Source organism: Nuphar pumila, unplaced genomic scaffold (genome assembly GCF_984573655.1).
Source record: "Nuphar pumila unplaced genomic scaffold, dmNupPumi1.hap1.1 HAP1_SCAFFOLD_578, whole genome shotgun sequence".
Taxonomy (NCBI): domain Eukaryota; kingdom Viridiplantae; phylum Streptophyta; class Magnoliopsida; order Nymphaeales; family Nymphaeaceae; genus Nuphar; species Nuphar pumila.
The window spans coordinates 1-51,739 of record NW_028323405.1 but is presented as its reverse complement, the minus strand read 5'-3'; the positions used below and the strand labels follow the sequence as shown (position 1 = coordinate 51,739).

Genomic DNA, 51,739 nt, shown 5'->3' with positions numbered 1-51,739 from the left:
CTGACATGCAGTTCAATGAGTCCCTATAAATAGTACCAGCGACCCCAAGCGTGGCAGCATGATATGTTGTACCACCCATCTTAAATCACGCAGTAACGTCATGAGTAGCTGATGTTGCGAGCACTTCAGCAGCTGCTTGGCAGTAGCAAAACCCTCACGGACATAGCCAAGTTCAACAATGTGTCCACTTTTAGCGCCCTGATAGGTGCGTCAGACGGGGTCCTCCCGCGTGTGCATCGGTAGTAAACAGCCGGTTGATCAGGTATGGCGGTATGATGATGATTACTTATAAAGCCTTAGTTCTTGCTCTTTGTCTATGTGATGTACAATTGGGACGCGCGACGATGCGACGCGTTATCAACGGGCCTGCTGAGTACTCACAAGGAGTGCAGGCGCCTATGTTGAAGAACACGAATACCATACTGCGCATGGATTCAGGAATCTTGCGAATCCGCAGAGTTGCATGATAACCTTCTTGCATGAGGGACACATTTGTGTCAAGCGCTACATGCATGCGCTTCGCCTGCGCATGCTGAGGCATAAAATGCGAGCCAAACCAAGATTGGAACACGCGACCCCACGATTCATGGGCGGACAGTTTAATCACTTGACCGTTGGTGGAGTCTATGTGATGTAATGATGATGTACACTGTTTCAAGTTTCGAACGTGTCTACTTGGCTTCTTTCGGCTCAAGCCGTTGTTCTTGCTCTTTGTCTATGTGATGTAATGATGAAATCTTATGTGTATGTGGTGGTTCCGGCCGTATTTCTTGCCTTCACAAGAACAAAACAAGTAAGTACGCAAGCCCAAAAGGCGGCATTGACAAAGGGCGAGACAGCCAGAGCCGATCTCACGTTTCAAAGGTTCGTACATTTATCTATGCGGTGTATGATGATGCAATACTACCAAATCCACTTGGCTGTCTCGCCCGTACTCCACTGCCTGCTTGCATACATAACCCGATTATAGATTGTCGACTCCGTCTTCTTTGGGCTGGCGTATTTCTTTCTTTCTTTCTGACCACATCCACTTGTACGTATCAACAAGGTTAGACGCGTCGTGCGCACAGATGACGGCCTGCACGTTGAGTTTGTGGACAATCAACAGAGTGTCTTCATTGTCCCGGAGGGCAAATCGTCCATTAACGTCCTCATCAACGGCTCCCCCAGCCACACACACCGCACCGGGGCCAACCTGGTGTCGTTTACCTGGAAGGATCTCTCCACCGGCGCGGTGCTCGCCCAAGGTTCGGTTCCTATCTAGGGTTTTCCCCATCGGGGACTACACCGTCAGCCTGACAATTCGGGACAATTTTGGGGACTCCAAGTCTTTGAGTTTCAGCTTCACCGTCGCTCTCTTGAGCAAGGTGCCAGGTGTGCCTACCAGCCGTGCTCAGCATGGAAGACTCTTTGTTTACCTGTTTAGAGCTACCAAGCCCTTTAGATGAGATGACGTCATTACATGCGCCAATGACCTAGAGAAGTTGATCATTCTGTCACTGCGCAACAGCTTTCAGGATCGTGTTTGAGAAAAACCGAGGATCTTTACAACTGGCTCTTAGAAACTTGTGCCGCAAGAGGTCGAAGGCCTCAGGGCTCAGGGCTCGTTTGGACGGCATTTGCGCCGCCTTTCGGGCCTTGGAGTCTTCCCCGATTGATTATGTCTCTGGTGCGTTTTGGTCAACTCGCAGAATCAGGCAATGTAGCCTTGGTACGAGACAATGCGGTCACTTGTAAGTCGAGGTCGGTTCTTCTCTGATCTTCATTCTTTGGGCTGATGTAACGTAACCACAAGCCATTTTGAAGTTCTAGCCTGTACATGAACTGCATGCTGAATCACAGCACAGTGGTTGGTCCTGATGCTTGATGTTGAAAGCCTCGCTGAGCGGGCTCATCGGGAATGCACTTGCATCTTCTTCTGCGCTCGGAGGTGCTTTAACAGCGTTTGATGATGTCTGCTTTGCGCGAGGGGAAGGTATGCGAGCAGGTACCCTGATACGGCTTTATCCAGGCAGCAATCCGGCTGCCCTCTCAGGGTCAGCAATGTTTGGGTACTTGACAAAACGAGACAAGGGGTTCGCGTCTCCTGGCCCGGATCTGCCAGGCCAATATAACAACTTCGTGCTGCGAATGCAAGGAAACGCGATCTTTCCCGCCAACGCAGTGATCACGATTGAGGGCATGTTGGCGAACTCAAAGCCCTGGCTCAACATCGATGGAAGACCTTACACACAAGGCGTCTCTCCAACGCCAGCCCCTGGCCGACACTATGTAGAGTTCAGGCACGTCCGCACTCGTTACAACGCCGTTACATAGAAAGTCTTTCCACTGGTGAGAAGTGACCGGTCGGCCGCTAAGATTGAAGGCTCAAGATTGAGCCCACAAAGGAGCATCCCTCCCTGTGATTGGAAACGTCAGCAGTCCAAAAACGGGGTGATAGTTGGGTTCTTGTGTGGTGAGTGCCTTTTGGAGTGCATGACAGCGACGACTTGGATCATGAGAATGCTTACCTCAGGTGGTGCACCACGTGGTAATGTTAGTTGATTCCCATGTACATATCACCTAGAGTTGCCGATGTCATTGTGGATGGGAAGAGTTTTAAGATGAGATACATATTCTCATCTCAAGGACTCCCAGGAACAGGTTCAACAGCACCATTGTTGCCTTCAGTGCGTAATTGTGGCGGCGACTTGCCGTGATAGGCGCGTGTCATGGGCAATGGCAGTGGGCTGGCATCCGCGCAGGTGCGGCATGCCGATATCTTGGGCTAATGGGAGTTCATTGTTGCAACAAAGAGTGTCGCGAAGGTTAGGTGATGATGACGTACCTGAGGCGCAAGTGGTCAACGTTGAAAGGGGCCCCCTTGAATCGAGGGGTTAGGGGTTTCTAATCTCGGCGCACGCGGGATAGAACCCAAACACCAGGCATGCAGCAATCCCTTGCCACGCTCTAAACGTGGACCTGGATGCCTGGGTGGTGACAAGGGGATTTCCGGATGGTTTCTCCCTTGCAACTATTTCCGCCGAACTATTCGACGTACTTGGTACCTCTGTTCTGCCCTTCGTACGCTCAGTCGTCAGGGTGCGCGAGGCGAAGTTCGATTGAGTATGGCCTGATACCGGATGGGTTTCTTTTTGTCTCATCATTTGATACATCTTTTACAATACTACTGCATCCATACGGACATTGGCAACTCCAAGAACTACTTGGGAATCAGTGCTATCGTCTACAGGCATATGAAACAAAGAAATAAGTCAATCAATAGATCAGTCGGGGATCACGCCCTGCCCCCAGGCTGCTGCCCTGGTGTGTCCTGCGCATCTGCCACAGTGCGAGTCGTGCGCAGGTGCTTCTTGGTGCGTCGGTCGACGGTGAATCTGCGGATTCGGAACAAGCCTCTGCCTCTGGCTTCCGTCGACCTCAGCAACATCCCCCCTATCATCCACAAAGTTGTTTCGGGTTCCGCGAGGGCAGGCCAGCCAGGCGAGGTGTCAGGTGCAGTCCAGCCATGTGTTTTTGCTTTCTGGCCATGATGTCACTTGCATGTTGTCAAAGCCCCTTGAGCATGTCACTATCGGCCCAGTGCACGCCTTCATTCGCATGGGGGCCTGCACGAATGATTCACTTATAGGAACAATTGACAACGGGATTCAACATAACGTCTGTTGGGCCAAGTCAGGCTTTTCACCTTGCGATCTCCAGCCCATTCATGACAGCGTCCTGGTGCTGTTGGGTGGAAATCACAATGGCTGGTAATCACAAGGCGACTTGCAAAGCCTTAGCCACACGATCAAGGGCAGCTCCTGACAGCTGCCAAACAACAGCCAAAGTTGTCCACACGAAGAATTGTCATATGTTTCCCTTCGCTGCTGGGTGCTCCCAAATGTGTCTTGGGCAGGTTGGGTATACCTGTATACCAGCCGTTCATGGTGCTTGCAACATCACAAGCGCAACAAGTGCAGTCTAGGGTCGTACTAGCCCTCAGCAGGCATCTGAAGTTTGGGTGTTGACGACTTCGAACGCCGTGAGGTATGAAGAGTTAGAATGAGAAAATGCCAATCGATGGACCATATTCCTGAGGCAAAGTAGGGCAACCCCGTACCCGGCATGGATTGCTGTGGCTTGTGCTCCAGTGGAGTTCAGTATCTGGTGACACCATGGTAAAGTTTGATCATTATGGTTATGACCTTGAGTAACAGGCCCGAATAAACAGACAACAACACCTGAAATGGCAACAAATGCAATGTTGTTTGAGTGCAATGCTGACGACTTGTTACCTGCAGGATTCATGCTTCAGGGGACAACTCTATTCTTATCAGGAACCAGCATTGCGGAAGGTAGCAATACCCTTGACAAATTTGGAGCCAAGACGTTCATATGGCCTGTCCGCCCAACAGGCCCCAACGCCATGTATGCGGTGAACGACAAGAATGGCAAAAAATCGAACATCATCAGCGTGAACTACCCCGAGACATCCACCAACCAGGACTTCGGCGGTCCCTTCTCACGCGACATCCAATTTGTACAGAACAAGGTGCCGGTGGCCCCAGGCGACCCTCGCCCTACTTGGGTGCGTTTTCCGCTCACGCAAACTTCTTTTTTCTGGGTCCAGAGTCTGGTGGAACAGGCAAAAAATGCAAAGTATTGGCTGACATTCGTGAGATTCATAATATTGTATGAATGGTTAATGCTGGTAATTTTGCCGTCAGTTCCCCAGGCCCGCCAGATTGTGCATGATCGTCGAAGGCCCTTGCATCCCTCTTGCCATATTTGAAGGTAGAGGGGACAACTGTCTTGAGCCCCAATTGATTGCAATCAGCTTACCTGTTGAGACATCCTGTGCTTTCATCTCAGGATTGCAGCACAGACGGACACAGCAAATTGTTCACGTTCATATCTATTTAGTTAATGTCTATATAGGCGCAAGATCAGCTCTGGCCGTCTCGTCCGTTGTCAACGCCGCCTTCTTTGGGTTGGCGTATCTCTCTGCTTGCTATTCACAGTTGTGCCCAGCACCGTACTATTATACCCTTATCAAGTGACAGAGTTGGAGGCCAAAGGGCGTGCAGGCGCGGCCCTACCTGCCACTGCATCTTATTCTAGCTTTTTCAATGATCCAGGATTGAGATTCGATGTGACATAAGGCTGCTCGAGGATTTGGGCGAACAAACTGATCCAACCAATTCATTGAACAAAAACAGGTGTTGCTGTACATTGGCTTTACGCTTTGCTGCATTCGCTCAAAGCCTGCCCAAGAGTTAGAGAGACAAAATTGCTAGTGGGAGCGCAGTCATCGTGAACAGCTTCGCTTGGGACGTTCACATCAGCCTTAGCCCCTTTGCAGTCTTCAGACAGGGTTCGGTCCGACAGGATACAACCACACATACAAGACTTGGGGCATCGACAATGTGTGATGATGCCGGCTTGGGCTCGTGTGAGCGGCTGCGCGTTAATGACAGGCTGGCCTGTCCCCACCGCTGATGTTCCATGAGCTGTATTGTTTCAAACGTGTTGACTCGGATTTGCTTTCGGCGCGAGCCGTAGTCCTTGCTCTTCTGTATAGATATGTGATGGAACGACGATGCATCTTTCGCAAGCACAACTTCATCCACTTTCAATGCCTCAAGTCCCCTCTGCCACCATTTAACAAGGTGTCGGGCGTAACGTACCGTACTGCCCGCTGAATATATAAGCGAAATCGCGACAAAATGGCCGTTTGCAAACTTCCAACCTAAATGGTTCCTGATTTATTTGTTTATTTAAATCTCCAGAAAAGTTTAGTAAAGTAGTTAGTGATTTTTGCTATCTCATTGTTGGGGCTATCATGATAATATTCCGTATTAAGTGCGCCTACAGTTCAATGGTTTGCGGGACTCGGACATGCTTTGAATATTAGCGTGTTTGAATAGTTAGTGGCGATACGATATCACCGTATCCTACATTGGCAACTTCCAGTACTATTTGAGAACCTTTTCTGCAGACCTTCAAAGAGCGCCAGATTGTATTTCGACCCCCACCCCCATCTCCCAGCCATTCATGTACTTTTGGGCCTGACAAAGCTCCGCCTGTAAATGCAACTTGAGGTTTAACCGCTCAAACTGTTGGCCTCCTTCCGCAGGTGACGCGCATGGTCTTCTGCCATGGGGCAATCTATACAAGTGTGAGGCGCAGCGACTTGCCTGGACAAATCTGGAAACTGGTGGTCGATGATACTTACAACGTGCTAAATCGGCAGCTGGTTGTTCAAGTTCCCGAACCAATGAACGTCATCCTCGGACTTGCTTGCGACCCCCCGCGACAGCGACTCAACCTTCAAGCTGTACTTCACCCACAGCAAGCTTCCTGCCTCAGGCACTCTTTTCCCCCAATCCCCCTGGTTACCAAGCAGCGTACGCTACGACGCACACCAGCTGGCTATCATACCAAACACTACTTGATTGATGGCATCCACCATGCCGAAATTTCTATGGTTTCTTGGGTGGTTTCTTGGGTCAGCAGGGCACCAGCGCTGTGAGACAAATTACCACGGGACCAAGGAACAAGCCTGCCTGATGGCGGGCGCACCATAAACGATTTCATTTGCCACAGGACCATGAAATCGCACCAATGATGATGATGGTTTGTCTTTTAAAACATCAATGAGCTGTATCAGTTCGAATGCGCTGTCTTTGTTGTTTGTTGACTATTTCCTGCCATAACTTATGTGTTGTGATGATGTATCTTTCAACAACATTGCCGCATCCACATGGACATTGGCAACTCCAAGGAATACTTGGGAGTCGCCAGTGCCTTCTTCAACACAGTCACGGCAAGGAGCAGACAGAAGCCATGCACAGCACAGCGCCCTTCCACTTTGATCCAGTCTGTGAACTCAGGCCTAGGCGGTGAGGGGGGCAACCCCATGCACCAAGCACGCACATGGCCAGCAAAGCAATGCAACAACTTATGCACAATTATACGATCGAATGCCTTGAAAGCAACAATCAGTACGTGTAGTACGTGCGGTTGATCAGCCGTTCATTCAGGCCACAGAGCCATTCAGATGCATGGAGCAAATTGCTAGTGCTTTTTTGAACCATGTAGCTGCATCTCAGACACCAGTCACACTGGCAAATTGCCTTCGGTTGTACATGCATGGCAATTCCATCCTGGGCACACACTAGAGAATGCAAGGCAGCACACTTTCCAGCAGGCAGCACACCTTTCGACCTCCATGGCTGCAGTTTGAACCAGCAACTTGACATTTAAAGGACTCTATGACAAGCTCTATGTTTAATCTAATTGACTGGTTTCTGCCACGAGGCTGAAGCCCCTTGGGCATGTCCCGCTCATCACGTCAGGTTAGGCTTTGGGCGCGAGATCTGCTCTGGCTGTTAATGCCGCCTGTTGGGTCGTACCTTGTTGTTTTCATTTATTGAAGCTTTAGGCGTGATAACAAATTGATTTGTCAGCACGGCGAAGCAAACTCAGGGACAGACAGAAATACAGAACTTATTTGTTGCATGTCCCTGAGGTTGTTACCCCCATGCGTTGTCCATGCATTTTGTAACAGGGGAATTTCAAACAGGGATAGCACGCTCAGGGGTTTGTTCGTCAGACTTGCAATGGGATGCAGACTGTGAGTGGGCATGGCAGAACATGCATATCGATTTGCAACTACCCGGGTTCTCCCAGCATGCTCAGTAGCTGCATATAAATGAAAGGACGACATGTCTTTACAGGTCTCTCATACGTCAAGCCAAACGACCCCGCTCCCCGGAACATCGTTGCAGTTATCCGAGGCATAGGAGTGTCCAATCACGACCATGCTGCCAATGGTCTGGCCTTTTTAAACGACGGCCGCCTCCTTGTGGCCACGGCAGGCAACACAAATGCTGGAATTCCTCACGTCAGGCTTGGCGGCCTTGATGTATGTTTGACCTTCCTTACTCCACGTTAGGCGCGAGATCAACTTTGGTTGTCTCGCCCGTTGTCAACGCCGCCTTCTTTGGGCTGGCGTATCTCTTTTCTTTTTGTTTATGTTTGACCTTCCTGGCTTGGAATCCTTGTCCCTAAGGCTTTGATGATAGTGCTGTACGAGCATGATGCATGCGTGGGCGAGATGTCTACAACAGCGACTTCACAGAAACGGCGTGGTGGTCAACTGATGTTTTTTGGGTAGTAACCCACTGATAGGGACGGGGATTGGTTGATCAACTGAAAGGAACGGGGTTGGCAGTGCCGCAAGAGAGGATTGCACGTTGGAAAACCGCTTGTACATCTCTCAAGCCAGTGCCCGCCAAGCCCTGTGATATTTTGGGCCCAAATACCCAAAAATACATAAATTCCTGGTACAAGATTGGAGGTGAAAACTTATAATATCGGTGTTATTGGAGTGTTGGTAACGACACGGTATATGGCTTTCGCAAAGGCTACACTGCCAGAGAATGCTCATCACGCAGTGATTGGAAACGGACCTAGCGTGTGAAGTTGATGGTGTTGAGGGAACACGTGCAGGATGGCCCCACTGTTGGCCTGATTCTTGTCGCAGACGTTCGGAACCCAGCCTACAACGGCAAGCTGACGTACTCATTTCTGCCAAACGCACCAATGGGCCTGCGGAGCAAGCCGTCCCTCGCCCAGAATCAGATGAACACCGGCTGGGTGAAATGCAACAACCAGTTGTCAAGCCATACATCTACGGTGCCCGTGTGCCGTTTGGGTTGATTGTGGGCCTGACTGGGAAGGTCATCCTGAATATCAACGGCCCCAACGATGGCTGGGGTGGTGAAATGATTGGACTTGACCCGGTCACACCGCGAGCCAATCACGCGTTGGAAAAGCAACACCAACAAAGGGCCACAAACTGTCGACGGACTCTGGTATGACGTGAAGGAGGTGCGGCTGCTACCGCTTGATGCAGTACTGTCCTCTGTCGTCAACGGCTATGTATTCGTCAGTCAAACATTACCCTTTTGTATTTTGAAGGCTACCAAATTTGACAGAGTTACCATTGCTTTACTCCTTGGCTTGCACAGGATAAGGGTTTCATTGATAATCCATCAGCAGCTGTGGTCATGCTGGCTGGCTCTATGCAAGTCTACGAAGCGCTTTTCTGACCCTGAGTCTGACTATCGGTTCAAACCCGAGGAGCGCCAAATGATTGCAGCAACTTTATATTGCAGCAACTGGCGAACTCAGCCTTCCAAGATGGCAAGTGCTGATGATGGGGCTGTATGGCAACACCGCCGCCTGACGTGGGTTCCGGCAAGTCCGAGTACGTTGTGGGAAGCATCGTCACTCACACATATCTAGATAGAGGAGGCATCTTATGCTACATCCAGAGAGTGAATAGGCAGCTAGAGGCCAAGCCCGAGGCTTTGGGACTCGAGCCTGTGAGGTGCCACCAGTCAAAACAGCACCCAATGATGTACAAATTCTCTGAAAGGATGAGTCTCACATCCTCCCTTGCAAACGTGAAGAAAACTTGTACACTTCCCTTCTTCGATTCTTTGATTCTTTGATGTGCTGAAAACAATGTCGAACACGTTGAAAATCAACACCTTACTTATTGCAGGGATGCTACTTGGGCCATCCCAACCTGGCGCTCTGCCGCGCGGGCCACAAGCCCTCCTGCAAAATTCATTCCCCTCACAGAACGCTCCCCTCCCCCCACCGCAGGCTTTTGTCGTCCCCAGCTGCTCATGCCACCGGCCGCAACAGGCTTGCTCGAGTACGAGTCCCACGCGTTCGGCGGAGCATACAAGCACCACATTTTCGTTGCGGACTATCTCAAAAGCAGCTGGAGGTACAACCCTGCCAATGATGTCGGGCAACCCGACAGCGCCTCCGCAGGGACGTACCCTGAGTCCAGAGGCATCGACATGTTCCATGCGCCCGGTGGTGTGCATTTGCTGGCGCAATACGACGACGGCGGCAACCTGCCGCAGATTTCGTCCTACGTCTTCAACAAGCCCTTTGATTCTGTGCTCGCTGCCAGCGGCAACCCCGGTCTCTACGACATCGTTCCCAACAAGGGCAGCAAGTCGCAGCCCCTCCCCAACACCTTTATCATCGGGGGCGAGAATTTCGACAAAATGAAAGGTGTGCACCACTCGGATGAACAAATAAGCAATCAATCGGGAATCACACGGGACGACATCAAACATGCTCCAAACGCATTATTGAACTCGTGTTGTGGTGCACGCGTGTGTCTGGGCGTGGACAACTTCAGCGCCCCCTGCAGACACGCATGGCAAAAGGCACAAGCATTTCCTACCTTCCTGTTAAGGCTTGTATGTAGTAGCATGTGTACCACCTGACCATGAGTCTGTCCTCGCAGTGCAGCGCCTACCTTTTCAGGTTGCTGAATTGGTAAAGCACTTGATATGGTATCGGTTGGTCCCAAGTTCGAGCCTCACCTGTGGTGGGTTTCGTTTTATGCTCGACTTGGGAACTCATGAGCGCTCCTGACCAGTGCGTTGACCGAGATCATCCCCATGCTGAGATTCGAGACCTCAGGCATAAACACGGCCGATGCCTTGTCCCCGTGTTGCCGTCTCGCCGAACGTGGTACCCTGGGAGCTCTCATACATCGGGTGGTTGCCTGCCACCCGCGGCGAGGGCCCCTGGGGATTTCCCAGGAGCTACGTTGACATCGAGGACGGTCTCAGTTTGTCTGGACGACATCAGATGTCTTGTACGCGCGGTCAATAAGATGGCGTTATGGACGGTCCTGCCATTTTCTCCAAAAGTCTGTAGACAGCTTGGATGTCATTCGCATACTACCTTGCAAGCAGCACTTGCGCTAAACACCGAAGACCCTAAGCTGGGTTTCAACCCACAACCTCCTGTTGCCCCAGATGGCGTTAATCCATGTGGAGTACTGATAAGACCAGCGGGATATCCAGGAAACCTGAATAACCGGCCGCTAGCGGTCTTCCCGTCGGACGTCTATCAGCGGGTATAGTGAGTGCTTGTTACGAGCACTCACTATACCCGCTGCTGCGGATGCCAATGGTGCCAACAACCCCAAAACATGCATCAAGCACCTCTAGAGAAAAAGAGGCCCTCTGACGACCTGCTGTCACAGGCCACACACCCGTCTTTCCCGGCTCAAGGTCTTTGTTGTGGCAAGTTTGTACTGTACGATGTTTGCCAGTCACTATGCTGACCTATGCGTGTTTTGTGCAGGGCCTGTGACGGTGCTGTTTGGATCGGTGCCAGCCAAAAATGTGCAAGTTGTTGGCAAAAAATGGATCAAAGGCTTCATTCCATCAAATCCAGCTGGAGGCTGCCCCATAGTACTGCTGGTGAAACACGGTTTGACAACCATCAAGATGCCCGGAGTCTTTGTTACTTGGACAACTTGCCCCCAGTGAAGGCGCCACCGATGGTGCGTTGATGAAGATGTAGTCGTTGTCCCCTCAAGCATTTCAGCGATTCGCCAGACCCTCTGATTTTTTGGGTCCAGATACCCGAGAAGCATGGCTTTTTGGGGGAAATTGAGCATCCACACCAGGTCTGGCGAAGCGCTGAAGTATCCTCGATTGATTGATTTATTTATTTTATCCAAGCACATTCGCATCCCTTCAATCCTAAGAGCACATTTCTCCATTCAGGTGCGAAAGGGAGAAATGTATTTCAACGCTCTTGCTGATTTATTTTTCTATTCATCTTCCAGTACTCCACTGCCTTCTTCTATTACTCATAATAGTTATTAACTGCTCTTGTAGCCTTCTTTGGGCTGGTGCGTTCGTTTTCACTTCCCTAAGAACATGTATTTCGCATGCCAAAGCAATCCTTTTTGTTCCCGATCAGACTGAAAGCCCCAAATTCATCAGTTGGCGTGGTTGCCGATCAATCAATATTGACTCATTCATATCTTATGAAACGTGGATCTGGGTTAGGTCACGATTGAATGTTTATTTTTCAAGAAGCACATGCATGTTCATGTCCGTCCGTCCGCCCGCCGTCTGCATTTTGAAATATCGAGTTCTTTGGAAGCACAATCTCTCAGGGTCCAAGCACGAGAGATAAGTGCTAGCGGCCCGTGAGGACTTGTTAGAACTCTTACATGGATCTGGCATAGTTGCCAGTTGACTTTATCTCATGGCAAGTTGCTGCTGAGTACGCCAATTTCAACGCTTTGTAGGGCGTCCTTGAATAAAGCGGATGTGTGTGGGTTACCCAAAACTCTCATACGAAGCAAGTCTCAATGCTCAGAGATGCAAGGCAGACATTCATGAGTCCCCTGGGTACGTCTCCCTCGCCGTGTTTCACGGCACAGGGGATGGTGGGATTCCCGATTGATTGATGTATTCATTTATGAGGGCTGCATCACAGGATTCAATTATTCTCTTGGCTGTAAGTCTGGAATTGCTTCCAGAACTACTGCACGGCTTTGGAATGGTTCAGGTACTGTAATGTTTGATACCACTGATTTACAAATAGGTGGGAAGCAGGGCTACTAAACAGGTACTAAGCAGCATTTGGCCAGATTGTGTCAATTGCACGTCCAATTGTCCCAAAGGCACGTCTTCCGAGACATGGCGAGGTTTTCGGTTAATTGATTTATTTGTCTGAGACGACGTAAACATAGCGTGATTTCCAACTGATTTGAGCTCTTTACTTTGGCACGCAAAGTTCATACAAGCAGTGATGATGCAGCGGTGTTGTTGCTTGATATCAGTTCCCATTCTTTGTCCGGTCGTGAGGAGGATTGCAAGGACGAAAATGGTTCAATCTCCATGTGAATGATGAATCCATTCCTTGTTCACCTGCACATTTGATCATGCAAGCGGACTTTGAGGTGTCCCTTGCATGGCATGCGTACGGAACTGCTGCCATACTGATTACCGGTGTTGTCTAACATATTCCAAGACTCTTGAAAGTGGGCGAGATGCATCCATATGGGTGTTTGTCAGATAGGTTGTCGACACATGACTCCACGATAGTCACCAGAATTTGAACACTTTCTCGCGTGGGGAACGAACCGTGTGGTTTACAGCTGAACATGCCGCTTTCTTCGTTCATTTTACTGGCTACTAACCTTTGAGAAAATAAGCAGGACAGCATATCCTGATATCCGGGCCATGTTGCCATGATACTGTATTTTCGCTCAGGGTGTGACCATACATGGCTGAAACGCGACTTTCTTAAAGCGACTGCTGCTGGTGTGAAAATAAATACTTCGAGTCTCCTCATTTGTGTGCATGCTAATCTGTTAGACCCAGGGCTCGTTATCGTGCATTGCGATGCACAGCCACCTGCATGGTGCAAGTCTGGCCAGTGTCTGCCACAAAGGTGCGGTGCGAGCCGCCTTGTGGCTGAAAATGAACGTTGATCATATTTGTAGGGAGTCCTTCAGACGCAAATGGTCGTTATTGGCTCGTACTTGCGGTAATGACCGGACACCACATTAACCTAGCTCCTCCAAGACCCATTGGGTAGTATGTGTTTGTTTCCTTGCATTTCATTCTTTCTATGATGAACCTTGGACATCGTGGTGAATGTGCTGTTGCGCCAAGCGAATGTGCTGGGAAGCTCATGTTGGTGGATGGTAGTTTTGCCTCTAATGCTCCATGTGGTTCACAATAAATCTTGGTTGAGTTTGAACATGTTTGCGCCTCTGAAGCCCTTGAGCGATCTCAAGTTGTAATACACGTCATGTATCAACTGGTAGACACAACATGCTGTGCTTCATGTGCAATCTTCATGTAGGTCCTTTCCACCATCCATGTGCAGCTGTTGACAATGCTTTACTATCCATTATGCATAATCCATATGGATGCATGTGTGGGCATCTCTGAAGCATTGCGCCGACGGAAGGATGTTCCTAGGGGGCTTTTGACACCACACCCTAGAGCGGAGTGTCAAGCGTGTTGACCCTTCAAGGGTGTTGAAGGATCATGCATGCACGTGTCTATTGCAAAGTCGACTGGTCTGACAACACGGCCTGAATCATCTGATATGTGAGCTCAAGCAGGCTGCAAACGATGCGTTCACGTTCAGTTGCCGAATCATTCCCAACGAACAGGCTGTCATGGTCACGCTTTTGGACTCGCCGCCAAAGTTTACATAGAGAGAATGTGACGATTTTTCTGGTGCTTGTACAGGAACAATCCCGGGAAAATGATGTCACGCTCCCAAAAATTTCGCCTGTTTGTTGGTATTGTTACGGTTTTCATGCATGCAATTCCATAGCATTGGGCTTTCGTGCTGAGTCACTGCCAGGTGAGCCCAGTTCTCCACTGCTGACGTCCATCTACTGTCAGCAGAACTAGCAACATTTGAGCGTCCGGATCATCGCCCTGCATGAAAATTGCCCGCAGTTGCTAACGTGTGTGTTCCATGGGAGGCGCTGATGCAAGGGCAATACCAGTGCGCCCAGCTTGCAGCAACGGCAAGGGCGTGATTCCCGCTTGATTGATTGATTGATTCAAGGGGGTTTACATACACCTGGGTCATCTTCAGCATGTCGTGCCCCCACCAACATGTTGCACAGCGTCAACCATCTCCATCTGGCACAGTTGGCAAGGTAGCCAATTCGTGCCATAACCTGCACCGGAACCTATCCCTTCACTGTCTCAACCCTTGCATCCGGATCTCGGGCCGAGCTGTCCACTCCTGAACGTCCACCAAGATCTGGGCGGACCAGGAAGCTCCTGGGAGACCTTTTGTTCAGGCGCGGAATCAGCCTTGGCTGTCGTTCTACGCCGGCGCTCTCGGGTGGCGTTTTTTGCGTGTTTTTTTCCTTCGAGGCCTGTTGCCTGGCCAAATGTGGACTGCCTTTTAGATTTCCAGCTGACACGTGATCAAAATAGTTTGGTACTAGTTATAACGAGGTAGGGGAGCACACCCTTCAATATGGACGTATACTCGGCGTGTGCGGCAAGCACACGCCGAAGCAGTCGTGTCCGCACGTGTACGGCAGTGCGTACGGGGCGGTCTAACGAGGTTTGGTTGGGGTAAGAGAAACCGTTCGAGCTATACGCAACCCAGGAACTTTCGCGTATGCCTGTTCTTGTGCCAGTTGTGACAGGTCACCTGTCAGGTGCACAGTCATGCGGATAGGCGGTGCGAGCTATCGGTAGGCACAACATTTCGCAGTCGGCAGCTATGCCAGAAAGCTCGCACCCAAGCCCTCTGGACACATAGCCTGCAAATCCCATGGACTCTTCGTTGAGAGCCATTGATGATAGGTTGTCCACGTTCTTCCTTCGATGGGTCGATTAGGTACACGTGTCGACAGCAGCAATGCCCGAGTTCAATATATGGGATGTTGCTGCGGCAGAGGATGCATTGAAACAGCCAATAGTATGTGGTTATCCTTCTGATATAGAACAGCATTATGAGCTGGGGGAGCGATTGGGCAAAGGTGGTTTTGCGACTGTGGTCAGTGCTGTGCATCGTGAGACTGGCGCCAAGTATGCCTGCAAGGTGTTGGAGAAGCGCTTGGAACTTCCAGGCATATCCGTGACCAAGCAGCTTCAGCACGTGGACAATATCAGAAGGGAAGTGGAAATCCTAGCCAAGCTCCGTGATTGCGCGAGTGTGGTACACTTACAAGGGGCTTTCGAAGACGAGAAAAATGTGTACATCGTCATGGAGGCTTGCACGGGCGGAGAGCTGTGGCATGAAATGGGTTCTAGGCACTATTCGGAACGAACGGTATGGTTCTCAGACCTGATGGGCACAGGGAAACAAGCGCACAGCCTTTCTTTCAGTGCCGACCATGATGCTTCATGCTCTTGCATTGGAAGAGAGCTTGTCAGCGCACACCAAAAGGTCTGTGAATGCACAATGTATAATTTTATAATCAAAATGATCGCACGCGTGGAATGCACATCGGCCGTTACCATTCGTTTCTTCCGTCGAGTGGGCACGATGTCGACGCTGACTCACACGCTTTCGTTCTGGGTTCCGTTCCATGTTTTTGCCATGATCGCAGCGACTTTTCAACCCCCTTGAATGGGTGAACAACGGATGTCATGACTTGACAACACGAGCCACGCCAGCCAGTGCAGATCCCACAGGCTGTCCATTGTCGACTGGCTAGCATGCTTGCTGCTTGCCCCTGTCTGCGTGCACTGGAGACGAGCAATGCATGCTTGCCGACCTGCAAATCACGTCCACACATGTTTCAGCATGTTAACGTGTCATGACACGCCCAGATCTTGACGTAAGTGCAAGATCACGCATTCACCAGTCGATGGCTGCCATCACTGTTCCCCTCAAGTGATTAATGAGGGGCAACATGCTTCAGGCGCCGGGACAAGCACGCACTCACCAACATATACCTGATCACCATTCATAGTGTTATCATCCAAGGCTGCATGCCCTTTTGCAACCCGCAGGCTGGGATGGTGCCACACAAGCTGCTGCTAGACCGATTCACGGCGAGTATGATTTTGACCAAGGACATTCAAGCTGATGTCGACATGATGTTGATTCTGACTCCTTGTGTTTGTCTTCAGGCCGCAAGTTACATGCGTGCGGTTCTGCGAACCCTAGTGCAGTGCCATAAGATGGGCATCCTGCACCGTGACATCAAACCAGGGAACTTCATGCTGCTCAACACATCCGTACGATCGCCGCTTAAAGCTATTGGTGCGCCCCCGCTACCCCCTCAACACAAACAGGTGGCTGTTCACTTTCTCCAACACAGCATCGCGGCACATGTTGTTTCAAGAAATGATGAGGGGGGAGGATTTCTCTGAGTCCAGGGATGCGTCAGAGAATTCATCCATCTAGAGATAGCAAGCCTTTGACTGAGAGGGAGAGGGATTAATCCCTCTCTTTTCCGTGATCTCTTTGATCTCTGATGATGATGCATCCTGTTGCACTCTCTGTCCCTTTCCATTGCCCAAGAGCACCGTTCGTAGTACATGAATGGCCAGGCCAACATGGCTTCCATTGTCGTCGAAGGTCTCTATGGTTCTGGGATGCCTGTACTGGTCTAGTTTTTGTTGGTATGAGGTGTAGTGTAGCGTTCGTGTGCGCGCTGACTGGTCAGCGATCTGGACCAATCGCTCTGACCCTAGGTATGCCCTTTTTTCGCGCTGATGCAGTTCTCTACTCCAGATGGAAATCGAGTCAGTGTTGTTGCACAGAGAAAGGAGCAGGCTCACAATACGTTGAGGATTTACATGTGATTTTCGTTAGGCTACCTTGACCAGTTCCGCCGTTGCCCAAGCGCGCTCTTCGGACCGGTCAACCGAGTTGTTTGATGTGCAGATTTTGGCTTGGCGACGTTTTATGATGTGAATGAGCTGCCACGGACAGACCTTGGCTTGGATGGCACCGCCTGGTTTATGGTATGACCAAACCCTTCATTGCGGTATTTCTTGGATATGAGATCTGAGATAGCGTTGGCCGTCCCTGTCAGCAGGGGAACAGGGGGGAATCAACCCTCGTGGTAAAACTTGTATGGTTAGTTTGTGTACAATCATCACTTACCATTCTTCATCTGATCTTCTAGAATGTAAGCATATTGCTGCACGCCCTCCACATGTCTTACGGTCTTGGAAGTGGCTTTTTGAGGGGTTAGGTTCAATGATGGTGAGCCCGAAAGTGGCTTTTCAGGGGGTGTTGCATGATCGGACACTCAGCACACACCAATTCTGATTGACTATCGAGTGATCTTCACCGCAAAGGACACTTTATCCCAAATCGTCATCAGATTAGAACATCACAACATCAGATCAGACAAGTACTCGGAGTTGCCAATTCCCATGTGGATTCGGTCGTGTTGTCGGACACACCATCATTGCATAATGGAGATAATGAGCAAGAATTACGGCTTAGGCGGACAGCAGTCAAGCAAACACGCTCGAAACAATACAGCTCATTGAACGCCAGCGGTCGGGAGCAGGCAAGCCTGTCATCAACGCACGGCCGCCAAAGCTGGAAGCGAGCACCGGTACATAAAGATACATCATTGCATCACATCGACAATGGCAGAAAGGTGTCACCAAGCAGTCAAGTAGTCAAGTTCGAAACATGAAAATCCATCACCATCATGATGCGGTAGTGTTATACACTGATCACTTGGTCTGATGATTATGTGTTGTTCTACACAAGTTCGTTCTATCATCATTACATCACATAGAGAGACAGATTCTTCATAGCTGAGCGATGATGGATCTAGCTATGAGCTGTTAGCTCATGGCGGAACTCCAACGATTCGGAACAGTTCCTGTGAGTCGCTGAATCACAGACGTCAAACCTGTTCTATCAACAACAGCACGCACTTTTTGTGTAGGCTCCAGAGGTGCTGTCAAGCGAAGTGTACCCGGTGTCGGACGTTTGGGCGGCAGGGGTGATGACATATCAGCTGCTGTCAGGGTTCTTGCCGTTCGATGACCATCGTAACCCTCGAAATGCAGCCCTCTCGCTCATCTGGTCAGTTCCCTCCAACGGTGCAAGCTCGAGGAGCAGGTTCTCCATGCCTGAGCTCACTGTCCGATTTACGTCTTGTCTGGCATCTGAGCACGCCTGTTCTGACTGATCTCACAGCGTCCTCTTGCTCTCTCCTTCCTGAGTGTCGATTTTCAACTGCTCTAGAGCCCCTGGTGTTTTACATGGTATAAGCAAGTACCAACCAGAACAGTTGAGAAGAATATAACATCGTCGCAGTTAGTGACTGAGGTATCTGTTTCATTAAGGTACGCTTGCCTGACATGTATCCGTCCTAGGATACATGAGTAGAGGCCCGACTCGTGTAGCCTGTGCGTGACACTAACCCTAGAGGGCCGGACTTGGGAAGGCTGATGTGTACCTAGCATAGCACATAGCTGCAAGTACACTATCCAGATGGGCATCAGAAACTCCAAATGCTTGACTGACGCATATCTTGACTTCAAATTTTCGGTGGACGTATGTATGTCAGAGGCAGTGCGGGTAATGGTCATGCTTGTGGATCTCGTGCGGACGTGCGCGCACGTGTCCAGATGGGGCGCGTACGTGCGGAATTTGACTCATTTGAGCGGCTTCGCCCCCGTTGCGCAGTCGCGCGTAGCTCGTACGTGATAGTGATGGAGTCCCGCTCAGTGGTCATCACACATGTATGTGGCCTTTGGCACGACCGGGTTTGAATGAGAACGTCTTTTCGCAATGCGGACAAGTTGCGGAATAGTTGCCACTAGCGTCGACGCCATGAACAGTAAATTCCTCCCAAATAGGGTCTTTGCTAGTCAGCACAAAGGTTGGAGCAGTAGACCCAGAGGTGGCAGGTTCTGTCCTAGCGCGCTTGCCAATGGTACTGGCACGCGGCGTGCTCAAGAAACCCTCCATGGTTGAGGTTTTACCTCCACAGCAGTGTAGTTGCAATATATTGTGTCTACGAATGCGTCTTTACACCTTGTTTAGTTTGGTTCAAATTTTGAATTTGTCGCTTCTGGCGCCAACAACATCAGTTACGGCGCGAACAGCACTCCGCACGACGTGCACGCACGTAAAGCACCCGCACACGTGCGCGCACGCAGTTTTGGGTGCGCACGACGTGCGCCCACAAGCATGGTAATGGTAGCATTGAATCCCAAGGAACTCTTGGCATTGCCAATGTCCATGAAGTTGCACTGTGAAAGAAACAGCATCATCACTCATCAAGCTGAGTTCAGGAAAGCAATTCTGACTCAAGAGCCGAGCTTCTCGAGGGCCTGTTGGGCCGATGTGTCAGCGGAGGCCAAGGACTTCATAAAGACGCTTTTGAACAAGGACCCAGCCAAACGCCCCTCCGCCGCGGAGGCCCTCCAACACCCTTGGCTGCGTGGAGGAACCTCGGCGGAGCGGGACCAAGGAGCCCCCCTTCACACCACCGTGGTCACACGTATCCAGCAGTTCGCTCAAAGGTGCGCTGCCAAAAAGTGTGCTGCACTTGCCCCGGCAGAAGCCCGCCAATTTGCTGCTTTGAAAATGCCGTATCGCCGCTTGCCATACAAGCATGCTTCATCCCTTGTGCAAGGCCTGCAAACCATTCAACTCAGGCTACGACAAATTACGAATATCCTGTATGTCTGCACCTGACATTAGATAGTGCAATAGCCGATTTTTCAGGGGATTTGCACCGGAAAAGATTTGAACAGGTGCTTTCTTGCAATCTCCTTGCCCGAAAAGCACATCAGATAGTGGAAATCAGCAATCCAGGTACCAGACATAACCTTTGTACAGGCTGAATGTGCATGGTGTCGTTTTGCAGGGACATGCTTCAGCGGACTATTTTGGAGCTCATTGCCAACGAGCTGCTGCAGCGCTTGGCGGCGGCCCCTGTCTCAAGCCTCCCGCCCCTGGACGAGGACCTTCCTCTTGTGCGCGAAGATTCCGCCCATGGCACGGAACCGTCTCACAGAGGCACCAAATCAGAAACGGACGCCATGAGCGACGGTGCGCTCGCACTCCATCACCCCCTTCGCACGTCGCAGTGACCCAACCCCTAACCGCTTCACATGCCGATGATGTGTTTGTTGAAAAATGCCACCACTTGCGTGAAGTAAATAAGGTACCGCAGCCGAAGTGAGCGTCGGCAACGTGCGAGACATTCATGACCAGCGTTGTGTGCGTCTCGTTCGGAGTTCTGCTGCATTGTCGGCGATCGCAGTCCAACTTCGTTGTGTTCCGTGCTGCAGGCAAGTCGCCTCCAAGCGGGGGAAGCAGTCAGCACGGGAAGATTCTGGCAGCTCGCCCAGGGGGGGGGGTTGTGGGGGGAAGCGCTCACGCGGGATCAGCATTCCTGAAGCACACTCTACTGCTGAGACGCCGCATGACTCAGGAGGGCTCGATGCGCGGCCGCCACCTGCTACACCGCCAGCTCAGCGGCGGTTTGCGGCAGGTCGAAGAGCAGAACAAAGCAGGCAGGTGTGACATTGAAGCTCTGCCCTGGCGTCGTCGCCGCTTACAGAATGCGTCTCACGTAGCGGGATTGGACACTGCCAAACTCTAAGTACTATCTGGAAGCCGTATCACATCATGATGAGTGGAATTCCGTCACAATTCCTGTGTGGGTTGACGTCCTGCGATTCAGCACATGACATGAACTGCTCTGAATGCGCGAATTCGATGTAGTTTGGCCATGAGCTATGAGGTTTCTGCCCCTCTGAGATACTACTGCACACAGGGTGGAGATTTATTAGCTATACACGGTTTATGTCACTGAGCTGGCGGGTGATCCTGACGTCACCATCACACTTTTCTCACACAAACGTCGCGCCCATTCCGAAGCCCTCACACAACGGAATTGAATGCGACCGGTCTTATTGAAACCAGTGATCAAAATAAATCTTAGCTCTGTCGGGAGTGTTTGACCTAGTTGTGCATACTTTGGCAGATATATTTTTCGCGGATTTCACATCGCCCGTAGAGGGTCAAGACGTTGAGCAAATGTGCTGAAAAAGCGCGAAATGAGTAGGTAAAGGCGGTGCCTTCACAATACGCCCCGGGCCGAGACGCGTCTGTACATATTTTTAAATTTACAATCGGACAAGTATTGAGAAAGTTGTGGTTACGGGAGTGCCGGGGATAGTCATGACTTTGGCCATAGGGTACTGTGCCTTAATCAGCTCGTATGGAGACTATATAGACAGAACTCGGAGCGTACTACAATGTTCATACCGGCGGGATTTCGAGAACTTGAGTTTCCAGACCACAGTCGCAGCTCAAAGATGGGCTACACCACAACAGGTTTTCGCGCGAAGTATGGGATGACTTCATTTGGGCCCAACTACCCGTGATAGACGCTACAGGCCATGAGCTTTCGGGAGTGATGTGAAACCACATATGCTAAAAAAACCACGCTGCAAGCTGGTGAAATTGTTTCGTCTGTGCACGTGGGGGCTTGACTGTGTGGCATGGCGCCTACGTGCACGTATATGGCAATCATTCATAGGACTGTATCTCCGGCTTCACAGCACACCAGGGCAGGGGACCACCGCAAAAACATAGCAATTGCACTTGTGCATGATGTCAGGAGGGCGGGGGGAGCCCCCCTCTCGGCCAAGGGTCGGGGGGGGTCGAGGGGGCAGCCACCTTGTCACCCCGAAAATACACGACTGCAGGGGGGATATTCTGGGTTTGTTGCTATGTAATTCGCATGACATGTCAATTTTTGATATGTTCGAGCCCTTCACCATGTCAAGGGCCGTCTGGGCTGTCGATTGAGCCATTGCAAGGTGGGTGGTTCAAGTCAGCATGTCGTAACTCCGGCCATTTCCCTGTGTATAGCTAATAAAACTCCACTCTGCATGTCCTCTTGTGCAGAAGTATGTGCATGCGTGTTCAGCAGGGAGAAGATCCTTTGTTGCGCTTTGCAAACACACTGTATAGGGTACAAGGTGCACGCAAACCTATGTCGTGTAAAACAAGATAGCTGTTGATCTCGTGAGGTAAGATGTGCCCACTATAAGCATCTAATGCTTCAAATGAGCTTACCTCATACCAGCACTGCATCAACACGTGCGCCGGAGTTTCCAAGTACTTCTTGGGAGTCCATGGCAACATACTGTGAGACGTTCACCTGCTTGGTAGCGAAGCACTTTGCAAGATTGTCGTGACGGTCGACTCAAAGATTCTGACCTGTATCGCCTCACTCGGAGGCCTAGCACAGTGACTTGGGCACTTTTTTGGGTTTTACGGCAACATCATCTATCGCACGTTAGCTGGTTTTCAACTCAATAGCATAATGTAGCGTTGAAGTCTAAGCCGATCTCCAGGTACGGCTTGAGTGATTTCCCGGCAGATTCTGTTTTGTTTTGTGCTTTTCTCTGTTGGAATCGACATCGACAGCGTGATCGTAACGGCGTTGTCGGAACGGAGTTCAGGCTTGCGTTGGACACGTCTAACCATGGAGGCTCGCTCCATGGCAAGCGCACAGCGTTCTCCCAAGCAGTCATGACATCGCCCAACGCGGCACGCAAAGCCACCCTCGACTTCTTGCCACCGCCCTCCACCGAGGCCCTGCCAGCGATCGGCACACCATCAACAACAGCACACGCCCCAGGCACCCCTCCAAGTGGAGCGCCTTGGGGCTCGCCACGGTCCCCATCAGCCCGCGCTCCGGCCTCTGGGAGGAGCTCGGTGTCGGAGCTGTCCAAGGCGCTGTCACAGGACCTAGGGAACGCCCGTCGCATGACGGACGCGGTCACACCTTTGACACCGGCAACTAGCAGCAGTGCCCGTGTGTCTGACTCCGCCCCTACTGCTTCGTTACAGGTGAGGCCTTGATGCTCAAATATTTGCGCCGTCCCTTCCGCTGAGGCTCCTGAACCATGATTCAATTTCGGAGCTTGCCTCGGGTGACGGTAGCGGCTACACGGATTCCCAAGCAGTTCTCGGAGTTGCCGATGTCCATGTGGATGCGGTAGTGTTGTAAAATGATACATCATCATAAGCTGTGCCACCCACGCAGGCGCTGGTTGGAGGCGTGGAAAGCGGCCCCCAGGGGCCTCTCGCGGGAATGAGCAGCATGCCGGTTGAGGAGGGCAAAGTGAAGGGGCGCTTCCTCGCCCTCGCGGAGTTGCATCAACCGGGGGACAGCCCCAGGGCGCCCGTGGCTGCGCCAGCGTCTCCGGCGGCCGCGGGCGCGCTCTCGATTTTGAAGGGGCCCAGCTCCTCCTCCGCCCCTGCAACCGCCGTCCCGAGTGGCACCTTTGTCCCGGGGTCTATGCCTGGGATAATGCGCGCCGGCTCTGGAACGCACTCGAGGACGGACATGCTGCCCCCTACCACTGCCGAAGTCGCGGCCACCTCATTGAAGGTCCGCTATCTCTCGAGATACCCCTATGTGGGGGCCTGTGCTGGCGAGCGATGTTTTTGCTGCTCGCCTCGGGCACGAAATAATAATGTTTGAAATCCAGGACGTGATCCAAGACGTTGAATTACAAAGAGGCTCGTAATGCAAATCTCTTCATGTTAATTCAGAGCCACTGTCAAAGTTTGTTTTGCATTTATTTCGTGTTGTTCGTGTATCTCCCGTAGACTAGGCAACGAGGAAAGAAATGGAGCGAAGGATACCTACTGCAAGTCAATCATCACCAGGTCGAATATGCGGGGCTCGTTCGACATTCGGCTCGTATCGCGGGCTTGCCAACACCGCGCTACCACCAAAATTGGTACTGCCACATCCGGGGCAAGCGAAGCGTTGTCATGTCGTGAACTTCGCGGTCGCGACATCACATACGCCGCATATCAAGATGTTGCGTGAAGTTGTAGCGTGATGCTGCAATTCCCCGCAGACCATCATTCGTGGTGAGGTGATATAGGGGCACTGAGCGTGCAGGAGAAGCTGCTGCAAGTGAATAAATCGAGCGAGGCAGCGGAGCCATCGGACCGATTGCAGAACGCGCGGGAAATGAGTCAGCACTGCATCGAGGAGGCTTCCCAGCACGACCCGCATCTGCAGCAATTCCTGACCAAGTTCTTTGACCAGGACGGCCGCCTCCCGGAGATGCGATCGTTGCTCCGAGGCCTCAGGTGAGCCTTGTGACTGTACCGTGACTCAGCCACACAACTCCATGGAAGCCAAAGAGACCTGATCTAGGGGTCCCTGGAGAGGGTACTAGGGATCCCTGGACTTTTCAGGCACCGCATGGAGCATACTTAGGTTGCAGCTCCATACCTTGGTGCTGTAAACAGATACATCATTACACCACATAAAGAATGGCAGGGAACCATTACCAAGCAACCAAGTCAGCACATGAGATCATACAGCTCATTGAACGTCAGCGGTCTGAATCGTCAAGCCTGTCATGAGTGGCCGTTCGCACGAGCCAAACCTTCAACTGATATAGAGGCGAATCTGCATTCCAAGACAGGCTGACGAGGATCTGTCTCTTCACGAGCTGTATCCTGCCGATGGTATGCACTTGGTTGCTGCCGGCATGAGCTGTAGCTATTGCTCTTATGTGGTCAATGATGTATCTTTCACAACACTGCCACTTTGTCATTGGCAACTCCAATAAGTACTGGGGGCGACTTCAGGGTGACATCAACAGTAACAACACACTCTGAGTCTCACGCAGGCTCCATCGGGACGACAACGTCAGTTCCGACGACTTCAAGGCGGAGCTCATGAAGATGGGTTTTGAGCTATCTGAAGATGAAGTTGGGGCGCTCATGCGGTATGTCAGCACCGACGAAAAGGTGTCGCGTCCCAAGTTTCTCGCCAGCCAGCTCGACTGGAGGAAGCTCCAAGAGAACCATAGGTGCGTCACTCCCATTGGCCGCATGTAGAATGGGTGGATGGATTTTCGTCTCTGGAGATAGAGAGATAGGTTTCAGGACGGTCGCATGAATGCCATTCAGAATGGGTGCATTATCGTCTTCAGAGATAGACAGGTTTGACGCAAGGTGGTCGCATGATGTCCTATTAGGCGACATCGTGAGTCCCACGAAATGTCATGTCATGAATGCGGCTGGTGCGTGGAATGCATTATGCCACGCGTTATCAAGCGCACTGACGAAATCGAGACAAGAGTTTTGTGTAAACAAAATTGTTGGAGGATGGCTCGGTCTCCTTCGGCGAGATGCGAACTGGAGCGTGTGCGCCGAGCGCTTGCTAGGTTTGACTGCCAGTTGCGCTCATGAACATCGCTGAAGTACCGTTGCTAACCCATAGCTAACCCCTAATCCCCACCATGTCGAGTGCGATGACATAGTCAGGTAGAACCCTGCAGCTCAGGCCGAGTCAGCCTGGCTGTAAAGCAGAAACAGTCTCGAGATGAAGGCAGTTTGCTCAGCAACAGATGCTATTGAACTTCGCTGCGGCTGGCCAAATACACTGCATGCTACCTCTCCGCATGTCAGCGCTGCTGCATCAACAAGACACACATCACTGCATGAATGAGGTGTCCACAGACTCTGTCAATGCCAATGCATTTGCCATTTGAAGAGCCCCTCAGTCAACGGCGACTAGTTTACGGTAGCCTGGTGCACTCCCCCTGCTGCTACATATCCCCCTGGTGTAAACCCCCCCCCCCCAAACACTCTTTTACATGCGGAGATTCTGCAGGGAGATGTGGCTGGAGTGTGTGAGGGACACGTTTGCCCATCTGGATTCGGATGCGGACGGCATCATTTCGGCTGACGCGTTTGTCAATATGCTTAGAGGAAAGCTGCCAGACCCGGACATCGATTTGGCTGTGGAGGAGGCGATGCTCAAAGTTTGTGCGGAGGACTGCGGAGTCACGTTTGAGAGCTTTCTTGGCATGGTGCAATCGGAGAGCTATCTTGACCTAGCTGCTATCGATCCGTAGGCCCTTTCTTTAGGTGACTATCACTGTGGTGATGGCTTCAACCGTGGCATTTAGGCTTCCAAGCTTTTTTTTAATTAAAGAGCAGAGTAACTAGCACCGTGAAAAATTATGTCATGGTGCATGCGTGCAGTGCTGGGTATGCACAGCATACATATGTTGCGCCCCACAGCATTCAAACATCGAGGCAAGTAACTAGCGGCCTTTTTCATGCAGCTTTCTTCTTTCCCGTTACACAAAGCACGTGATTCTTAGCACAGGCTGAAAAGGAACACCACCCGCGATTTTTTTAGCTGTTATCTTCTTTGGTGCGGCGAGCTTGTGTGGGTACTTTGCGCAAAATCAACCTGTCGGCACAATCTTCACTTGATGCTCTTTGGCAAGCTTGACTGCCTTCCGTTTTCTGTTCCCTCGGCATGTCTCCGGGGCTAATCCGTGTGAGAAATCTCAATCACTCATTTTTACAACTTTTGGAATCAAGACTTGCGCCCAAGGTGTGCTTGTTCAACACATTCAATGAACGTAGTGGTCGTTCGAGCGCCATGCCTCCAGCAAAGGATCCTTTTCTCCTTGTGCGTGATCCAAAATGCATGAATCGCATGGAAGGCTGTCCCAGCGACAATGGGAAGGAGTACCAGCTCCTGCAGGTCCTCAGCTGAAGGGAAGACGTTCTATAGAGACGGATTCGAGACCGTCTCTTGCAGGCAAAAGCGCAAATGGAAGGGGTTGGTGACCCATGACTGGCCAAGTGTATGTTGAATGCACGGCGGCTCGGCAGTCGCGCACGCAATCAGCGCATTGGTGTGCCTCGGGAAATTTATGCATGGCGCGAACGGGAATTCCACCAGCCTGGCAGCGCAGGCACTCATCCCCATCATCCAGGGCCTACCACGGATACGGCCAGGATATATGCTGGGATGTATGGTCGGCGATAGCCTTCACTTGGGGCGCCATGCATGTGCATGAGCCCGCTGCCAGCGACGCTCTGGAGCGACATCACCGCAGCCATGAATGGCCGCAGTCGCTTCGATGGTGAGCAGGGATGCCGACATTCCCGCTGCTAACAAAGCTTGTCTTCCTGTCAAGATTGCTGTCTCAGACTGCAAAGGTCCCTTACCCCTCAGCGTACCCCAGTGTCTCTTGACGTGTTATCTGTGGACATCTGACATATGGCCGTCCTAAACCCGGTAGGACGGCTAAGACATCACCCATCTCTCGCGGCTCATAACCTGCGTATCGCCTTCTTCCGGCGGTGCCACGTGAGTATACCTCGTGCGGAGTAAAGCATTCTGGACAGTACTTCATTGTATTCGGTGCCAGAAGCCTGCGTGTGGTGTCAACAAAGCCTCATCATCTTTCTTCAGCCATGTGGGCGCACAGCAGGCGGATGCATGGGCCAGGTTCATCCCAGTCTGCGTGTGTCACGGGATTAGCACATGTACACATCATTACTACCTCTTGGGTTAGTATCTTGCAGATACTCTGCATCAATACGCATATTGTGGACTTCCTTTTACCAGTGATCAGCTCAGGACCAAGCGCAAACGTCATAAACACTGAAAGGGCATGCCCTTCATGCACATGCCTTCTCCCTTTTTCAGTTGAGCTAGAGCTGTAGACCTACAGAGGAGGGAGACGACGTTTGAAAAGAAAAGAAAAAAGAATATCAATCGGGAAACGCGCCCGGTCAACGCAAACGCGCACTACGCCTACGAGGACACACCCAAAGGGCTTCGGCCTCAAGCCCCAGCGCGGGAACCCGCGCAGAGAGAACAGAAAAGGGAAGAGCATCAACAAGTCTGCGCCAAAAGGCAGCATCAAGAGTTGCGCCAACAGGGCGGATAAAGACATGCGCACAGGGCGACCAAAGGCACGGACGGCAGATCGCCAAAAGTGGCAGGCACTGGCAAAACGCCAGGCAGAGCCATCGTGTGTGAGCCAGATACAAGCCGGTGGCTTCCAACATGCGAGCGCGCTGCGCGGGATCTTGGGCGCGTCAGGCGATGGTGGGAGAGAGCAGATGGCGAAGGAAGGGCAAGCCGGCACGCTCCCAAGCAGCGTCACAGCCAGACGCCCAAAGCCCCTCAGAACGAATTGCGCCGGTCAAGGCAACGGCCATCGGCAAAGTGGGGCACAACCGTACTGCAACGTCACGATACCATTCAGTAACAACGCGTGTAGCGAGGCAAGAGGTGACGCGGTGCAAGGCCATGCGAAGGTCACTTGCAGCGGGTGTGAACCGGGCACTTTCACAAGAAATAACACAGTGGCAGTCCGGGCAAGAAACACAAGGGGGTGGGTCATCGACCAAGGCTGGCAGGAAGGGCAGGTCGCGATGAAAGCGGCCAGACCGCAAGGGTAGCAGATGGTGAACAACATCATGCACCAGGTAAGGCTGGGGCGTGGCGCAAGACGCCCCAAATAGTGCAAGCGAAAATACACCAAGCGAGCGAGCGCGGGCGGCATCCGCATAACGTAAGGCGTCCCCAAGAGCGACAGCATGGTTAACAGCTGGGTTACTGACAGGGTTAGGAGTGGGGTCCGCCAAGGGGTCAGGGGTTAGGACAGGGCTGCCGCGAGTGGGGAGGCGGGGTCCACCGCAATCAGCTCAGCGCGCCATGCAAGCACGGCGCAGCCAAGGGTTATCAGGCGGCAGCATTGTCAATGTGCGCTGTTGCAGGCGCTCGTCCGGGAATTGGCGGACGCGGGACCAGTAGCGAACATGGGCAGCGCGGTTGTCAGACTCGGGGGTGCGAACCGCCGAGTCGTTGTGCAGGAGCACGGACGCGTACTGGGCGCGCAGCTTGCCACGCGGCACACCAAGAGCCAGTCGCAGGGCTTGTCGAACCGGCACCCCGAGGGGCGCGAGCACAGCCGGGGGTGGCGCCCAGAGCTCCATACCATAAGTCATGCACGGCTTAATGCAGCTATTGATGATCGCAAGCTTGGCGCGTATAGTGATGTGTGGATTTCGCAGGGCGCGCTTCCACATGTGTACAGCGGCTTGGCCCTTGCGGCGGGCAAGCTGAGCATGCGCAGCCCACTGGCAGTCTGCCGTCAAGACCTACCCAAGATTTTTTGTGCGGTCTGTATTCGCCAACGGGGTATCCCCCCAGTACCATTGATCCGGGCCGTCGTCAATGATGGGCGTGCCAGAGGGGTCACTAGAGGCGCCTGCGGGATGGAAAACGACAGTATGGCACTTGGCGATGTTGGCCACGCCTTTCCAGCAGTCCAGGTGCAGTTTGTAGGCGGTGATAATGTGTTGCAGGCCTGTGCGAGCGCCCGACAGGGATTCAATGTCGTCAGCATACCCTTGGCCCACGAGGTTGGGGCGTGCAGGATGGATGGTAATCCCTGCATCTTGGCACGAGGACTGCAAGTCAACCAAAAGGTCATCGATCATGACATTAAAAAGCATGGTGCAGCCTTGGGCGACGCCTTGCCCAATCGTAAAGAATTTGCCAAGCTGGCCGTCAAGTTTCGGGGCGCTGCTGCCCTTAGCATAGAGCTCTCGTATGATACGCCATGACTTGCCTTTGGCTCCTTTGTGGTGAAGTTTGTAAACAGTCCAGAGTGCCAAACGAGGTCGTACGCTTGTTTTAGGTCCAGGGAAAAAGCGTGTGTGTGAAGATTTTTAGATTTGCGCAGGGAGCTCCCAATGTGCCTTTCGCAAACACCGAGGCACCATGTATCCCCTGTTTGTCCTTTGTTCTGTCATCTCGAGATGACAGAACAAAGGACAAACAGGGGATACATGGTGCCTCGGTGTTTGCGAAAGGCAGACTGGTGGTCGTGCAGGGGAAGGGTATTCTCCAGCCGAGCACCGATGATCGCCGTGAACAGCTTGTCGATGACCGGCAATAGCGTGATAGTTCTGTAGTTGCCGCAAACGGAGCGCTCGCCAGCCTTGTACAGGCTGACTACGAGGCCTTTGCGCCATGTCGAGGGAACAAGTTCGGCTCTCCAAAAGACAGCGAAGAGGGTGGTGAGCATGTCTAGCTCGCAGGAGCCGCCATTGCGAAGGAGCTCGGTGGGCAGGCCATCGTGCCCCGGTGATCCATAGCGTTTGAAGCGGCTCACCGCAAGTTTGACTTCCTCCCTGGTGATGGGAAGGTCCAGCGCCGGGTCGACCGGGGAGGGGTTGGCCGCCATGTGGGCCACCGCGGCCTCAATATGCGTGTGATGCGCGCGGAAAGCCGCCTCTTCAGGGGTGGTGGCCGGAGGGGGGGTGCCAGGCGTGGCCAGGCATGCATAATGGTCGAGTTTGTCAAGAGTGGTGGTGGCGAGGTGGCCCGCGCTGGTGTGCAGGGCGGCAATAGTGTGTAAAGAAGTGTCCGTGGACTTGTTGGCCTTCATAAGGTTCCAGGCAGCGTGGCCGCCCGGTGCCGCAGTCCACTCGGCATTGATACGTCTGCGAGGGCGCTTGGTGTGCTGTCGTTTGGCTGCACGAAGGGCCGCGCGCGCCTGAGCGTCTGCGGCGCGCAGGGCCTCGGTATGGGCAGGGGTTTGGTCATGCAGCCAGCGATGGTGAGCATTGCGTCGGTGATCTTGGGCTTGACATACTCCTTTCGTCATGGTAGGATGATAACAGCGCCCGGAATCCTGAGCTGGCAGTGCCTAGATCAGTGAGTGGCAGTGAGAGGTGAACAAAAGCAAGACATCGTGAGATGTACCGCTTGACGGCCACCTTATTAATCGCCACCTTATTAATAGGCGTTCCACAAGCCTCCATAGTTGCGTCCTCTTGTGGGGATGCTGCATCCCTCTAATTAGGCGCGATATCAGCTCTGGCTGTCGTCAGCGCCGCCTTCTTTGGGCTGGCGTATTTCTTTTCCTTTTTTCTTTTTTCTTTTGTGAGATGTACCGTAGTGCAGACAGCAATTGGGCAGAACAGGTTACGCAACGCAGGTGTTTGCAATACCTGGAGGTACCTTGGACTGGCACCTGGACCTCAGATACCCCTGATACCCGTTCAAGAAGTATTTGCGAGAGCGGCTGACCAGTGGAGCTTTCCAGGGGGGTTTGCTAGTTCCTATTGCACCGTTGCGATGTGTGTTGGATGCTTTGTTACGGCCTGAGCTATGGGAATGCTGTCTGTGTGACAAAATACACGTTCAATTCAAGAACTCCGTACTCAGACCAGGACGGCTTAGCCTGCCAGGGACATTTGTTGCAAGCGTGTATTTGCAAATGCGGCATTGGTACATGGCTGGGACTGCTTAGCAGCCAAGGCTTGGGCCATGGACTTGTGCAGCCAGCATGTTCGTGAGTGCGGAATTCAATGTTGGGCCCTGACTGGGTCAGGAGTGCTGACTCGGGACGTGACAGGAGAGTGACAGGAGGCTCTGCCAGAGCCGCTCGAGGCTGGTTACGTTGCAGCATGTTGCGCGTATGTGCCATTCCATTTCTCAACCGTACGTACATGGGATGTCCAGATATAGGGGCTGGCTGCCAACAGCATGTTTGTGTGTTCGCCAGGTTTCTTATTCTGCCACCGATCCCTGCCTGCTTGTGCCGCATCCAAGAAAGGAAAAATCGAATGAAGAGATGGCTCTAAGATGGCATCATGGCGCTGGATGTCCCAGCATGCATCACGGTACGTGTTCGCAGGAAAGGACATGTCGCATCTTGCCGCTATTTGTTTGAGCTGTTATTTTATCCAGTACAATCTTCCTTGAGAATAGGGGGCGAGGCATTTCCAGGTTTGCGGGTTTGGGGCTTTGTCGAAAGCACCAGCGCCCGAGCAGAATGAACTCATCTCACCTCACCTCGCGTAGCACTCTGGTATACAATTGAAATCATGCTCTTATCCCTGTGACCACATTCAATTGCGCCGTGTTGTTGACATTACCGACAGAACATCCATGGCACCATATGGCTGCGCAGTATGCTCGCAACTTCCTTGGACTCGGCTTGCCTGCTTCTAGCAGATCCGTTCTAACTTTGTGATGAGTGCATCCCTGCTTCAAATATATCATGCATAAACATACAATCGCTGCGGCAGAGTCAATATGCTGGACGGCAAAGCCAAGGTCTTTGGAATGACAGTGACTCGTTTCTTTGATCACTGGTTCAACTGTAGCCGTCAGGAAAGTTCACGACATGTGTTCATGGCCATGGATTTGAGACCATCACTGGTATTCGTGCCCGATATACTCTCTGTGAACAGTGGAGGCGTCCATGTCACCAAAGAGCATGTGCGGGGTTACGGAGCCAGACATTCCAGGGATGCAGGGGAATTAGGGTTGCCATCTTTGCCACACTATACAACTTGCGTTGGTATAACGCCCTGTGAGCATGTGAGGGGTTAGAGAGCATGGCATTGCAAAAGAAGCAAGGGGATTAGGCTTGCGGGCTCTGCCACACTGTATTGCGATGGTGCATCATCCTGAATGATGCTAGTACCATGCACATGTATGGGTGTGTACGTGTCCAAAGGCTCTGCCGTTGTTGTAATGACAAACCTTGTACTAGCCGCGGTACATGCGTGCAGTCGCTACTAAATGGTAATTCCAACACTACAGAAGCGAAGTGAGAGTTCTTGGTTGAAACTGGCACAAGAGTCGCACGTTGGGTAATAGGAATGGACAAATGCCGATGAAATACATGAACATGCTGGCTCCCGGACTCCTTGCTGCCCACGCGTTCCTCATGATGGACGATTGCAGAATTGCTGGCTGCCAGAGTGCTTGGCTGCCTAAGCTGTCCTCATCATGGACGAACCTCTGAATTCTGGACACAACTACCATCAAACATCGATACTCGTTCGCCACGTCTTCATTCACATACAGTAGCCTGCAGGGCAGCTGTGGGATTTCGCACGATATGCGCACTATCTGTGTGCGGACGTGCCATGTATGGTGATGCTTGTACATCTCCTCCCTTTTTCTGTTCTCCCGGCGCGAGTCACCATGCCAGGGCTTTGAGTATGTCCTCGTTCGCGTAGTGCGCACTTGCATGGATTTGATGTGGTCCTGATTGGTTCTCTTTCTATTCGTTTCGTTTTCAGCCCCTCACCCTTTGGAGCATCGGCATGCAGAGACCCAGGCGTGTGTCCGGTTCACAGTGACCTGCAGCGAGGGAATGTGAGTCCGTTGCAGCTGACTCGCTGGCAAGCGTTGCCCAGGTGTGCTCACAAACTCCTCTTTGCAAATCGCTTTGATGGGTTTCGTCCTTTGCTGCTTGCTTGCTGCGCTGCAACCGCCCGCAAGTAGCAGTTTGCAGTGGACCTCAAACTTCCCCTTCAATCTTTTTGACGTGAAACGCACGTTGAAGGCACCCATATGCATCCTGAACGCTATGTTTTTTATCAATACTTGTCTTGCCGGCTGCGGTCTCAGCGCTTGCAGTACACTTTCTTGAACACCAATTGGACCACGGCCTGTGAGCTCAGCAATGCCTGTCTGTGTCTACGTTCTTCTTTCTAACGCCCTGGGCCTGACGATTCCTCACACTGAGACCTGAACAACGCTGCGAGTGCTCTCAGCTGTTGTAACCATACGCTGTATGCTTTGGCAACAGGACATCCAGCAATTGTTGGCAAGATTACGGTATGCGCCAAGTATAGCGGTAGGTAGCCATGCTGGCAGGTAAGGTCGCGGTTCCTGTTGTACTCGGTGTTTGCAAATGTGCGTTTTGGCTTGATCGTGCACTCAAGTTCGTGGTTGCTTAGGCATGTGGTTTCTACGTTGACCGCTGAGTCCAGAATTCGACTCGCAGATGCACAGCTCGGGAGGCAGTCGCAAAAACTTCCCCAGTTTTTGAGCCCCCTTTCCTTCCTTGAGCCTACGACATATTCATGGGTACTTGCGTGGAGCCGCCCCCGCTGTCGCCATCACGCGCCCTTGTCTGTATCCGAACCAATTGCGGAATCAACTCTCTGGTTCGCTGCCCAGGTGCGCTTTGAAGCGAGGCATTCCTTGATATGGTGAGTGCGGTGTCAAGGGATCTATGGGGTTGGTTTCACAGAATTTATCTGTAGGATGCCTGCGCCTAGAACTGTGTTCGTGATGCGTCATTTGCACTCATATGTGAGTACATCCTCCTGTTACATCGTGTGCACAGGCACAATTTAAGTGATGAGATGATGACTGCCCTCATACCCCGAAACGCTCACTGTGCCCAGTAGGGACGCTCACCGTTGGATGCCTGCACTTCGACCCTCTCAACGTAAGCAAGGTTGATGAGGCAGATGAGGCAACTCTGCTACAAATCCTCAATTGAGCCAGTACGAACTGACATCTTGGGCACCTGCTGTTCACCAACAGTATCTTGTAGTAATAAATAGACCAATCAATCAGGCATCACACCAAGTCCCCCGTGCCGTGAAACACGGCGAGCGAAAGCTCATCAATGACATTGACAGCAAGGAACACAGCGCTAGGCGGCAAGAAAGGAAATGCAGGCACAGCGTGAAAAGGCAGCGGCAGGCAGGGTAGCAACACGATCTGGAGCAGTTGAACCAGTGTTGCTGTTGCTATAGATTGCTGCATGGACTGGTCAGCCTTGGCTGTCTCGAGGGCCGTATTCTGTTGCGCTCCGTCTGAAGGCGAGAGAAGTCTTGGTGCATGGACAGATTGTGCTGATGTGATCACATTATCATGACTGTCTTCCGGAGTGTTGAGCTTCGGGAAGCAAAGCTCTGAATAAGGTGTTCCCAGGGATGCATGCGAGCAAGCGACAGTGTAAAGTCGCGCAACTCAACCTCCGATGAGAGGGTTCCGTGTTCCTCTTCTTGCGCCACTAGACATGCAATTGTTCAGCTGAACGAGCTGTGCGCTCTGCAGGCCAAGCGATTGGCTCGCGCTGCAATATCGGATCTGCCGACCCTGGCATCTGCGCACAGCCGAACGGAGAACAAGGCGATATCATGTGTCTTCCCGCTCGCGTGTGATGGGGTCGCTGCCCCCGACTTTTCTCCCGACTTGGGCCACATCCCCACTTTATTTGCCATGCTGCATGAACAATCGTCTGATGTGGGTGAATCCCATATGAATCCCATATCATTTGTAGTCAAATTAGAAAATGGAGCTTGAACAACACGCTACACCTGCATGGGACAGCTTGCTTGCTCTGATTGTCGTTGCACTTGGAGTGAAGCGGTAGGGAGTGATGCAAAGATACGTCATCGTGACAAGGCGATGTGACCAGATTTCCAAGTGTCTAACAGGGAAGAGGACAAAGTCAAAATAATGCCTCCCGCGTTTGTCCCTTCGGCTCAAACCAAGGCTAGAGGCCAAACGCCTCTGGAGGCTCGGCATAAGGGAGCGTGTCATGATCATTGGCGTCCACATGATGTATCCCCCGTCCCCTCTTATTCTCTCCTACTGCAAGGCACAACCATATGGCTCTGTCAGCCCTGTTGACTGAACGAGAACCGCTATTTCCAGTATGCCTCGTTCTGTCCAAACTTCAGACATTCGCAATCTGCAAAGGTTATGCAATGTGTGCACATGACGTTATTTGTCTTCACGAGCCATGTCCGCATGGCGTCGATGTCTATATCCACCCGCACTCGATATTTGTAACCTGCATTGTCAGACATCACGACGTTGCCGCATCTTCTGTTTCAAACTGGCGATTTGACTTTTCCTGGAATTTCGCATTTCCGCACAGCTGGACGCACCATCACACATATGCGCGCGCTGCTCTATCCTCAGGGACACCGTAGTCTGTGTTCCTCGTCTGCACGCGTACGCACAGAATGATGTAACGAGAACCTTAGCATACAGCGAACTTTGAAACATGGTTTGAGGTACACGTGCTGCCTTCCAGTTTCCGCTCGTTACGGCAGTGCAACGTGAACGAACTCGTGAGTTTGGAGATCTCCATGTGCTGCGCTTGCCTCTGTCTTCGTGGAAATCTGCACGGAAACCAGGCCATTCAGCGTCCTACGGAGGCACGTGCTTAAAATCATGTCATCAATCATGTAAAGAGAGTTGGAGTCGTGCAATGTGGTCACGAATGACCCCGAGGCATAGGGGTTCAGAACGGTCGCCAACGCATCTCAAAGCGGTTCCGCTCCTCAAAGTGGAAAGTGGCTCGCCGCAAACATAGTTGTCAGCCTGTTATATCGATGAGGATATGCCTCTCCGCACCTGTGTCAAAGGTGATGTTGGCATCAGCGTCAATGCACATGCTGCCTGCAGCTGCCTCGGGCCTGACGAAGCTGATCCTTGCGTCGCATGTTGTATGAACAGCAGCCGAAGTTGGCAATCCCCAACATGTCGAAGAGTCATGAAGTCTTGCATCGCTGCGGGCGAGTGATGCCATGATCCCACGCATGAGACTTGCAATTGCGTACCTTGCAGGATCCTTCGGAGCTTCGAGACTCGCGAGACGATATTGGTACACACATATACGGCAATGCGTTCAGCTCCCATCAAATACGCGGGCATGAACTATCCAGCAGCCACCATGAGGCCAGAATTCAAACGCTTGGGAAGGAATGAACTCTGGCTGTATGCGATCTGCGCCACTGCAGTGTTGGCGGTGCTGGTGTGCACATATCTGCCCCATTTCGGCCCCGTACACGCTGGCATCAAGATGAGCAACAACATCCTACATAATTCGACAGGCGACCTGGAATCAGACATTACGAAACTGCGTTACAGCATAGATCATCTGTCAGCACTCATCGAAGCACCCACACACGCACTGGCAAGCCAGCAAGCCGTTTCTGGCGCCCTTCCCCTCGGTGTGGCGCGCCAGAAGTCTCCTCAAGTAGGTCCCCCACGGATTGGCCCTGGGAAAATCTTCAGGGGTGACAGATGGGCATCCACCGCAAGCTATAAAGCTCAGAAGCTGCTGGGGCCGCACGAACGCGCTTACGCGCCAGGAGCTGTCGAACGCGAGCCTCAGCTGCTGCTTCGGCAGATCCATCGCGTCAGAAATGTCGGGACACAGGAGTTCTTTACAAAGTGTGATTCCAGACCCAAGGCTGCCTATTCTGGCTGGCAAGCCGGGGCCCACCCCCATGCCTGCCCTATGAATCCTCCAGGGTTGCAGCGTCGTGAGCTTGATGCCACATGGTGCACCTTATTGATCCGGCGGTCCACAAGCCTCCATAGTTGCGTCTTCTTGTGGGGGATGCTGCATCCCACCAATTAGGCGCGAGATCAGCTCTGGCTGTCTCGCTCGTCGTCAACGCCGCCTTATTTGGGCTGGCGTATCTCTTCTTTTCTTTTCCTCCAGGGTTGCACCCCTGGGCATGATACCGAAAGGCCGGGCCTTGGTTAGGCTCCCAGAAACGATGGGGTCCCACGCCTAAGCAACCAATAGCACATTGAACATTTATGAATGCAGCACTCAACAAAGAACGCTCAGTGCTAGGGTGTTGCTCAGTGAAGTGATGCCAAGTGAGTAATGCATGCAATGTCCGAGAGAATGAACATGAAATCGCCCACCCAAAGAGAAGGCGGCATCGACAACGGACGAGACAGCCACGGCAAGCCAGGGTTGACCATTCAATGTCTATGCATATGTGACAGATCACTTTATTGTGCTCGCGTGAGCGTGCAAGTGACTGCAGGTATGCCAATGCTTTTGTTGCGTCCCCATTAATAATCACGGACTCCATGGAGGACTCGTATGACCCCCGTGACTGGACGCGGGAGGGCTTGAATCGCATCTGCGGGACGCGGCCGATCCGTTACCAGACCGGTGACAAGTGCAAAGCTGACAATGACTGCCACAGCATTCGAGAGGTGGATCCTGCACTGGTTGGAAAGCGCTGGGCAGCGCTCAACAACACTGATGTGGACGCTCTAGGCATCGAGACGATCTCGGATTTCCTGCGTGTGCAGGTGTGTTGCTGTTGTTGCTTACCGTATCGCCGCTAATGATTGAACACACTCATATTCCATCTTCGTATAAACCCTGCTAGCCATTCCACTGCAGCTCTAAACAACCAGAAACATTTCTATATCTTTCCTAACAATTAGATAATAAAAATGTCAATCTGAAACCAAACCTTTCTGGAGATTTGGGACATAGACTCAGCGGCAGTGCGGTTTATCAAATCTTGAAAAACCGTACTAAAGATAAAGATTGGCTTGGTGCGGAGCTCCCGACGTCAGCAATCATGTGAGCATGAACGATGCTGATGTACCTGGTGACAACGCTACCGCATCCCACATAATACATTGGCAACTCCGAGTTATATATGGGATGATGCCAGTCCATGATGATAATGCATCGAATTAAAGCTCTACCGTAGCCAAGCCAGCTGTCGGTAGTATCGCGTACCATGGGCATACCATATTTGTTCATTCAGCGGTAGGATGGTGCATTTTACAGGGCATCAGAGAGTTCAGATGGGAAGCGATGATGTAAAGATGCAGATGATGCGCCAGCGATCGCGAGTCCATGTCAGGCTAGCCTGTCCCAACCGCTGGCTTTCCAATGAGCTGTACTGTTTCGAGCGTGATTGCTTGCTTGCTTCAGGCCTGAGCGGCAGTGCTTGCCCCTCTCTATGTGATCAACTGATGACCACGCATCTCTGCAGAAGGCCACAGCAGCTGCTGCATGAATATCGCGGGGTAATGTTGCAACAAGATGCATCATTACATGACATAGATCAGGACAGGAAATAGTCCAAAAGACACCACACAAGCAACCAAGACAGCACGACTCTGAAACAATTTAGCTTGATCTCCAGCGGTCGGAACAGGCAAGCCTGTCATGAGCGCGCGGTCGCTTGCACAAGCGAAAACTTGAAGGGAGCGAAAGATACAGCATTGTCCCTACCTGATGTTTGCATTGGGCTACAACAATCCTAGCATCCGTAGTCGGTGCCATCTCAGTAGCCAAGATATATACCCTGTGTTTCAGGTTTTCTATTCGACACCTGCAGGTGGCATGCTTGAAAGCGTGTGGTCGAAAGGGCATGAGAGTCCGGTTGTTTCATGTGGATACTTGTCTTCAACATTCTCATTCGACAAGGCATTCATCCCGCCAAGGCATACCGTATCGCCGCGAACTGTTGAAACACGCTAATATTCAAACTTTGTCCGAATTCCTCAAACCATTGAACTCTAGGTACAATAAATCCGGAATACTTACTATAATAGCCCCAAAAAATAGATAAGAAAATTATTATTTTTTGACCAAAAATTTCTGGAGATTTAGGTCGAAAACTTTTCAAACGGCATTTTTTTGCGGTTGCGTCTGAATAGTCAGCAGCAGTACATAATACGTCCTGGCCAGTCAGGCTTCTTTGCAACTCAGAGACATGTTCACTGCGCTGCAGAGCACAACTCGGCCCGGCATGTACATCCACGACGCATCCATCGCCAAGCTCTGCCCAGACCTTTTGGAGAAGTTCGAGTGCCCGAAGTACTTTCCCACCGACCTCCGCACCTCCACTCCATGCCCAACGGAAGCCCCATCGAACTTGCCCGCCACACCTGGCACCCCTCCGTTTTCGTGGGCGCCAAAGGCTCTGGCTCGCCGCTGCATTCTGACTCATCGATGACGCGGTTCTGGCTCTTGCAGCTCGACGGGCACAAGCATGTCCGACTCGTTTCACCGTCTGAGAATTGGCGCGCTGGGGTGCAAGACTCTTACCGTTTTCAGCCCGTGATGTACAGGGTGGACCTGTTCAAGCCAGATTTTGAGGCTTTTCCGGACTTGGATGGGCTGATGGTGTACGACGCGATACTGAACCCTGGCGACCTGCTGTTTGTTCCAGAGGGCTGGGCTCACCAGGTGTGGTTTGCGATGCTATCTATCTATCTCTACATCTTGGCCACCAATGGTCAAGTGGTTAAACTGCCACCTTCAATTCGAGGGGTCATGCGTGCGAATCTTGGTCCGCTGCAAGCGGTGTTCTGGTGTGCCTAGGACACTAATGGCTAGAGAAGTTGCTCTTGAAGCAAATTCCGCCGTACATTACGCCTGCCAACATTCGGCGGCGTCCAAATATCCATTCTCCATTTCTCAGTTTGCGATGCTGTCTGGGCCCTGGCGTCTACCTCATGTTCATTGCGCCAGCTATACAGTAGCTCTAAATGATCATTTAGTTCATGAAATCTCCTCCTGAAATGGTACCAACGATGTCCAACTACTGTCAGGGTCCACGCGGATGTGGTAGTGTCGGGCATACAGGCATCCTCATTACATGCCATACCATACGACCTTAAAAGATCTGCCAGCATCCCTGTCTTTCAAGGCGCCTTATGTGCTCCTGTGAAGTCAGAACGCGGCGTGGGTTGTCTGACGGGGTGCCCAGCATTGGGAGCTATCAGGCACACTCGCTCATGTTCCTCTGTCTAGAGATCTCACAGAATCGGCATCAAAGGGAAGAACAAAGCATTCAGCGACGGCAAAAAAGATGACGGTTGTATGGCAGAGAAAGAGCAAGGAGTCGGACTCGTAGTGCATCATTACATCACATAGATAGTGGCAGTAAATAGTCAACAAGCAACAGAGACAATACATTTGAAGCGATACAGCTCATTGAACGTCAGCGGTCGGAACAAGAAAGCCTGTCATAAACGCGCAGCCGCTGACACGAGCTAAAACTTGAAGAGAGCGGCGGTACATGATAGCATTGCCCCTACATAGGCCGATGCTGAGTTCCCGAAGCGCATTGGTGACAAATCCATCCTTGATAACGTCGCCCCCAGCACTTGCCAGTGCATCACCATCATCTTCGGGAGCACTGATGCACTACCAAACATGTGATCACTCTGAATACCGAGCTGTTAGCAGGTGATCAACCTGGACGACATCATCGCCACGTCCATGAACCTCGTTGATTTCGAGAATGTTGCATTGTACCTGCGAGCCAAGAAGGAGCGTTTTGACCCAGACGACGATGACCAGGATGAGTTCCAAGTTGACCTTGCAGACGATCATGTGCGTTGCCATCTGCTTCAGCTCCATGTAGAATCATTGCTGTGCCAGAATTCAAAGGGGTTGCGTCTTCAAAGGGGTTTCGAATCCACCCCCAGTTCTCTCCCCATTCTCAAGTAATTTCAGGCATCAGAACCTGCAAACTCACAGGGTCTGGCAAAGCACTGCTTGGTGTGCCCAGAATCAGTTTTCTACTGACATTTGGCATGGGCAGGTGGTGCGCTTCCGATGCAACCCATGCAAATTTTTAACGTTGTTGATGGGTGGGCAGTGCTGTTTTACGAGTGAGAAGCTGTTGCATAACCATTGATCGATCGAAACTGAAGGAAAAGCGGCCGTTTGAAAGTTTTCTGTCCCAGATCATCAAACAAACCTGTGGCTGAAATCAGGGATTTCTACTATCTGATTTCCCAGGCAGATATATAGAATATTCCTGACGTTTCATACCTGTAGACCGTTGAATGGTTTGCAGCCTTCGGACAAAGATTGCATGTTGACGTGTTTTAGCAAGCTGCAATATGGACATGCACGCCTGTATGTGCCTGCTTGTGGGGGTGGAATCATGCTATGGTGAGCGCTTTAGCGAGCTCAAGTACCTTTGCAAGGACAGTCTAGATCCCCATCAGACCTGATGAGGATCATCATTTGGGACCTTGCCGGAGACAAGAGGATGCAGCCTTTCACGAAGAACGCGACCTTTGTCAGTTTGCAATACGGGCATGCCAAGAAAATTTGACAAGCGCTTGATTTGTTCGCTGATTTACTCGCAGCTCCTGGCCTCTTCACGGGATGATGTGTTTCCACAAGCTGTCCACAAGTGTGAACCGATAGATTAATCTTGTAAGAACAAAAAATCAACTTGTTTAGGAGCTGTTTGCAGGATCGGGTGACGGCCTGGTACCTGCCAATGGTGCAGCCCTCCGATAACAACAGCAATATCCCCTGGCACCGATTCTTCGCAAACCACTTCCTGGAGAGGGCTCCTCTCTCGAAAACCGTCATCAACTTTGTGGAGCTCAAGTCCAGGGCCCCAAAAGGCAATTCCACGGGGCCCTCGCAACGCTGGGCGGACGATCATTTGCGCTCTGCTCTGGTGGTGGCTGTCCGGCATAACTATGTCGAGGCTGCACGCTATCTGCTGAGTCATGTGAGGGTGAAGCCTGAAGTGTTGGGATATGAAAGCGGAGAGCTTCTTGCATATGCACGCAAGCATGACTTCACGAAGATGAGCCAGCTCCTTGATGATTTCGGAGTTAAGTAGGCAAAAACATGCTGGTTTGGATCATGGGATTGAGCATCTCAATTAAATAATAGTGGGTCACTATTATTGAGGATGTTACAAGCGACAGGGCCGGCAAACCTAGGAAAGGCTACCGAAAGACGAACAAAAGAAAAGAAAAAGGAAGACAAAGCACACAGCGACACACACAAACAACGAAGCAAGTCAGACCTCAAACGGGCCCTCTGCCGGCTCATCACATCCTGGCTGGAAGTTGTGTCCAACACGCACAGCAATGCGCGAGAGAGAGGTGTACTACATGCGCACATTGCCCTTGCAAAGGGCGCAGCTGAGCTCCCGACGCACGGTCCGGACAAAAGCGGCTTTAGAAACCCGACCCGCCGCCGCTACCAAATTGCCAAGCTCTGATAGGAACCGCGACGCCGCGACACCCATGCGGCCGTACCACTATTATTTGTTACAAGCGACAGGGCTGGCAAAACAGGAAAAAACACAGAAACTAACACAGAAAACAATGACACAAACAAAGACAAAACACACAAGAAAACCAGCAACCTAAGCCACGCCGGGATCTTCCTGCGGTGCACTATTATTTAATGACACTCGTCGCTGCTGGACTCCTCCCTCGTGGGCCAGCAAAAGCCAGATGGGGGCACGCGACCCATAGCGATAGGAGAGGTCCTGTACCACCTCACCGGCCTATGCGCAATGACAGCCTGTGAGAAGCTTGGGCGCTCGCTCGCGCCCCTGCAGCTCGCGGTGGGCGTCTCAGGCGGGGTGGAAGCGCTTGTGCATGCGGTCCGCTCGGCGATGGCTGCTGACTCCGATGCCGCGCTTCTGACCGTTGACATGGCCAATGCCTTCAACATGGTCGACCGATCTGCGCTGTTTGCGGCAGTGCAGAAATACGTGCCTGCGCTGCTGCCGTATGTGCAATGGTCGTACGGTGCGCCCACCGACTTGCACGTCATCGGCGCTCCAGCCGGCACGGCCCCGATCCAGTCGCGCACAGGGGTGCGCCAGGGCGACATCCTTGCCATGCTGCTCTTCGCCCTGGTGCTGCAGCCCATCTTGGAACGCACTCAGGCAACCGCGCCCGCGGTTGCCGTGCTGGCGATTGCGGATGACGTCAACCTGGTTGGCAAGGTCGACGCCCTCCGTGCGGCGTTCCACGCGCTCACTGGGGAGAGCGGCGTGCCCAGCGTTGGCCTCCGCGTCCAGCCCCGCAAGTGCGCGCTCACCGAGGGGCCTTCCATGGCGGTTGCGGGTCTGGCCGCTACCCTGGGCATCCAGCACTGCCCCGGCGGCGTCACGGTGTGTGGCACGCTCATTGGCTCGGACGCGTACGTTGCTGCCGCTTTGTCCGACCGCGCGGACGGCATCATCGAGCAAGTGGACAAGCTCATGGCGCTGCCCGTCAGCCATCAGGCGCAATTCGCCCTGCTCCGGTCCTCTCTGTCCATGCGCATGGCGCACCTGCTGCGCACGGTTGCATGGGACCACCTCCAGCCCAGCGTCGTGCGCGTCGAGGATGCCATCATGGTAGCCGCCAGGACGCTCTTCCAGGTGCCTGAGGTCGGTGCAGTGTCAACACGTGCCGTGCAACAACTCCGACTCCCTCTCCGGCATGGGGGCTTTGGCTTACGCGACGCAACGTCCCTCGTCGCGGCCGCCGCGCTCGTGGCGGGAGCCTCTAAGGCGCAGAAGGCCATGTCGAATGGTCTTGACATATGCCAGCCCTTCTCGGGCGCGCTGCGGCCGGCGTTGCTGTCGGCCTGGCAACGCGTCTTCGACGACGCTGCCGGCGAGTGCGAGTGGGAAGAGAGCGCCCGGGACCTACCGGCGGAGTTCGTGCTTGAGGACCTGCCCCACGTCCAGCGGGCCGTGTCGAGGCTCGTGGGCGATCGTGCGGGCGCGGCCATGCTCGACATGTGACATCGTTACCGTGGAGGGCCAGCGAGACGCGGCGCGCCTTCGCAGTGCCTCAACTGGCCCGTCGTCAGGCTGGCTTACTGCACTGCCCATGTGGTCGGCTCTGCGTCTCACTAACGCAGAGTTTCGCATGGCAGCCCGGCATCGGCTCGGCTTCGGGGTGCCGTCGCTGATTGACATCCCTCCGTGCACCTGCTCCGCTGGCGATTCGACAACGCCGGACCACGCTCTCTCGTGCAAACATAACGCTGGCAAGGCAATTGTGCGCCATGATTCCTGGGCTTCTGCCTGGCGCCATGCCATCCGCCGCGCTGGTTGCGCGTCGAGCGCGGAGCCGCTCTTCAGCAGCCTTGCAGCCCCGGGGGCGCAAGGGGCTGCCAGTCAACGTCGGGGTGGCATCCTCGTGGTTTGGCCTGACGGTGACGTCCGCATCCTGGACTGCGTCGTCACGCACCCCGCGGCTGCGTCGTACATGCGAGACGCTGCGGAGGCTGGAGGGTCTGCGGCTGCGAAGGCTGAGGCGCGGAAGCGGGCGGACTTCGAAGCGGTTGGCGAGGGCTCCGCGTTTCGGCTTTGTGCCGCTTGCTGTGGAGTCGTACGGCCGCATGGGTGTCGCGGCGTCGCGGTTCCTATCAGAGCTTGGCGATTTGGTAGCGGCGGCGGGTCGGGTGTCTAAAGCCCCTTTTGTCCGGACCGTGCGTCGGGAGCTCAGCTGCGCCCTTTGCAAGGGCAATGCGCGCATGTACTACACCTCTCTCTCACGCATTGCTGTGCGTGTTGGACACAACTTCCAGCCAGGATGTGATGAGCCGGCAGAGGGCCCGGTTGAGGTCTTACTTGCTTCGTTGTTTGTTTGTGTCGCTGTGTGCTTTGTCTTCCTTTTTGTTCGTCTTTCGGTAGCCTTTCCTAGATTTGCCGGCCCTGTCGCTTGTAACACATTATTTAATTGAGGGGGAGGGCTCCGCTTACGACTTCATCCCACTCGCCGTGGAGTCGTTTGGCCGCATGGGCTCCGCCGCCTCGCGTTTCCTTTCGGAGCTTGGCGACTTATCGGCAGGGGGGGGGGACCGGGTGTCCAAGGCCGCCTTCGTACGTGGCGTCCGCCGGGAGCTCAGCTGTGCTTTGTGCAAGGGCAACGCGCGCATGTACTACAAGTCCCTCTCTCGTGTCGCCGTGAACGTCGGCTCGGACTTCCATGCAGGGTGTGATGCACCGCAGGAAGATCCCGGCGTGGCTTAGGTTGCTAGTTTTCTTGCGTGTTTTGTCTTTGTTTGTGTCTTTGTTTTCAGTGTTAGTTTCTGTGTTTTTTCCTGTTTGCCAGCCCTGTCGCTTGTAACAAATAGTGGGCCACTTCTTCTCCACTGGGTGTCGCGGCGTCGCGGTTCTTGTCGGAGCTTGGCGACCTGGTGGAGGCGGCAGGTCTGGTGTCCAAGGCCGCTTTCGTACGGACTGTGCGTTGGGAGCTCAGTTGCGCCCTGTGCAAGGGCAATGCGCGCATGTATTACAACTCTCTCTCGCGCATTGCCGTTCGTGTCGGGCTGTGATGAGCCGATGGAGGGCCCGGATGATGCCCGTCTTACATAGTTGTTTCGTTTGTGTCGCTGTGTGCTTTGTCTTCCTTTGTTTTTCATTCGCGTTTTGGTGGTCTTTCCTGGTTTGCCAGCCCTGTCGCTTGTAACACATCTTCTCCACTTCTCCTTTCTTTTTCGAATAGGTCGCATCCATCCATCCATCCATCCATCCATTCATTCATTCTATAATTGCTTGAAACAATTGAAGGTAGGTCATACTATGGTATCAGGCGGTTCGTGTGCCTCCCTAGTTCTCCTCCTGGGGATGCTGCATGGACTTCCATTTGTGCGTGAGATTTGCTTCGGCTGCCATTGATTTTTCTCTGTCAAAGAAGTGAACACAAATCCAAATGTATACGCCAACCCAAAGAAGGCGGAAGGAGAGATGTTAGCAGTGTTCGTATTTTCAGAGGAACCGTGTGTCGCAAACACGAGTTAAATGAAAATGAAAATGAAAATTGGACACCGGCGAATGTTGGCAGGCGTAATCTACGGCGGAATTTGCTTCAAGAGCATCTTCTCCAACCATCAGTGTCCTGGACACACCGGAAAACCGCTTGCGCCGAACCAAGATTGGAACGCACGACCCCTCGAATCGAAGGTGGCAGTTTAACCACTTGACCATAGGTGGCTACTGTTCTTGACACGAGCTACAATCATGTGATACTGCACCCCTCTGGCTGTCTCGCACCGCCTTCTTTGGGCTAGCGTCTCTTTTCCTTTTACTTTCTGTACACATGTGCTCAACATCATGCAGCCATCTCTTTCCCGCTTACGTATGTTTGCACATGTTCAGCATGCACTGTCGGTGCATTTTTCCACACCATGGGTCATGTACTTGCCGGATATGAGCTATTCAACAAAACGCTCCAAGCCAGACTCACGTCCTGGAAAATGCTCGTTGGGTTGAAACCAACGAAGGCAACGGATCAAGACCTGCGCAGAGCAGTGCCAGAGCAGCAGGTAACTACAATATACTCACGGCTGCACAGCAGCGCATGCTGCTTCTGTTGGGGGTATGGCCAGTATGCCATGAATCGTCGTGCCAAAGCGAGGTTGGCACATGCGGAAACGTACCTGCAAGCAAGACGTGGACGTACCATCAGAACGCACCTCTGCAGAAGCAACAACGCCCAAGCAGCTAAGTGTGCTCAGCTGAGCCCCACTAAGCGCCCCACTCCTCACACCAACACACAATGGTTTCCCATCCCAGCTGACAGTCCATTGAAACAAAATGACAAGATGACCATTTTCCTAGTCGTGCATTACAATACTTGATCTGAAGTGCGCAGAAGAACTTGTCCCCAGTCACGTGCATGCCTGTATGTATCTCATACACATCCAATGCTCGCTGCACAACATGGCGTCACATCCCGTATATCGTTGAAAGCAGGAAGTACCTGGACTCGGATCGCGCGTCTGTGGACGAGGCGTGCGAGAGCGGAGCTGCTGGCCCGGGGTACCATGCTCATGACACTGTCCAACATTGCAATCACCGCCACCGGCGTTCCCCCTATGTAGCTACTAATCAATTCAACAGCGACATACACGGAAGATTCAAGTTGAATAAACGCGGAACCACTCTTGGTGCGGCTGGGTGCAACAGCACAACACCTCAAGTCACTTCATCGCTCATCCGCCGCCGCCGCGAATCTGGAAGCCATCAAGTTCACGCGTATGTGTCATATTTAGGGCGTCGCAAGCAAGGTAATGCGCCGATGCCGTTTCCTGCAGACCTTCGCGCAGACCTCTGCATGTCTGCAATATCCTGTCCCACGAATGGTTGCCCAATCGTCAAACGAATGCCCTACGCGTGTTCTATCTGGCTGACAATGAAGCTAGATGGCTTCATCTGTCCCGTAGCCAGAGGCATTGGCTTGGAATTGCCACTACTTCCCGGCTCTTTGTGGTCCGCTACTCAATTAACTTGGCGTTTGGGATTTGCATATGAGTGAACGGCGTTAGAGCCTCTACTAGACGACGTCTAAGTCTTAGCCTATGACTTAGTGCATTAGCTGCACCCAGACTGGGCCCGAGTATCCAGAGATATTCTTCTCACTGAGTCAAGAGGCACAGAGGCACAGGTGCACTGCACCCTTGTTCACAATCGTGAGCACTGTTGAAAGTTCATATATACTGTCTACCAGTGCCATGTGCTGTTTCATGGCGTTTGTTCGACACGTTTCTTTACATTCACTGATGCTTGGCACACAAGCTGGTTTGCAAGAGGAACACTAGTATTGACAAAAGATAACAGCGTTTGAGTCTGGCCGCGAGGCTGATGATTGACTTCTTGTTATCATATAGTAAAGCGTTGAATTTGTACCGCCAGAGTACAGTGGGGCGTTTCCACACAGCGTTTCAAACACCCGTTCAAATACCCCAGCGCACTCAGAGACAATGGCGGCTGTAAATGTCACAGCTGTGAACGTTTTGGACAATCCTGCACCCTTCACAAATCCTCTGCAGCTCGAGGTGCACTACGAGTGCTTGACAGCGCTTAATGAAGGTGGGGGGGTGTCAGAGAAGTGCCAGCTCCGTCTCGCATCTTGTTGTCGCAATGTCGCTGAACTTGAGCCCTTGCGCAGACCTGGAATGGAAAATAGTGTACGTTGGCTCTGCTGAGTCCGAGAAGCATGATCAGATTCTGGACTGCGTCATGGTGGGGCCCATTGTGGCAGGAAAATTCAAGTTTGTATTTCAGGTGCGTGCCAAGAGCTGCCGGCAGCGCCTTCATGGACAAGCTTGATGAGGTTTCGTTAGTATTCATGCTTTACGTCCTGGTTCTAGGGGATTAAATGCCGCCATCGTGTCATGCAGGCCCCTGCACCCGACCCAACCCTGATTCCAAAGGACGATGTTGTCGGAATCACAGTGATATTGTTGACATGCTCCTACAATGGCTCGGTGCGCCTCCCCATTCAACATAACACAATGCTGAGGCCATTTGCAAGTAAGTGGCATTCTGCAACAAGCACTGTTCATCCTGGTGGTGACTGCCTCAAAAGTAGCAGCTACCTGGTACCTCAGGAGATTCGATGAAGCGCCTATGATGACCAGTGGGTTGCGCTTCCCACGGTCTTGACTTGCAATGTCTCTTAGACACGGTGAAACTCTGGCCTTAGCACCCTTGCAGCTGCTGTGCGTGAAATGCACGAGCTGGCCCTGCATGAGTACCATGAGATACCATCAGGATGCATCACTGCAATCTGCAGGACACTGCAGTTACGGGATCTACGCACCTTACAAAACATGGGGTTTCGACACAGGCATGAGAGTTGAAACCTAATCTGGTGAAGGACTCATGCTTTGATACATACATGGTTGCAACAGGAATGAGCGCAGACCTTGAGGGAATACCTTGTAACTGTCGATGGTTTTCTGTAATTGAAGGTCCCTCATGTCAGGAATTGGGCACCAATACAGGATGGTCTGCCATCGTCTAGGAACAGGTACCATGCCCGTCCAAGCAACTGGCAATTCCAAGAAGGATTGAACGTTCAAGTAGCCGTCCTCCTGCATGCAACCCAGGATTTATTCAAAACCATCCATCCGCTGAATCTAACTACCACGCTGGAGCTGTTTGTTTGCTTGTTCGAACGAGGAGTTCTCGAAACTGCAAATGAAACTTCTGATGCCATGGGCAACATCCTTGAGGAATGTCTAGACCCGGTAGTGTTTCAAAACGATACATCATCATCATCTCCTCACTGCGTTGCATCCGAAACAGGGGAATGTTTCACAACGCTGACAAATGTTGCGGTGCATGAATGAATCCCTGCGCCTGGGTTACAGTGATTTAACAAGCAATGCAAGCTGGTTGTGTCTGCTACAGGAGTTCTTGCGGGTCGGCTACTACTTGAATAATGAGTACGAGGACGAAGAGCTAAACAAAAACCCTCCAAGCGAGCCCATCATTCCCAAGTGCGCTCCACTATCGCCTGCTTGTAGCGCCCAAAATTCAGAGCTCCAGTGAGATTGAACCATCAGGCAAGTCTAAGAAGGGTGCTGTGGTATCGCATGGCAGTCTGCCAGAAATGCGCTAGTGGGTGAAGAAAACATCAGCATTTCACCAGACCCTGTCATTCTTTGGGTCAGATACCCAAAAGTACATGAATTTTTGGGACAGGAAAGTTCGGGTCAGAACGGTGGTCGATGCCCGGTCTGACGAAGCACTGTCAAACACGGTGGGTCAGAAGCCAACCTGTTCACAGGAGAGCACGAGGACCTTGTCACACCCGGCCATTGGAATCAGACGCAGGGGGCATCACAACGTGGCATCGAGACGGAGAGTGATGACATCAGTCACCAGTGTCCATACCATGTAGATGCGGTAGCGATACTGAAAGATACATCATCACAAGATCACATTGATTAAAGCAGCAAATACAGCAAAGTCAGTAAGTACAGTCATCAAGAAACACGCTCGAAACAGCACAGCTCATCGAGCTTCAGCGGCCGGGACAAGCAAGCGTGCCTAGAACATTCGGTCACTCGCACGAGCCAAAGCTGCATGAGAGCGCCGGTACATCACGGCGTTGCTCTTGCACAGGCCGATGCCGATTCCCCGAAACATCACCATTCCCTATGCGTCAACGCACTTTTGCCAAGAGATGCGATTGCAATCTTGAAGAGAGCAACGGCCCACGTCGTCGTTGCATGTGGTATCCTCAAAGTGGTTCTCGGAGTTTTGCCAATGCACATGTGGTTGCGGTAGTGTTCTAAAAAGATAATTTATCAGCATATGGAAAGACTGAGGTTCCAGTACGTCCGCAGGTTGCGCCGAGTCATTGTAGAGAACCAACCTCGAGTGACGCGATTCGCCAACAATTTTGATGACCCACCTGCGGAGGCCAACGGCCAGGAGGACGCCTCTGAGATGGAAAGCCTCGATGGGGACGATGATGAGGCCGATGACGGGGAGGGAGACGAGGACGACGAGGAGGATGAGGCCGAGGACGAGGACGGCCCCACTGACAGCCAGGATGAGGATGATGGGCATGTGGGCAACATGCAGAATGGCAGCGACGATCAGGAGATGGAAACATGCTGATGTTGAGACGCAGCGTGAACTTGTAGCGATGTTTGGTTTCTTGCTTGCCTCCTAATTTGCTTGATGCGACAGCGATGCGCAGTCGCTGTACATGTGCTGATATCATCGATGGATCTGATGACCTGTTTGAACGTTGCGGAGCCGACTGCGATTTGTACGAGATCCGAACGCTTCGAACGCTCGAACTTCACTGACACTGCGCTGACAGCGCGTTCACTCGTACGAGGAGGTGACGCGCCGAGGTCCCGTCCGATCGCGCACACGAGGGCGGGCGTCACACTGTACAGTTGCGGGCGAAGGGTCAGACAACCTGCATTAACGGGTTCCCATTCAAACGACGGCATCTTTTGGGGATTCGTAGCATGATTTGCTTGTGTTTGAGGGTTCTTGTTTGTAATTGCTGCAGCACGCAACGCAGTTAAGCAGTTCAAGGATCGGCTATTCACCATGTTCTTCAGTATCGCTTCCAGTTGTATGTGTTTCTGTCGCTCATGTGACAACCATACGTGCAGCCTGCTCGCACGGACTTGCTGCTTGCGATAGGCCAGTAGGTGCCCGATTTCTCATGTGCAGTACACTGCTGCGCGATCAAACGAGGAGTGATGAATCACAACGTCCTGGTACGTCGCTACTTCGTAAACATGCGTTGGTTTGTCGTTTTGTGTTTCCTCCGTCCTCAAATGATACCCACATACTCTGTTCAGCCTTTAGGGTGCGAACCATGGCCACCTTCACCCCTGATTGCTGTTCACAAGGGTCCTCCACATTGGTGTTGTTGTAAAGGCGCAATCACGAAAACTTCTTCTTATGTGTTATCATCATTTACATTAATAGACGGCAAACCAACCATTTCCAGTGGGAT

The 51,739-nt window shown here is 52.3% G+C and overlaps 3 protein-coding genes across 3 annotated transcripts; all 3 read left to right on the top strand.

The window, feature by feature from the left end:
• Positions 1 to 15,237: 15,237 nt before the first annotated feature.
• On the top strand, positions 15,238 to 20,841 carry LOC149810034 (calcium-dependent protein kinase 17-like). Its single transcript, XM_089994466.1, has 7 exons — positions 15,238 to 15,651; positions 16,458 to 16,590; positions 17,218 to 17,297; positions 18,245 to 18,384; positions 19,602 to 19,832; positions 20,180 to 20,364; positions 20,480 to 20,841. Exons 1-7 carry the CDS (start codon positions 15,238 to 15,240, stop codon positions 20,839 to 20,841), a joined length of 1,545 nt encoding a protein of 514 aa, XP_089850592.1.
• A 22,188-nt stretch (positions 20,842 to 43,029) lies between these two features.
• LOC149810033 (uncharacterized) lies at positions 43,030 to 44,256 on the top strand. Its single transcript, XM_089994465.1, has one exon. It carries the CDS (start codon positions 43,030 to 43,032, stop codon positions 44,254 to 44,256), a length of 1,227 nt encoding a protein of 408 aa, XP_089850591.1.
• Positions 44,257 to 48,224: 3,968 nt separating this feature from the next.
• LOC149810032 (uncharacterized) lies at positions 48,225 to 50,877 on the top strand. The gene is made up of 5 exons (XM_089994464.1): positions 48,225 to 48,333; positions 48,413 to 48,528; positions 48,645 to 48,731; positions 49,660 to 49,748; positions 50,601 to 50,877. The coding sequence occupies exons 1-5, from the start codon at positions 48,225 to 48,227 to the stop codon at positions 50,875 to 50,877; spliced, it is 678 nt and encodes a 225-aa protein (XP_089850590.1).
• The last annotated feature ends 862 nt before the right edge of the window (positions 50,878 to 51,739 follow it).

Bases quoted from the DNA above. Each gene is read 5' to 3' on its own strand.
- LOC149810034 (XM_089994466.1), top strand. From the start codon at position 15,238: ATGCCCGAGTTCAATATATGGGATGTTGCTGCGGCAGAGGATGCATTG. The intron at 15,652-16,457 runs GTATGGTTCTCA...GTTTGTCTTCAG, and splicing joins GGCACTATTCGGAACGAACG to GCCGCAAGTTACATGCGTGC. The intron at 16,591-17,217 runs GTGCGCCCCCGC...TTTGATGTGCAG, and splicing joins ATCGCCGCTTAAAGCTATTG to ATTTTGGCTTGGCGACGTTT.
- LOC149810033 (XM_089994465.1), top strand. From the start codon at position 43,030: ATGACAGCCTGTGAGAAGCTTGGGCGCTCGCTCGCGCCCCTGCAGCTC.
- LOC149810032 (XM_089994464.1), top strand. From the start codon at position 48,225: ATGGCGGCTGTAAATGTCACAGCTGTGAACGTTTTGGACAATCCTGCA. The intron at 48,334-48,412 runs GTGGGGGGGTGT...GCCCTTGCGCAG, and splicing joins CTTGACAGCGCTTAATGAAG to ACCTGGAATGGAAAATAGTG. The intron at 49,749-50,600 runs GTGCGCTCCACT...GTACGTCCGCAG, and splicing joins AGCGAGCCCATCATTCCCAA to GTTGCGCCGAGTCATTGTAG.